This window comes from Chenopodium quinoa, unplaced genomic scaffold, assembly GCF_001683475.1.
Source record: "Chenopodium quinoa cultivar QQ74 unplaced genomic scaffold, ASM168347v1, whole genome shotgun sequence".
Classification (NCBI taxonomy): domain Eukaryota; kingdom Viridiplantae; phylum Streptophyta; class Magnoliopsida; order Caryophyllales; family Amaranthaceae; genus Chenopodium; species Chenopodium quinoa.
In genome coordinates, this window is record NW_018742205.1 from 654,960 (window position 1) to 712,977 (window position 58,018).

The window sequence follows — 58,018 nt, forward strand, 5'->3', positions numbered from 1 at the left end:
ATTAGAAGAGATCCAGTTGTTGACCCGGTTGTAGAGGAGAATGCCCAAACCCGTGAATCTGTTTGAATTCCCACCACTTCTTCTAACATTCGTCTCATGTTCCAGTATCGGATCAAGACCTTTCGTGGAAAGCGCACAGAAGAAATTTATCAAGAATGGGAGGATGACAATTGAGGGTACAACTCTTGAAGCTTATTGAATTTTATTCGTGTTATGGTTTAGGGCCACTACGTTATTTGTCATTGCTTTTAAAATATTGTGCGTGATTATGTGAGCGTATGACTGTATGACATAATTGCTGATGAACTTGTCTTTTTAATGTGTGTTGATCGTAATTGTCGTTGAGGATAATGGTTAATCTTTTACTTTGTATGTTTTATGTATAAGGCCCCTAACCTATTAAGTGTGTGATTTCAACCGTTTTATGGTATACAGCCGCTACGTTGATTGTAATTGCTTTTCAAAATGTTGCTTGTAATTGTGTGAGCATATGACAATATTGATGTCAATGATGTATTTTTAACGGGTTTACATTGTATTTGTCTTCGAGATTAATGATTAGCCTTGTAATATTCATTTATAAGGGTTCCTAATATTATTGTTTGTTACTTATGTGATCTTTTTGTTAGCATACACGTTTTACTTAAGTTGTGAAGTTTATTTTTAATATGAGTTTTAATCAGGTGAATAAAACACTCTTTATTCACAATATAAAGAAGCATTTTGAGAATTTGAGATTACAGAGTACATATATTGTGTTACATGGTAATAGTTACTCCAGATGGATGCAGATAAAGTTTCACCAAATCCCTCCGTGTTTTAATAAGTAATATAGTTTGACTTTTTTTTTTACTATTTACATAATGACTTTGATTTGATTATTTTACTAATATATTAAAAACAATTGCTATTGCATAAGACATTGTTGGATTCGTTATAATGTATAATTTCATATTATAAAATTTCCTATGATTGTATTAACATAAAATTAGATAATAAATTAATGGTCAAAGTTGTTACTCGACATGCGTGTTTGGTCAAATTGTAACACTTATTAAAACACGGAGGGAGTAATTCAAATCTGGGATAATTAACCAAAGTAAGCTTAATTACAAAACAATTGTTTAAGCTAAATTCGTGGTCAAACTATTTACCAAACTAAGCTTCTAGGGTAAAACGCTGTCTCGGACAGCGTTTTATATCCTGGTTTTTTTTAAAGAATACAATGTGTAAGACGCTGTCTTTACATGTTGACTTTTTTTTTTTAATTTTGTATTTCTGATTTTAAAATAAAAAAATTACACTACGGTCAGCGTTTTTAGTGTAATTTTTTTTTTTAAATTCTTAGTTTATGATTTTAAAAAAAAATAAAAAAAATTAAACACATAATTTTAACCTGAAAATGGTATATTATGAAATAGAGGCAAATCAATCTGTATGACAGACTAGAGAGAAAACAAGAAGAACAATTACTAATGGTTTCTTTTATTTCCATTTATCAATCCCATATTAACTAGGAATTGAAATATTGGCGAAATAGAGTATTCCTTATTATAATCTCCCTGTTGTCTTCTTCAAATTATATTAATAATTTTTTTAATCATTTGAAATTTGGAAACAAATTAAATGGGTTGCGGTGAATCAAAGCATGCAATTGCAATGACAATCATTTTTGTTGAATATAAAAGATAAAACTAGAGATAAAAAAGATAAAGAGCAAAATTACTAAACGTTGATATTATTTTCTTGATAAAAATGAAATACATCTGTTCCCTTAAATAAGCTAATGATGAAACAAACAAAGCTAAATATTAGGAAACCACTACTAACCTAACTACCCTCTAAATAGTAGCAATGAACGTAAACAAAACAAGACTCAGACTAAGTAAAACTCCCTGCATTACTTGATTAAGCATAAACCTAATAATCCACGTATAACAATAATGCCATAAACAAAGGAACTACTAATACTAAGTGGGTAAACATGCCCCATGATTTACTCCACTAACCTATTGATTTTATTAGTAATGTTCCTAAACTATAGGAACTAACTTTGAATCAATATACAACAATTTTCAACGACTCGTAAGAAGCTAAATTGCAATAGTAGAATGTGTTTAATTTATTTTATTTTTTTAAAATCAGAAACTAAGAATTTTTAAAAAAATAAAATAAAATTGACACTCAAACGCTGATTGTCAGCGTTTTTAGTTTAATTTTTTTTTTTTTAAATTTGAAAAACCAGAAATTACGAAATTTGAAAAAAACAAGTAAACATGTAAAACGCTGTCCCAACAATGTTTTACACATTGTATTGTTTTTAAAGCGTTTTACACATTGTATTTTTTTTTCTAAAAACCAGGGTATAAAACGATGTTCGAAACAGCGTTTTACCTGAAAGGTTAGTTTGATAAATAGTTTGACCACAAGTCTAACTTAAAAAATTATTTTGTAATTAAGCTTACTTTGATTAATTGTCCTCAAATCTGATCCAATTAACATCCCAACCTACGCCAACCCATCATCTGTCACACATAAATAAACCAAACAAAAATTAAAAAACCGCAAATGAATAAAACAAGCGGGCCTTTGTATTCTAAATATAATCGGCCCATATTCATGCAAGGCGAATGATATATAGGAGTCCAAAGTTAGATCCAAAGCCTGGCAAATTAGGGTTTTTGCGAGCTTTAAATTCTGCACTTCTCACTCTCTCTCCCCCCCCCCCCATTTCTCTCTACTCAATCTCTTAACCATGGCGGCGGTAGAAGTTGCGGTCCCAGTTGAAACTCCCGATCCTTCGCAAAATGAGGTCAAGCTTTTCGGTTGTTGGAGCTTCGACGATGTCACTGTTCGTAATCTTCTCTCTCCTATTCCTTTTTGTTGATTTTAATTTAATCCTCTTTCTTTTTCTCTAAATTTAGGGTTTATGTTTTCTATCTTTATTGTTTCAAAACCTGTGATTTTATTAATTTCTACTGATTTCTATGTTCATGTGAGATGATTTTACTTTTGTTTAAGTAAATAAAGCAGAAAAGGCTTTAATTTGGACATAATTTGATGATGGATGATGTGGGTTGCAGCTAATTATACAGTTTGTTAATTTGTTTGGATCTTTGGGATTGTTAATTATTTTGCTGCTCTTTTTTAACATGCTGATTATTGAGTATTTGCATTGAAATTATTTTGTATTAGTTGTTTTTCCTATACTTGAGTGATTTAAGATAGTTAATTTAAATTGTATGGATTATTCAATAGTGGAATTGAGGAATTTAGGCGTACCAATTGTCTTTTTTTCAGCGTTTGGTGTAGTGAACTAGTGATGTACAATGTATGTATTTTGTCAAATTCATTTCCTCGTTTGTCATGCAAATGGGAATATGAATGGGAATGAAAGCACTCGGGTTGTCCTGATTTAGTTGTTACATTACGAGTTCTAATCATGGTAGCAATGGGAATATTGTTTATGGAATTCATTATGACCTTTTAACTTGTTGTATTAATATATTATGTTTAGAGTATTCTGTTGAATTTAAATGGTGGGTAGACTGTAGAGGTAAGCAATTTTGCGATTCAGTTGTATGTTGCTGACACTTTTGGATAATTTTATGGTTAGATTGGATGGATTATTTTTTGTCTCCTAAGGAATGTGTTTATTGATAATAGATGGATTTTGTTATTTCTGGTGGCTTGTTTTAATAATTATATATTTGTGTTAAGATTGCTCTTGGTTTGACATGTAGGTCCATGACATTGCTTTGGCTGATTACATTGGAGTGACTGCCGTCAAGCATGCCACATATGTTCCTCACACTTCAGGAAGATACCAAATGAAGCGTTTCAGGAAAGCTCAGTGCCCTATTGTTGAGAGGTTGACCAACTCTCTCATGATGCACGGGCGCAACAATGGAAAGAAGCTGATGGCTGTTCGCATTATTAAGCATGCCATGGACATCATCCATCTATTGACTGACTTGAACCCCATTCAAGTTGTTGTTGATGCCATCATCAACAGGTATTAGAAAGCCCCCTTTCTGTATTGACTTCTCTATATGCTTTGTTTTTGTTTCCTTTGCACCATTTTTCTCATATATAGGATATTTAGAATAGCGAATTAAATGATGATATTGTTCATTAGCTTTCAATATGGATCACATCTTTTGTTCTTTCCACTGCATTGAGTGATTGTTACGGCATTATTCAATTTGCTTGAAATACAATATACCCTTATTGATACTTAAACCATGTTGTGTTATGCAGTGGACCCAGAGAAGATGCTACCAGAATTGGTTCTGCTGGTGTGGTTAGGCGTCAAGCGGTTGATATCTCTCCACTAAGGCGTGTTAATCAAGCAATCTATCTTCTTACTACTGGAGCTCGCGAGAGTGCTTTCAGGAACATCAAGACCATTGCCGAGTGCCTTGCTGATGAACTCATCAATGCTGCCAAGGGTTCATCCAACAGGTAATTTCACTCTACATGTAACTACCGTTGATGAATTGATGTCCTAAATGATGCTACTTGAGCTTTAGTCAGTAATCTTTCTGTTTTAATGAATGCTCTATAGTTTAGCAGCATATGCTCGGTGATGTATAGGGTAGCTGACTAGCTGTACAGTCCTTGACATGCTTACTTCAATGTTGATATGTCATGGTTTGAAAACATTAGTATCTTGATTGTTGAAAAAAATATAAGTATATTTGGTGGCTAGTGGGGGTTGAGCAAATGCTCATTCTACCGGTCTCATGCTATAGAAAGTGTTTACCTCCATTCTTGTGTGTATTATATGTAAACCATTAATTTCCTTTCTAAACACAAGACTTGGTATCACTTAAATTACAAATTAATCATTTCTAATAAGTATCTCATTAAAAAGTACCTTTTATTAAGATTCTAATATATTATCTTCCATAGAAATAGTAATCCTAGATATATCCTGTGGATTAACACGGATAATTTCTTACAGAGTATCATGTTTAGAAAGAAACCCAGAGCAGCTCAATTCTCTTCATCATATGCTGTCTTTTACAGATTATTTATTATTTTTTCTTTTATTTTTTTCTGCAGTTATGCTATCAAGAAGAAAGACGAGATTGAAAGAGTTGCCAAGGCCAACCGTTAAGTTAGGGACTATGTTGAGCTTACTGGGTTTTTTGTTGCTTCTTTCTTTGGTTTTGTACTGTATGGATTTTATATAAGAATCAAAGTGTACTAGAGTTTTTTTTTGTCAGCAACCTCGCTATTATGGTTAGATTGATATACATTTCTTTGGGAAGAGTATGTAAAAATTAATGTTACCTTCAGATCAGATTTAATCATACTCCCGTTCCCTCTTGATGCTAGTGTTCAATACGTACTCCTTCCATCCCCAATTTTTTTATCCCAGCCATTTGGACAAGCTTAAAAGGGATAGAAGGATTAAATTGAAATGAAATGTTCACTTGTTGCTGTGAATTCGTTTCTTGAAGTTGGAGTATCGATCAGTTCAATTCACCGTAGCTCACTTATTTTATCTTTTCTTTTTTGACATGCGAACATAACTCACTTTTAGTATTTACAATCAAAATATTACTTAAATGTACATGCAAATAAATGCTGCTGTATAATCAAATTATCATTCTCTTTTTCATTAACTCATCGCAATCACACAAATACTTCTGATTATGTTACTCAATTTTTAGGCGAAGGGAGCACAAGCGTAGCCTCCACAAAGGTGAGGGCCGCTGTTGTATGGAAACAACACGATTGGTCGATTCGGTGGCAGCGTGGGTAAGTGGCAGTCCGTGGTCAAGAACATAACTATTTCCTCCATTGTAGGCCTTCCATTGTTCTCGGGCAAGGTACAAAGCAACGCTATGTCCACAACTCGAACTGCTTGATCGGTATTCACCACGGCGCCCATCCTTCGATCAGCCATCTTAATTTTCTCATTCCTCTCATGCATTATCCATGCATAGTCCACCAAGTCCATTTCATCCATCTCTATTTCACTTTGACTAGAACCTGACACTCTAGTTTCTGTCTCGGCTGCCCATCTCTTCCTCCCGGCCACTACTTCAAGCACGAAAATGCCAAAGTTGAATACATCAACACTTCTACTGGATACAGGGTCAATTCCAAATGGATCACTCAGTCCAAAATCGCCGATTGAGGCCTTAAAGCTCACGTCTAGGAAAACACTGCTTACTTGGACATTGTTATGAGCAAGTTGACGTGAATGCAGATGGCTTAACCCATTAGCAACATTTTTCACAACCTTAAAACGCCGACTCCAAGGTAATACCCCAACACCAAACAACCACTTATCAACACACCCATTAAACATGTACTCATACACCACCATATATTCCCTTGTATCATAACACCAGCCTCGGATAGGCAGCAACCCCGGGTGCTTGATCCGGCTCAAAGCCGCAACCCGCTTCAGGAACTTCCTTCTGTCCATGGTTAAAGAGCTTAAGAATTGAATTGAGAAACGCTTGACAGCAACATGGCACCCATTTGGCAAAGTACCCCTATACAATACACCACTTGAATCACTCCCTAAAACCTCCCAATCAGTAAACCCCCTAGTAGCTAATGACAGCTCTGCCCCTGTGAACCTCCTCGGCTTGTTTGGTGGCGTTGGCCGGGGCTTCATTTCCGATAAGACTAAAAATGCTGAACCACTAGTACTACCAGATTTCGGTCTCCTGCCGTTGCAATAAAGGTTGATGAGAATCACAAAACAGAGCACCACAACACAAACAAAGATCAAAAAAGTGGTAGATGGCCTTTTCTCTTTGATGGGTACTGCACGAACCTCACCAACTCGATTCTTACCCACTAAAATCTTATTCTCACACGTCTCGCTTGTTGGGTACCGGAGTAATGCAGGGGTTTTGTAGGTAAAGTTCCAGGACATAATGTTGTGTATTTGTGTTCTGTTTCCTGTTGAAGCAGAGAACCCTACAAACATATACTCATTCAGAAATGGACTAAGATCAATGACATCCGAAAACACTGATGTTAAGGGCATATTTGGGTGTGATCTGACTCGAATATCCATCCTCTTTGTATAGCCATTGTAGGTTATTTGAGCCAAATGGGTTGAGCCTTCTTCAAAGGATAGGCCGTAATCTGAAGCATTAACGGTGGATTTTGAAACAATGCTGCCTAAGTTGATGCCAATGTGGTTATCATTCGGGTCACCAAATTCCAAGTTCTGGCGGGTGTCAAACTCCACAGCCACGAACCTGTAGTCGTCGTTGCAGGCATCATTTATCATTCCTAGCCAAGGACCGGGTCGGCCTACTGTGAACTCATCCGGCGCAATTAGAAAGGTCAGTCCACTTCCTGCATATAATATTTTTTGAATTGTTGTTAGTTGTCAGTAGAACAAAACACTGCATTTTATCTATCATCTATAATCTTAAGTTTTAAAGAGCACAAATAATATTACTGATTAGTGAAATTGGGAAAATTTGGCTTATTTGAAGTATTGATTTAGAACCCTATGATTCAATTAGCTGAAAATTGCTCTGGTATAAAACTAATTTGTGAAAGGATAATTGTTGTACAAAAATGTGTTTAGAATACTTGGAAATAGCTGGTTATATTTTTAAGGTTCTGAGCTTCATTTGGGTAGAATTTTTATGGGTGTACTAGTGATACTACTAACTAAGCCAAAAGATTGAAAGAAAATCATTTAATCCAATTTACATAAAATGAGACTTCAGTAATCAGGCCGGATAAGTATGCAGCTTTTATGATTGTCCAATAATTCACTTATTTTATAAGCTATCTCAAAACACAATACCAAAGACATTATCAAAAAATGTAATTAATCCTTAAAAACTTACATTTTATAAGCCAAACATTAGTCTTAGATATGCCAAAAACAGCCTAAAATGACAAAATCATTGAAAAGTTAAAGGAGCTTCCATAATTCCATATAACTGATATGAACTTTGCCCTTCAATTCTCTAAAACCAAGACAAAACCGAAAATTAACTCTTCTTACCTCCATGAGATAATTGAGATTCTCCTGAAGTATGAGTATCATTGAATGAGGGCGAAGTATGATTGTTGAACTGAAAGGTGAATGTAGTGTCAAACGAAGCTGGTGTTTGGGTACTAGGATCAAACACCCGGATGGGTGAAGAGTAAATTGCGCGACCAGCTTGATGTCTAAGATCATCTGTTTCTGAGATATCCGGAATTTGAATGCTTCTCTTGTCACTCGAGAACTTAGCACTTCCTAGGAGCTTAACGTCATGTTCAATCCTCGGGTTAATAGATGTACTAAACTCTGGAAAAGATAGAGATTTAGTCATGGTAATTTTATGTTGCAACTTAGTACCATCTTCGCTACTCAAAACCACACGTAAAACCAATATAAGAGCTAACCAACCGAGAACTTCCCTTGAGGAAGTCGTACTAGCCATTAAAAAGGATTGCGAAAAAAGTTTTCGCGGTGGTAATGGTAGATGATTGATATGAAAATGAAGCATATAGTGGTAAAAGTTTGGTCACGTAAGAGTAAGACTAGTTGTGTACGAGTAATGTAAATGGACGTGGCACAATAAAGAGCATTGGTGCAATGAAAAGAAGATAGATGAATTTGTCAATTAGTGTGTAAAATATGAAAAAGATAGATTAAGTTGAGGAGGACGACGATAAGAACAAAGGCCACTATCAAATTTTGGCATTTAGTTGTATTAATGCATGTAATTCAATAATGGAATTAATTGTGGGGCTGAATAAGTTGGATAATATCACATGATATCTAATTCATTAGAACAAATGTGCAATTTTTTCTGCCTAACATAGTAGGTATGTATTGTCAGTTGAAGTGATGCCCTGCCTTGTTTAAATGTATAGTTACAGTAAGATTTATGAATTAGGGGTGGGGTTTACAATGATTAAGTACAATGATTTAAGGAAACTTATTAAGGTTTGGCTAAGTTTTGCTCAATAATATAAAATTTTATTTTACTTTTCTAAATTTCTAAATTTATTTTAATTGTGTCTAAATGTATAACTTTAGACATGTTAAAAGAGTAAAAGACTCAAAACCATTGATTTTATTTCGAATTGGATAATTTTGGATTCTGGTCAATTGCGGTATGATTACGGAAACATATGAAACGAATAAACGATGACCTAAAAGGGCTAGAATCATAGGTCCATAAGGCTTTTCTAAAAGCCCAAATAAAAATCAGAAGTACAAAAGTGTTGCTAAATGCAGTAGTCCCTACTAGTATTATGGCTTTTTGGTAAATTTTTAAGACTGGAGTATTCTCCAACCAAATTTGTCCTTAATTATGTGAATTTAAGTAAGGGAAGATATTATATGACTCTATATATTCAATTTACTTCTCCATCTTTATAATAAATTGAGACAAATTTAACAAAATTGTACATGATTATGTGTTTTTTTTATTAGTTATTAGTATAAATCATAAAATTTAGTCAAAATAAAGGGTGTGAATTGTGTAAATTGCAAAACAGTGCCTCTAAAAATAAATGGTGGAAGTATGCAATGAAGTAGGTTTGGAGTGGGTTTGGGGATAGAGTCTACAAGTGGAGAAAGTTTTGTTAGTTAGAACAATACTTCGTATAAAAGTAAGTAAAAGTTAATGGAAAATTGATATAATAGAGTATGATTGTATGAAAAAAGAGGTTGAGTCTAGGAATAAACACACCCTAATAATAGCTGTGGAAGTTTTAACCAGATACCCCGTAGTGAACGTAAACGTGTTGTCGTTCAATTAGCCTAATATGTCCCGCTTGTTACTACGGAGTACATAGTACTACTTAACACTAGAGTAGTAGCAACTGAGACTAAGACCAACTGACTTCATCTAGGCCTTCCTTTTTTGCTGACTTGTCAAGCACGTTATGTACGGATGTACTTTATTACTCTGCAAATGGCTGACCGTTCTGTTAAATACCCTTTAGGTGTTTTTAGAGGATGTTCCTGTTAGAATAGGTAAATTTTATATACCTCACTACTAGAAAACCGGCCAATTTCGACGGAAAAATTCTGTCGGAATCAACCTGAATTCCGTCGAAAAACGGGTTTCCGACGGAATTTCCGTTGGAATCGGTTGTCGGAATCCCATTTGTAGGAAAAACGACCTTTTTCGACGGAAATTCTGTCGGAAGCACTTTTCGGTGGAAATTCTGCCGGAATTGTTCGTCGGAAGAGGAATTCCGGCACTAGAATATTACGACGGAATTCAAATCCGCCGGAAATTTCCGTCGGAAGCTGATTTAATGAAATTAAAAAAAAAAACGCCCGCCACCACCAGCATGGCGTATGACCACCACCAACCCCTAACTAACCCTAACCCCAACATCAGACCACCACCGCCACTACCCCCCACATCAGACTACCCCCACTCCACCACCCCCTAACTAACCCTAACCCTAAGCCCAGACCACCCAGCGCCACCTACCACCACTGAACCATAAACCATTCCACCTAACCCAACCCTGACAAAACCCTAACCAAAACCCCACCAACACTACTAGAAAACAGTACCACCGTGAAACACCCATCACCACCAACCGTCAAAAACCACAAAAAAAAAAGCTAAGGAATTCGAAAAAAAAACCAAACAAAAATCACATAAAAACCCAAAAAAAACCAAGCAAAAAACAACGAAATCAATCTATAAAAATTAAACAAAAATAAACTCTAGATCAACACCGTACAAAAAGAGGGCTTGTTCCAAATTCCAAACCTCACCGTACAAAAACCCAAAATTCCAAATCAACACCAAGAATTTCAAATCAAAACCCAGAAAAAAGGGCTTGTTCTTTGATGTTTCAAGCAAAACCTGAAACAAAATAAGAGAAAGAGAAAAGAGAACTTACCTTGAATTCCATCAAAACCCCAAAATTGGCTTGAATTTGGGTTTTAAAAGTCAAATTCGACCATGAAAACTCTAGATCTAGGGTTTTCATGGTCGAATTTGACATGAAAAACCTTATTTTGGTCTTTGTTGTTTCATGCGTGAATTGTTGCGAGGCGTGAAGAGAAATGAAGGAAGGAGAAGGCGGTGGTGGTGGTGTTGGTTGCGCAGCGGCGGCGGTGGTGTTGGTTGCGCAGTGGCGGCGGTGGTGTTGGTTGCGCAGTGGCGGTGATAGGAGAACTGAGAAGGAGAAGAGAAATGAAGGAAGCAGAAGGAGAAGAGAGAGAAATAGAGGGCGGAGGAGAGAGAAATGAAGGAAGGAGAAGGAGAAGGAGAAGAGAGGGAGGATGAGAGAGAAGGAGGGATGAGAGAGAAGGGGGAAGAGAAGAGGAAAGAGGAGAGGAGAAAGAGAAAGAGAAAAGATCAGAGAGATGAGGAGGGTTGGTTTTTATTTTTATATAATTATATTCTGACGGAATATTCCGTCGGAAGTTTAATTTTCCGACGGAATATTTCGTCGGAATTTCGTGTCCGTCGAAAACAGTGCGTCGAAAAAAGGCCTATTTCTTGTAGTGTCTGTTGATTTTGTTGTTCTTGATATGGAGGAAGATTTGCGAATTCCGATTATTTTGGGTAGACCATTCCTTCATACTGCAGGGGCAATAATAGATGTGAAAAGTGGTAAACTTACACTATCGATAGGGGATGATAATATTACTTTTAATCTGAATAATGTCCCTAAAAGTCCCATGTTAGAGGAAAAGTGCTTTAGTATTGGTGTGGTCGATGTAAATAATTTTTCTAATAAGCCCTAAGCTCTTGTTAGAGATCCCTTGGAGCCGGTATTTTGTGTTGCATCTTCCGCAGGAAAAATTAATACATGGAGAGATGAAGTCGATGCTATAAAGAGAGTTTTAAATTGTGAAGGGTTCGGGTTAGAAGATGAACAAGTGGAGAAAGAGAAACAAATTGCAGAAATTGAGCGCGTAGTTAAAGTCCCACCCAATCGGATGATAAATGCCCTATCTTGTGGAAAAACAAAGAAAATCGAGTATAAGAAGAAGTATGGAACAGCAAGTAGCGAAGAACCACCTGAACGAACTCTAGGGGCGGGCCCGGTCGGGCTAAGCTCCCCCGGTCGGGCGCGAGAGCGCGTCTACAAAGCTGGCTAACTTCAAAACGCTATAAATTTTGCGTTTCTTAACGAAATTTTGTGTGTGACCTATCGTTGGAAAGCTCTTCAAGTCTACTTTCCAATGTAGTTAGAATCACTGCATTATCATTTGTATAAAAAAAGTTATGAGCAAAATAGTGAACCTGACTCGTTTTTGCCCCTTTTCTTACTAACACTTTTTTTTTTTTTTGCCCAAAATTGTACCAAGGTGATGCATTGCAATGTTTGGAATGGTGGTGGATACGAGTTTGATGATGAGGGGTAGTCACTTGGATTACTAGCTTTCTTTTAAGCTAATGAGGACATTGTATGATTTAGCTTGGGGGGGGGGGATTTCTTGTATATATAGGTACTCTCTCTCTTTCTTTTATATTTTTTTGGTGTGCTTAGGTTAGTTTTTTTTTATTGCTTTCTTAGGTTAGATTTAATGCTTTAAAAATAAAAAATCCAAAATATGTTCCAATGAATTATAAATCATGCTTTCCTGTGCCCCTTGATGAAAATTTACTAGATAATATTAACGATATCAATATTAGTAGAGAAGTTTCTAACCATACAACTGATTTAAAAAATTATTATTTGCACTAATAATAATAAAAAAAAAATTAAAAAAAAAAAAAAAAGCAATACATGAGAACGAAATACCTTTCATCTTTTTTCCTCAAACAAACAAAAAAAATAAATTATTGATGATTATGACTATAGGAATGAAGGGATAAGGTTTGTAAGGTTTACCTTTGGAGTAGTAGCGACGAAGACTGATACCAACGACTTGCTCAAAGACTTCACTTTTTAGTTTTTATTGACTTGTCAATCACGTTGTGTACTGCCATGATTTAATTTTTGGGATATCCAAAAAGAACACATGCAAATCATTACAAACGGAGCCACTAAAGGAGTTTGAAGGTACATGACTTAAATAATTTTAGTTGAACTTAATTTAATATAATAACTTTTTTTTTTTTTTTGGTGAAAATATAATTACTTCTTCAATTAGTGTTGCTACAAACTAATATAGTTATTTACATGAGCTTAATTTGTATACAAACTAAATAAGCTTAATAAATTAGAGGATTGAAAACTTGGAACACTTGGCTTCTTGTAACCCAATATAGTTATTTACATGAGCTTAATTTGTATACTGATAACTAATCTAAATTACAGATGATGATACAAATACAGTACATGATTCTAGTATTCATGAATTTCTTGACTTGGTCACAAAAGTAAAAGTCTTTATGTTATGTATAAATTCAATGGCTCCATATGTTTAATTTGTCTGTGCTCTATCAATGAAGATGTATGGAAGACTTCATTTACGGACAAAGTTGTGCGTATCATTTACAACAATTAAGAAAGATAATATGAACATTCCCTCCTTGTTGTTTTGTCTTTTAACTAGCTCCTCATATTCTCGTAATATCTTACTAGCTATAACATGTCACATATGAAGCGTACTAATTTAAGATAGTCTTTGCGTGATTTTTGGGGTGGAAATAATAGAGGTCTAATGCACTTATTACATATAGCAGTCTCTTAAGGCAGCTTTTCATATACCATAAACACAAGTAAACACAACTCCTGGCCTCCTTTGTTTTACCTTAAATTGAGTAAAATTACAATGGGTGAAGTTGGTCTAGAAATGATTATAGTTTTGATAATCCTTTTGCCACTAATCAATACACAGATGGGGCAAACTGGCTTCACCATAAGGCTGCCTTAAGCCGGAACGAGAGGCTCTCTTGACGTTCAAGGCGAGTGTCTTGTATGACGAGGACAACGTTCTCTTTTCATGGAAGGGGGATGATTGTTGTAGCTGGCATGGTGTCACCTGCCACAATGCTACCCGTCGCGTGCTTCGTCTTGATCTACGTTGTGACGATGAAAGTGCGTATGATACACCAGAGTATCTATTATATTCCTATTATGTTTACCGTAGTTCCACTTGTAGTCTAGGTTTCTCTGAGTTGAATCCTAGCTTGCTTGAACTGAGGCAACTGAGGTACTTAGATTTGAGCGGGAATGATTTCGATGTTAGTAATATCCCACAGTGGATAGGGTCAATGAAACATTTGAGGTATCTCAACCTCTCTAGCGGAGGGTTTGGCGGTGGTGGCCCTCCACAGCTTGGCAACCTCACTAGATTACGAGCTCTAGATCTTTCTGATAATTTTAATTCTTACTCGACCAATCTCCACTGGTTATCTTCTCTTGTGAATTTGCGGTGTTTGGGCATGTGCGATACCAATATCACCACGAAAGCTCTAAATACAATACCGCAAGTACTTGGCCACCTTCCTCTGTTATACTTGCGGCTATCGTTGATGGGAATTGATAATCAACTTTTGTCAAGTATTTTCTCCAATTCAACTATGGCATCTAGAATACAACATCTTGATGTTTCAGGGAACAACCTGGAAGGCTCAATCCCTCATATTTTGTCCAATATGACCTCCCTTAAATTCCTTGACCTCTCCTATAGCCAGTTGAATGGCTCCATCCCACTTTGGCTTGGTAACATGAAAGACCTTGAATATCTTGACCTTAGCGGGAATAGATTTAGTCATGTTGAGGGAGGGACAATCATGGGCATCTTGGGGAATCTATGCCATCTTAAAACACTCAACTTGCGAAGTTCTATCGTAGGAGGTAATTTCTTAGGCCTTAATCATGATAATTTCGCTAATTGCGTTGAATATGATCTTGAGCATTTGGATTTGACCTTCAATAATATCACAAATACCTTACCAAAATGGTTAGGAGAGTTGAGAAATTTGAAGTTCATTGAACTTTCAAATGGTAATACATTTTATGGTCTAATTCCTCCAGCTATTGGAAACATGTCATCACTGATTGAGTTAAATCTAAATAGTTGTAATTTACGGGGAACCATTCCTACCTCTCTTGGAGGATTATCATCCTTGGAATCCTTAGATTTAAGCAATAATTTTTTAGAGGGATCCATTCCTACTTCTCTAGGGTCATTGTCATCCTTACAAATATTAGATTTAAGCAATAATTTTTTAGATGGATTCATTCCCACTTCTCTAGGGTCCTTTTCGTCCTTGCAAAATGAGCTCAGGGTGTTAGACCTTTCCAATAATAGGCTATTTGTAGAAATAATTGATTGGATTCCAAATGTTAATTTGCGAGAGATAAATCTCTCCAATAATCACATTATGGGACCGATCCCACATTTTTTTCCATCTTCACAACTAAGATACATAGACCTCTCATATAACTTTCTTTCAGGGCCTATGTTTAATGATTCATCCTCTAAGATTGGAGTAGTCAAAGCTCCATTGTGCCATTTAGAGAATTTACAACTCCTACATCTTCAACGGAACCAACTTTCTGGTACAATCCCTGATTGTTGGGGCACCTCAGAAGGCTTGAGTGTTATTGACCTGTCCTCTAACAAACTCTCTGGAAGTATCCCCATGACTATTGGGCTACTTCCGGAAATGGCATATCTTAAACTGAACAACAACTCATTAGAAGGCACTCTACCTCCAACACTAAATGAACTTTTGGGGTTGGTGATTTTGGATATAGGTGAAAACAAACTATCTGGGGAGGTTCCACATTGGGATGCAGATAGTCATCCTTTTTTGGAAATTGTCATCATGCGAGCGAATCAACTTGAAGGTGTTATTCCATCACAATTGTGTTCACTCCCTCGCTTGCAATTTCTTGACCTTGCAATGAACAATTTGACAGGAAGCATCCCTAGTTGTTTTGGCCATTTTAAGAGTATGAAGAAGTCACTGCAACTCAAAGCACCTTCTACTTACGAAATGGCTCTAGGACCAGCAACAACACCAGCAGAGCCACCAGAGAGTTTCAAAGGAGAAAATGCAATGGTGGTCTTGAAAGGGGAAGAACGACAATACACCACGACGTTGAAGCTTGTAGTGAACCTAGATCTCTCAAGCAATGGCTTAGTGGGTCAATACCCGAGGAGCTTACAAATCTATCTAAACTCGTTGGTTTGAACTTATCCAACAATCATTTTACAGGAATTATTCCTCTCAACATTGGTGAAATGGGATCACTTGAATCACTTGACTTGTCTAAAAATAATCTCTCTGGAACAATCCCATCTAGCTTATCAGCCTTAAATTTTTTGACGAGCTTCAACTTATCGAGCAACATGCTTCATGGAGAAATTCCTACGGGAAACCAGCTCCAAACTCTCAATGATCCATCCATTTATGGACAAAATGCAGGATTATGTGGAGATCCGTTGCCAAAATGCGGAGGCAAACATGTCAAACAACATCCAGATGAAGAAGAGGAAGAGGTAGAAAGCACCCTTGAAAAGGTGATGTTCTACATCGTTGTAATGCTCGGCTTTGCAATTGGATTTTGGGGAGTCGTAGGAAGTTTGTTGTACAGCAGGACATGGAGGCACGCTCTCTTCCGACGTGTGGAATATGTCACTGATTTCTTGTATGGTCAAGTTGTTGTAAGGATCAAGCGGCTCATGAACTAGTAGGTAGAGGTTTCAAGTAGTCTTTTTGAATATGATGTACTTTGTATTATGGAATTTTATCATCAATCTGCATTTAGTATTTGTATTAATTTTTTTTAGACCATAGTGTTTGTCTGCTATTATGATAATAAAAGTGGGTCGCCTTGTTTATAGCTTATAATCACACATTATAAGGTTACTGAGACCAATTTAATTAGTGAATGACTTTACTAATAAGTTAAAATTTAAGGTGAAAGACTTAAAAAAAAGTCCGTCTCAATGACTGTTTTCCTTAGGAATTTCTCCATGAAGCATGTTGCTTGATAAGTTATGTTACCGTCATGTTGATTTTTGTCATTATCATCACTGTAACATGACAATGAGGAAGCCCAGTATCTCGATATGAGATACAAGACTTGTATCTCAAAATGGCAAATAGGTATATGAGATACAAGACTTGTATCTCAAAATGGCAAATAGGTAAATATAAGAACTTTATGAATATTTTATAATTTTTAATGTACTATTTTTTTGGGTTTGATCATCTTCTTCAACAAATAATCTACTCCATTGTTATTCCCCTCCATTTTCATCTCTTTCTTTCTCCTTCCCAATAATATTGGTTCATCTTGTAAACCACCAACGTTCACCCTCATAATTCCGGTGGCTTCGCCGCCCAAATTAAACGAAAACCTTAAGAAAAATAGAGAAATTAAAGGCATGGTTAACCCAAAGGGTATAGTGTTAATTTCCTCCATTGAAGCCGATTGTCGAGTTCCATTTCACCATTTAAGGCTTTGAAGCTCTTCGTTCCTCCATTGATGTTGTTCTGATTTTGTTTGGATACAATGATATTCTAGATAATTATAAAATTTTAACCCCATTTTACTCGCTTAAATGACAAATATACCCTTTGAGATACATGATATGTATATCATGTTGAGATACATTTCTCCATGACAATGACAAAAAATCAAGTAAAATGTTAATCATAAATGAATAATAGTGTTGTCAAACAATGCTAGCGTAGTAGCATTATAGGAGTTGGCAAAAATGGCAGCAATTAGATAAATTCGAGAATAGTTTTATGCACTTCTCATGTATGAAACTATGGTACTCGTAATATTTATGGTCTAGGACCACCACTAATCACTAATCACCAATACTCAAAAACCCATTCTAATATGTAAACACATGTATGTACACCTACTTATATAAAAATGAAAGATACATGAAGGTTAGTCTGGTTAGAGATAGAACTAGGAAGTCTTCTCTAACTTAAATGAATAATAGTGTTGTCAAACAATGCTAGCATAAGAAGCATTACAGGAGTTGGCAAAAATGGCAGCTATTAGATAAATTCAAGAACAATTTTATGCACTTCTAATGCATGAAACTATGGTACTCGTAATATTTATGCTCTAGGACCACCACTAATTACCAATACCCAAAAACCCATTCTAATATTTAAACACATGTATACCCACTTATATGAAAAGGAAAGATAGATGAAGGTTAGAGAATTAGGAAGTCTTCTCTAACCTTCGTGTACAATGTAGTCGTGTAGACATAAATAATAGCCCTTTGTTACAGCTAAAATTAATAGATGTAGTAGATGCAAATTATTTATCTCTTTGTTACAGCTAAAAATTAATAGAGGTAGTAGATGCAAAATATCTATGTAATTGTGGTCTTTGTATAAATTTTGTGGTGTATTTTACTGTTGGATAATGGATGAATGTCAATATGTCATGGTGGTGGAGTGATATCTTTAAATTGACACCTAAACACAATAAACTACAGAGTACATAATTACAACAAATACAAGATGAGAATTTTTTAATTATTGTACTTTGTAGTTCTTATCCATTATGTTTATGAATTATGAGTCATAACTCATAATAATCCAGTGATATATATGAGGCCCAAAGATAACTATACTGGATTATTTGGCTTAATAAACTTTTCTATTGGATTGAACCATTTTGTCACACTGTTTGGGCTATGGTATGACTCGTATTTATGAGTATTTAACTTTCACATTGAAATGCTTATTCACCGCAAATGTCTAAAGTAAATTCCAATATAAAAATTCTCTAGGTAATGCATACATTGCGCAAAGGAAGAATGCGACAGCAGGGCAATACCTCACCAAAAAACAAGCTAGCCATACTCGATGAACGGGGTAACCAAAAGTCACGATCGGTAGGTCGAAACCCAGATCATGATTCTGGAGCACGTCGGGAACTAAATAACATAATACGATCATTTTTCTTCTAAAAAAGATTTAACTTTCTAATTTTTACGTTAGCAAACACATAGCTACAAGTCCTATTACCATCTATGGTTCTATGCGATTATGCATAGTACTCCCTCCGTCACACATACAAAGTCTGTATATTTTTTTGGGTAGACCAAAATACAAAGCTATTTCTATTTAAACATAGTACTCCCTCTGTCACACATACAATGGGGCAAATTTAATGACCTAAGCTAGAATAAAGTGTGAGGTGATGAGAATATTCTCTGTGAATTTCAGAGGTTGTTGAAAATGGAGATGAGGGAGAGTATAGGGGAGTTAGGCGGGAATTCAATGAAGAGAAGGGAAGGTAGTTGGGTAAGGGGTAATTAGGTAATTTCGGATGGTCAAATTGGAGGGAAAGGGAGAAAGTGGGACCCATTCACCGGGGATTCTTGCCGGAAATTTAAGAGTGGTAGTGCTACTCTAACTTTTTATAAGTTTGTGGTAATTGTTTTAATTTTTTTTTAAAGGTAGTTGTTTTCAAAACAGAGATTTAAATTGGTAGTTGTTGACAAAATTTCCTATTTTTTCTTTTTCTTTTTATACTAATGATGTCTTTTGACATTAAATCCCAACACTTTCTCTTTCCCTCTTTTTAATAATTCACTACAAGAAAACAGCTTGATTCTGACGGAAAAAATCCGTCGAAAACATCGGAAATTCCGTTGGAAATTGGTCTTCCGACGGAATTCCGTCGGAATCAGTCTGTCGCAAAACCCTTTGTCGGAAATTCGACCTTTTCTGACGAAATTTCCGTCGGAAGGCTAGTTTCTGACGGATTTATTTCTATAGGCGCTGTTTTTGACTTTAATCGAGAATCCGTCGGAATCTACTTTCTCCCGAAGGAAATTTCCGTCGGAAATGTTAATAAAAATAAATAAAAAAAAAAACAGCCCCACCCACACCCCCACCACCACCCCTAGCCTGAACCCACCCACCCACCTTACCTGAACCCACCACCAGCCCTAGCCACCTCCAACCCACCCAGACCACCCCATCCAAACCCTAACCCACTAGACCACCACAACTAACCCCATCTCCACCCACCACCAACCCACCTAAAATCGTACCCACCCGGTACCCCCACCTTAACCCACCACCACAACCCAGTATCCCCACCCTAACCGGACCACCCAACCACCCAGCCTAACCGAACCAGACCCACCACCTTAACCCCCCCACTTAACCCTAACCAACCTAAATCAAGATCTACCACCCAAACACCCCCAAACCACAACCATCACTACTGCCGAAAATAAACAAAAAAATAAAAAAAAAACAATCACAACCACCACTACTACGAAAACCACAATTACATCCCAAAAATTAACATAAAAAAGCAAAAAAAAAAAAAAGAGAAAGAAAATTAAAATCAAGAAAACATACCTTAACACCGAAATTGGATGTTAATTTCTCATTGAATTTGGTTTCATACGGCCAAATTCGATTATGAAACCTCTAGATCTAGAGGTTTCATGGTCGAATTTGACCTGAATAACCATGGACGCCGTCGAGAAGGAAGAAAGGATAAGGAGAAGAGAAATGACGAGAATGGCGGTGGTGGTTTTGCGCGGCGGCGGTGGGTTTTGTTCAGCGGCGGTGGTGTGAGAAGGAGAAGGTGAAGAGAGGAGAAGTGAGAATGGCGAAGGAGGGAGGAGTTCAGAGAAAAAGATAAGAGGAAAGAGGTGAGGAGAGGAGAGAGAAAGAGAAGAGAGACGGAGAGAGAGAGAAGAGAAATGAAGGGGAGGGGGTTTTCCGGTTTTTTTAGGGTTAGGTGTTTTTCAATTTTTTTATTTTGTTTTATTTGTTCCGACGGATTTTTTCCCTCGGAATTTACAGCTTCCGACCGAATATTCCGTCGAAAGCTGTAAATTATGAGGGAAAAAAAATCCGTCGGAATATTTTCGAGGGATTTTCCGTCATAATTTACCTTTTTCGACGGAATTTTCTGACAGACCCAAATTCCGTCGGAAATTTCGAAATTTCCGACGGAATTTAAGTCCGTTGGAACGTTTCCGTCGGAATCTGGCCTATTTCTTGTAGTGATTCCTAATTACTTTTGTTTTCTCTCTATCTCTCTTAAACCCCACATGCATGTATGTACTCTCAATCATTAGTTTTAAGAAATCTATAATTTCCTTAATTCTCGTGCAAAAAACCAAATAGGCTTTGTATTGTATGACGGATAGAGGTGTCCACCGTGCGGGTTGTGTGAGCTGGGCTAGGGTTAGATGGGGTTTCATGACACACGACACGACCCATGTAGGGTATGGTGGGTCGGGTCGTGTGTTGGGTCAGAGAAATTGGACACACCAAGGTTGGGTTCGTGGGTGGGTCGAGCTGGGTTTGTGGGTTAGACGCGTCGTAGGTGGGTCGAGCTGGGTTCGTGGGTTAGGTGGGTTAGAGGGTGGGTCGAGCTGGGTTTGTGGGTTGGGTGGGTTAGGATCGGATGGGTTTGTGGGTTTGGGTTGATCTGGGTTTGTGGGTTAGGGTTGGATGGGCCAAATGGCTAAGTGGGTTGTGTGGGTCAAATATCTAAGTTTGTTTTATTTTAATAGTTTTGAACTTTTATTTTAAAATAATATTTAGCGCATATTTATTTTTAAGGTTGTTTAATTTTTACAAAATTAATAATTTGAAGGCTTGCTCTTAATTAAGATGCCTACGTATCCTTATATCACAAAATAAGGAATTAAAGCCAACGTAGTTCTTATAATTCTGTAAGATTTTCCAAACCTTTAGCTTTGACATTGGGGTCAAGAATAGCAACGATTCCATAAATAAGTATGCCATGTAAGTTTCATGCCATCAAGAACGGTACGAAGTCCATCAATTTTCATGTGCTCTTTGATGGTGTGAACAACTTTAACACACTCCAATATGACTAAATGAATGTTAGGCTCTAAGTTGCATTATCAAAAGAATTTAAAACATCACAAACAAAAGAGACATTAGTCCAATGACTTTCGATTATTAATAACTCACTAGGATTAACACGAGTCTCATTGTAAAGTTAAGTCAAAATATCACGATACTTTATAGCATCATTCATTAAATTGAAAGTAGGATTCCAACAGGTAGGGGTATCAATAAACCATTGTCTTTTCTTAAGACACCTCTCTTTACACATAGCCATGTACTTCCATCTAACTGAGGAAGTAATCCTAATCCATTTTATAACAGTTCGATCTACTTGGGTTTAACAATGGTTGCAACTCACCGAGACTCTCTTCAACAGACAAATTCAAAAAATGTATGCACAACATCTAACATGCAAGAGATTACCACCCAACAACAAATTCAACTCAAGTCATTTTTCAAATAGTCAATACACATCGTGTTTGCGGTTACATTATCAAGAGACAAACATTCAAATGAAATTCTTTTAAACAATCCTTAATACGAACTTCAATGTTAAAACCAGTATGCCTTTCTTCCATATATATCTTGAAAACAAAGTATACGTTTTTAATAAACCAATCATCATCCACCCTATGAGCAGTAATGCAAAGAAAAGATTCGCCAAAATAAGAAGTCCATGTATCACTTGTAAAACTAACACGACAACCAAAAGTACGAAATAATTCAATCAAACCACTCCTATACTTATAATAAGAAGTTTGTGTGGGTCATGCGGGTTGGGTGGGGCGGCTCGGGTGGGTTAGGCGGGTGGGCCGTGCGGGTTGGGTGGGTCGTGCTTGCGGGGTGGGCTAAGTCATGGGTCGTGCGGGTTGGGCGTGCAAGGTGGGGTGGGTCGTGCGAACTGGGTCGGGTTGGGTGGGTCGAAATAAATGGGTCAAAACGGGTTGTGCAAGTTGGGCCGGATCAAACGGGTCAAACGAGCTGGATCGAAATGGCTTGTGTCGAAATTTGGACCCACGACACAACCCGGGCTAAAACCTGGCTGTGCCGGGTTGGTATCGAGTTGAAACCGAGTCGGACCCACGTGACCCACCAGCCGTGCGGATCAGGGTGGGCTGGGTCCAACCCGGCCCACTGGCCACCTCTAATGACGGACGAAGTATAATTTAGTGGGAGATGTTGGGATTGAAATTCTTAAACTGCAAGGGAATCTTAGGGTATTAGTGTATTACTAATTTACCATTGTTTGCTTGAAATATAAATCTGGTTGTTATGCGTGACATCGACTAAAAGATTGAGTGTTGTACTATATTTAAAAGACAAATTATTACATCTTATCATTATAGCTAGATAAAACTGATGGAAATTTATCGCAATACTCCATATACTTATGCATTTATTTATGCCATGTGAAATATCAGCTTTCGCATATTTGTATAAATAAAATAAAATATAGTAAAATACACAAAGTATTGGGTGCGGTAAGCACCAAAGAATTCGTGTAGCAACAAATTGTATGTATCCTTCAATAAATAATATATATCCTCTATCAAATAACACATATTCTCTATCAAATAATACATATCCTCTACCAAATACTACATATCCTCTATCAAATATTACATATTATATATATACTCGTCGCACGAATTCTTTGGTGCGGTTTGCCACACCCAATACCTTATTAATAAAATATTGGATTTTTGTGTTGTGTAAAATGCAAAAAAGTTACACTTAAGATTGCTTCTCTCAATGCTTTACAAGAGTCCTTCTCTCAATGATTTCCCTTTCACTAATACTTATAGAATATTATAATATGAAAACTTCTCCGCTCAATCTACAAATATTACAATGGAAACAACAGGAAATTAATACATCTCAAAGCAAATTTCAATATTAAAGATTTTTAATTGATAAGAGTAGTTTATAGATTACATTGAAAGTATATAACTAATTTAATTCAATTAGACTGCACATGATTGTATTTTTTTTCTTACTTATAAATTACAACAAATAATTAATTTGAGTGTGTAAATAATGTCAAAATTGCACATGTTTCAATATACGAGTTACGAAATCAATATTCCGATCTCTATTTCAAGTTTTCAGAATAAATTTTAACCTAGTTCGGGCCCAATTCAAAACCATACGACCGGATACCCGATTTCGCTCATCCCGAGACTCGATACCTCAATTTTAACTTCAGACCATAACACCACAAGCAAACAAATAAAAGGATTGGTAAGAAACAAGAATAGATAAAAGACATAATTGTCTAGGAACATAAATGCTCACAGTCACAGAGTCACAGCTGTATGTGCATCCCTTATTTCATATCACATGAGCATTTCCCTTTGTACAAGACATTCCGTTACACCCTTTCTATCATCTTGCATTTATTTTCTTTAGGCTCTTCCCATGCTTTCCACTACTTTACCAAACACATCAAAATTCAATAATAACACACCAAATCATATAGTATACCTTATATATAAATATAATCTCATCATCATATACATTATAATCCATATCATACAATGGATGAAAATAAGGTAAGAGCAAACTACAAACAGCATAAGAAGAAGATGTTGGCAAGAAATCGAGGCGCTAGGATAAGTTTTTCAGCAAGTTTACCTAGTGATGTTTGTGGGGTTTGGGCAGATAACACTATGTGCGCGGTATTATACACGAAAGATCCTTACAAAGAATTGAAACGATCGATACTCGAGATGGTTCGAGAGGCTGGAGTTTGTAATTGGGGGGAGATGGAAGAGCTGATTTACTGTTACATTGCTCTCAATTCCTCTGATGTTCATAGAATCATTCAGGATGCTTTTCTTAGCTTGTTTAGCTGATCAAAGAGCATAAATGTAAGCAGGTTTTTTTTAACAATTATGTAGTGAATATAAGGTTGTAAGGTCATTCTTTCTTAGATTGTAAGTAAGACTTGAACTTGTAGAATGCCCTGTTCTGCAATTTTAATAATACATTATATTATCATCACGTTATGTTAATTTGCTTTGATTAAAAACTTAAGAATTCCTCTGTAGTTCAGTAGTTGCAGACTTGCAATAGTACATTTGATAATTGATGCATCATGCATTTCAGTCTTGACCACGGCCAGATTACTAGAAAATCAATTACGTTAGTAGACATTCATATTATAGATATAAGTATATAGTTAACGGGGTGATGAATCCATATTTCAATAAATTTTGGTGCAATGATGGCCTTGTTGATTAAAGGGTCTCTTTTTTTTATTGATATCTATACTTTTGAAATTTTCTCCATGGAAAATAGAAAATAAAGCAAATTAATTGTCCTAAAAATGGAGCCTACATTTATGTTCCAAGTTAAATGTATACCAACATCAGAGTATCAATTTGTAAAGATATTAAAGAAGTGGATAGTTGTGAGATTGAGGGATAGCTCAACTGGTTAGAGCTTTCCTCTCGTTTTCAGAAAATCCTAGGATCGATTCGCTTTTTTGCACACTAATTCGTATTAAAAAAAATATATATATCAAACTTTTTTTTTGGGTACACGTACTCGATGCATATTTTCCAATTATATGAATTTTTCATAATTATTTATAATGTAGACACAAAATTAAATTTAGGAACAATAGTTGAGGATAAAAAAAATCCAGTTTGATCTAATTTGGCATTTATGAAATAAGCAAACATTTGCTTAATTAAGTTGAATTGGACATAGCTTTAGAGTAAATAGAATTGATTATTCCATTTATTTTTAATTTTTTGTCTTAACGGAGGTTTTTATTTCTTCTATTCCATAATATTGCTTGTTTAGCTTACTAGTTACTACTCCAATTTGTACTTCATAATATATAACCTAAGTTAGACGATGTATCGGTTTCTTAAGTACCTATTGTTAAATATGTTGATCGTTTTACCAAAGTGAGCGAAAATTGGTAAATATTTACCAAACTGGACGCGTGGCAAAACTATTTACCAAACTAAGCTTCCAGGGTAAAACGCTGTCTCGGACAGCGTTTTATCCTGGATTTTTTTTTTTTAAAAAAATTCAATTGGTAAAACGCTGTCCCAGACAGCGTTTTACCTTCTGTTTTTTTTTTTTAAATTCTTAGTTTATGATAGGTAAAAGAAGTTGAAAAAAAAACAGTAGCACATAAAATGCTGTCTGGGGCAGCGTTTTATGCGCTAATATATTTTTTTTAATGAAACGCTGTCCGAGACAGCGTTTCATGTGCGTATAATATTTTCAGCAGCAGCGTAAACAACAACAACAACAACAACAACGCACTCCCTCCTCCCTCTCACACTAAACCACCAAGCCCCTAACCACCCTCACTGCTGCTCCTGCCGCCGCCGCCACCCTGCTGCTGCTGCCGCCGCCGCCGCCTCCCTGCTGCTGCTGCCGCCGCCGCCGCCTCCCTGCTGCTGCCCTTCTTTCTCTCACACTCACTCACTCAAGTTCTTGGTAAACCCTAAACTCAATCTTGTGTAATTGCTCTTGTGGTTAATTCATGTCAATTTTATGAAATTGTTGCTAATTATTAATGAAAATGTGGTACATTGTTGCTAATTATTGATGGTGATGTGGTACATTGTTGATGGAATTGTTCATGACATTGGTGAAGTTGTTGATGGTGAAAATGTTGAAATTGTTAATGGTTGAAATTGGTGAGAAGAGATAAAATTCTTGAAATTCTTGAAATAGTTTAGGTTAAATTGTTCATGAAATTGTTGAAATTGTTCATGAAATTGTTGAAATTGGTGAAGTTGTTGATGGTGAAGTTGTTATTGGTGAGAAGAGTCTTAGTTCATTATTTATAATATATCTATCAATTCATATTAGTGTAATGTTTGCAATTTTAGTTTGTCAGTAATCGTTTTGCATTTCAACCTAAACCAAGAGTTTATAAATGGAGTTAGTGCTTAGTTTGTAGGCAACCTGTTTTACCTCGCTCTAGATTTCAATAACCCTAAAATGTGTTTTGGTTATGTAGAATATGGCTGCACAAAATGTAGTTTTGTTATGCCGGTGGGGAGGTGAAATTCTGTTTGATGGACCCCGTGTCGAGTATAGTGGGGGAAATATGGAACCACTAACACTTGAATCGAATATGACTATGAATGATTTGATGAACGAGGTTCATAGTAGTATTGGTTCAGACCCGAGGAATGTTGAAGTACACATTAAAATGAGGTTTGAGACCGACAATGGGGTTCAAGTGTTACCGGTTTCTACGAATAAGCATGTGAAAGCTCTAAGGAGAGTTGTTGCAATGAAGGGTGTTCCCACTGAGATATATGTAGAAATGGTGCCTATATCTACCCAGCAAAGTACTCGGCCAGAACAACAATCTACATATACTTCGGGTTACAACACAGAGCCCTTCCAAGTGCCCTCACACGACATTCCATCAACTGAATTTGGATGGGAACTTTCAGTCGAATGCTGCACGACGATCAATGAAATGGATGAGACAAACCGGCCCCCGGCCAAATGCAGCCGTTGTCACCAGCAGGGTCACAACCGGACAACGTGTCCATCTAGACCTACATAGATCCCAATCTTGTATTTAATATTTGTTGTATTAGTACAAACACGAATTATTTAGTATTAGAATTTGATGATTTTATAAGATTAGCTAACATTTGGATCGTTTCTATTCTCTACTTTGAATGTCGTTTAAAATTTTATATTTTTGCCTTTAACTCGTCCGGCTTATGTTTGGTGTATAACGTTTTCAATGTACAGATATCATGGACGGAGATGATCGTCAGCCCGGACCCGTGGACCCTTCTGTGCTGACACTACAACACACACATCGGAGCGTTGCTATATGGGACCAGACGGTAATGAATCATCTGTCCTTTTATGAACTCATGCATGTGGTGTTTATATACTTTGTGTTATTAATTTCGGAACTACGAATTTTTATCAGGTTGATCCAGCGCAGCAGCTAGTTTGCAGGCACTACACCACCGGGTTTATGGTGGGATGGGTTATCGATCCACTCGTTCTGGAGTACGTCGAGTTTGCAGGCTTCGGTGGCATACATCGGACTGCGCTCGCGGAGAGGTGGAGACAGGAGACGCACTCCTTCCACCTACCTGTTGGGGAGGCGACCGTTACGTTGCGGGACGTCGCCGTACTGACGCGCCTTCCTGTACAAAGGACTGCGGTGACAGGACACGCGTTAGTCGATCCAGCTGGTTTGGTCGATCGGGTTCTCGGGGTTCGGCCAGGTGACGGCGATATCAGGGGGTCCGGGTTGAGGACCGCCTGGTTACGCGACACTTTCACTCAGCTACCTCAGGCCGTGGATGACGCCACGGTTCAGAGATACGCTCGGGCGTACTTGTTCTTCCTCGTCGGGCGTGCTGTTTGGGAACAAGAGCGGGAGCTATCTGCAGCTTCTTTACCTGCAGCTGTTAGACCACGATTGGGATCATATCCGTGGCTACAGCTGGGGTAGTGCCTGTTTGGCGACGTTGTATCGCCAGATGTGCAGAGCATCCCACCTTGGTTCTGGCGAGATCGGGGGTCCTTTGATAGTGCTTCAGGTAACTCACCTAATTAATTACCAGTAACCTATTTCGAAAGCCTATTACGTAGTTTATACTAAACCGAGTTTTGTATTGTTGTGTGCTAGTTTTGGGCTTGGGAGCATATACATGTAGGCAGACCAGGTAGGCCTGCGTACCATCGTCCGGGACAGAAGGACCGGGACGACCAGTACCAGGCGTACGATGCTCCACCGCTCCCTACACCTGACGAGGCGTACGGTTGCAGGTTCGGGTACCGTTGTCATTACTGTAGACTTCATTCATTTATTGTACTAGTTGATAACCTGGATCATTTTCCGGTATTAGGTGGGTGGTCCCTAGACTGACACATGCGCATGCCGCGAGGGGGCTTCCATACTACCGCGACGCCCTAAACCGCCTGACCGAGGACCAGGTAATAATTTAAAGATAAATGTAAACATTTTTGTAATGTGAATACTGTCTGCGACTAACCTTTTCTTGATATTACTATTGTTGTGTTATTGTAGATGACATGGGATCCGTATGTACCTGACTTGGTAGATTCCATGCCTGCACATCTGCTTGACCATGAGGCGGAGTGGCGCGCCAGGGTCCCCCTGATCTGTTTTGAGGTCGTGGAGAGTCACCTACCCGACCGAGACCTGAGGCTGTTTGGACTACGCCAGCCCATCCCCCAGCAGTGTGACACGAGCGTACGCCTTCACGGCGTTGACCGTCGGGGAAAGGGGGAGACCAGCTGGTTACTGGAGCATTGGCGTTACGTTGAGCTGTGGACGCAACGCCTTGAGTTCGTCGTTGGAGGTGATCCGATGGAGGGCGTTATGGATCCCACTGATCCATACATGGTGTGGTACAGGCGTATTACACGGCGTTTCATCAACCCCAGTTACACACCAGCATATGACGTCATTTACGGATATGTGAGTTTCTTTTATTCTACTTATTTTTATCAATTTTTAATTTCTATATCATACAATTTACTGATCGATGATTACTGCAGGCTGCGGATATGGCTGCGATGGTTGATGCACTGTCAATCACCCTCGTAGACGGACCCACCAGACCCCAGGTCCAGCGGGTACGCGATATGGGCGTGACTACCTTACAGAGATATGGTCACGACTATCTCGTCACCCAGCGGGACGACCATGATGGGCACTCGGTCCATTCACAGTTCGAGCTCGGCCAGAGTAGCTGTGCAGGTGATCTTACGTCACCCAGAGACGCAGAGGACTACGTCTTCCACAGTTCTGCGCCGACCCCTACCCAGGAGGGTCCATCGTCTAGCCAGCAGACTCCCCCACCGCCCCGAGAACCGTTTACCACCATTACACATTACAGGCGGCGGCGTGTCTGACGGAGGGCCGACACAGAGACAAAACCTTTACCCCGAATAAATGAGTCAGGATAGTATTAGGTCATTTACTTCCTGTAGCCCGATTTTGTAGAATGATGTACATAACACTTATATTCTTAATATAATGAATGTTTTTTGAATGAATCTGTGTGTGATGTGAAGTTTAATTTCCTTATTTGTCCAAATCGGACTTATGTCAGTCAAAATAGATGTTCCTAGGCTGATATATATAACAAACACAAGACATTTGAGCTCCATAATGAGAAACGGGGTAGAAGCGATGGCCCGTGGTGGTTACTTTGGTGGTTCACGGTGGTTGTAGTGCTGTTGGGGGTGTCGACAGTGGCGGGAGGTGGTGGTTGGTGGAGGTCGACGGTGGTGGGACGGTAAGGGTTGGTGGTGGTGGTGGTTGCAGTGTTGCGGGGGGTTTTTGGAGTGTTTTCAACGGTATAAGGGTGGTCGTAAGTGGCGGGAGGTGGTGGTTGGTGGTGGTCGACGGTGGTGGGACGGTAGGGGTTGGTGGTGGTGGTTGAGGGTGCTGGCTGTTTGAAGGCTGGGGGTGCTGCAGGTTGTTGGAGCATGTTGGTGGTGGTTGCTGCTGATTTGCTGTCTCCAGCAGAAAAACGCTGTCTGGGACAGCGCTTTATGTTTCAAACATAAAGCGTTGTCTCAGACAGCGTTTTATGTTCAACAAAAAAATTGAACATAAAACGTTGTCTCGGGCAGCGTTTTATGTTCAATTTGCATTTTTTATTTTTTTAATGGTAAAACGCTGTCTGGGATAGCGTTTTACCAACTGATTTTTTTTTAAAAAAAAATTCCAGGATAAAACGCTGTCCGAGACAGCGTTTTACCCTGGAAGCTTAGTTTGGTAAATAGTTTTGTCACGCGTCCAGTTTGGTAAATATTTACCAATTTTGGCTCACTTTGGTAAAACGTTCAAATATGTTTATCAATCATTTATTTCACTATTCCTTCAAAACAAACCTCATTACTCACTCATAAATTAGATAAAAAAAATGTATAAATAATCACTTCACCAAAATAGCTGCATTTTCAAACATAATAGCATCCTAATGCATGATCTGTGCACCCGGGTGCACCATGCTCATGGTGTACCCGGTTAAATAAAAAAAATAGGCGCAAAGAACATTTAGATGTTCAAAAAAGAACATGCAGGTTTTTGAAAAAGAACATGTTTGTGTTTAACAATGGACATGCATTATTAAAAAAATATAAAGACATTACAAAAAGAACGTGATAAAAACTTTATTAAAATTTATGAAAAATTACACATTAACGGAAAAAATCTATATCAAAGATATCATTTCCCCAAAAATAGTTTTCTTTCTCTCCAAAAATTCAACTTTCCATAATAATTTTAGTTTTCTCTCTCTAAAATATTTTCAACTAAAAAAAATTCAAGATTTCATTTTCAAATTAAATTTCAAATTTCAAAATTCAAAATAACATAGGTTAAAAGAACATAAGTTATAAGGTAAAAAACATATAATTCATACCCAAAGAACACATTGATCAAACTCAAAGAACATACGATAATAAAAAAAATGATATATGATAATAAAAAATAAAAAAAAAAAAAAGAATTTGTGCGTCACTCATTACCTCGAAGAACATACAAGCCAAATTCAAAGAACATACTTTATATTATTGAAACCCAAAAAACATGTTTAATCAACATATGTTAAAGAATATTAGTATAAAAGAACATATTATCAAACATATATAGGTATGTTCTTTGTCAAACACGATATGTTCTTTATCAAACAACCGTATGTTCTTTCCATCTTTCGGGTGCACCATGCACATGATGCACCCAAATGTACTATCCTATTTTCAATAGCATCCAAAGTTGACAATATATTGAGGAGTGGTTTCATGAGTGACCAACAAAATTTAACACGAGTCCTCTTGTTTTTCTCTTGGTCTTCCATTTTTCTCTACCTTGTTGACCTTGTTAACCACTAATATAGGGCATTTTGAGTAGATGGCTTTTGATCCTTGAGTTACAAAATTGGTTATCTAAGATGGTCCCAAAACCTATCTACCACGTGCATAGGCTACAACTTGTGCTTGTAAATAGGTTAGCTATTACTTCATTCGTTGCACCCATTTAAATCATGTAGACCCCCTCTTAACATTATTTGGATCATATCATATCTACTACTCTGACACTATATAAACATACATCTATCCCACGAATATTATAATATTACTTATCATCTAAGATTGTATTTTCTTTACCTTGAAAAAGGTTTCAAGGCTAATCATAATTGATCAACTCAATTAGATATAACATATGGTGACATCAGAACTAATTTGGCCTAATTAGGTCTAATAAGTGCATATGCATATATGTTATGATACCCTCCGCACAAGGTCGAGAATCACCTAAAACTTATTATATCTAATAAGTTGACCATGCTCGAGTTTAGAAGCAAAGGTTCATGAAGTTGCAATTTAATTTCCATGTACTAGTTTGTTAATTTGCTCAAGTCTATGTCATAAAAAAAGAACAAAAGAAAGAGCAAGCTTCATAGATTTGTTTGGAGTTTAATGGAAGCAACGAACAAAACTATACACATTCCCCATGCTCCCCCTTCCAAAAAAAATCTAATGTACTATCAATTCTTGTGGTTTACAAAAATGGGACCCTTTACCTTCAGTTTGCCTGTATTAGTGAATCCTAGATCTACTGAGGAAAGATGGTGGCCCATCATCCTTAATTGAAATTATTCTTACCATAAAAACAAAATTAGGTCAGCATGTCATATTCTCTTAATGATTTGACTATGTTAGGTTTACGAGGCATATAATTGAGGACGATAACAATGGATTATGTTTTTATGTTGGATATGATAATCGTAAATTAGTTTGTTTCACGTGGACTACAGAGTAATTAGGATTAGATTTTTACACGAAATATATTCGATTTACTAAAAGAATAAGATTGTTGCCCAGGCAATTTCTTAAAAAAAGAATCCCATATGACTTAATTATGTGGGACGATATCAATGGATTGTATAAGAAATCATACTTTGTTTTGCATGGATTAATGATATTCATAATATATATATTAGATTGAGTTTTAGACGACTTACATTTGATTTACTGAAAGGTTAATATAAGACGGTAGCCCATTTTATAACAAAGAGGCCCCACACTTGATCACTTGTTGTCTGATCAAGAAGCTAAGGTATGGCTAATGTGCCAATGATATATACTTATATATATAGCCCTTAATTAGAAGAATGGATACATAATTGAAGGTTCAAACCCTAGACAAACAATTATTTTAGTGCATTAACTCAACTTCCTCAATTACCCTATTGTAAATTAATTCTAAAGTTTCCTTGCATCTAGCTAGCATACTACAAGAGGATGTCCTAATAATAAAACTAGGCTCGTTAAACAGATTGTTCATGATCACTTTGAGAGACATGACTAATAGGTGATGCAGTTGGAACAACAGTTGCTGACATTTGTGATCTTGCTAGCTCATTGCTTTTGGCTGCTTCTCCTTCATTGTTGCTTGATTTTGGCAGGGTTAATTCTGTCTTTTTACCTGTACCACTACCCCATAGGAAGGCATACAAGCCCACTATTATCACCAACATACCTATCAAACTGCATTAGAAGTTAAAAAATGTTACTGAAGTTTTTTTTTTTTTTTTTCTTTTATTTTATTTTTTTACGTTTCATTGTACTATAAACTTTTTTCTTACAAAAAGTAACCACAAAAGCCAAATATAACTATTCGTAAAATTTTATAACTATGAAAGGGATCGTGATAACCACGTTTATCATAAGGTAGTATTTCTGCCCCTTATATTGGCATATATATAGTGTGACATAATCACATAAGAAAAGTCGTCGTTATATGAATTGAAATACGTGTATCACTATCCTATAAGACATGTCACAATTAATTGTATTATCACTATTTTTCTTAGGGTCCAAATTAAAAACATAAAAAGGAAAGGGGTCAAATTTTTACCTTCCACTTCTAAGTTCTTGACCAAGAGCTGAGACTTCTATGATGGCTACAAATATCAAAGTTAATGGATTAAACATGGCTGGAAAAGTGGCACCCTTGCTTTCAACTGCCCATGAGATTATGCAAAATGATGCTGCTGATGCCAATACTCCCTGAAAGTTATAAATAATTAATTAAAACTTGGTCTATCCATCACGTAAAATACCCACGTGTAATAAAGATTAGTGATAGTAGAATTCAACTCGAAACACAAATAAACATTTTTAAAAATTGTCTATTAGAAGTGGGTATTTAATATTTCCCAAGTGGGTAGATGTAGTTTACGGGACATCCAACATCCCCTAGCTAGGTTGGGACATACGAGAGATTGTTCATAAGAACGGAAGATTAATAATTAAGGTCTTTAGAAAGGGGAAAATTTTCAAGGTATATACCGAGTAAACAATTGTAACTAGTTGAAGGTTCCACCCTAGCTTCCATGCACTTGAACTTCTGTCTAAGATAACGCCAACAATTGCTCCTTGAATTGATGCTGATAAACATGTTAACATTGTTGCCCAATACTTTAGTGGAAACTCCCTTAGCAACTTTACCTGAAAAAAATACATCAATTTATTAGAAAGCCCAAAAAAATTGGACTAATACAAGTAACTTATTTATGAAGAAGGCCCATTGGGCCATTATCCTTGATCGAACTTGCTAATATACATGGGCTTGTAATATGGTTTATAATTTTATTTTTTATTTTTTTTTTAAATTTTACACTATGAAAAGTACCTGCACAATGAACCAGAGAGCGTAGGATAAAATACTTGCACAAAGTTTGATAGTGCCAATTTTGAAATCTGGCTTGATTATTTTGGCATCCTTAGTTGATTCATGACCGGCAACAAGTAAGCTTCCTCTGTATAGACTAATGATAATGGCTCCTGATAAACAGAAGATTGTTCCAATAACCCTAACATTTCCTCTGATGGTCTTCAAATTAAGTTTCTCCAATCTACATCATACGATCAAAGTCACATGCAATCTACATCATATGATCAAAGTCACGTGCAATGTGCCAATGTTCACTAAAAATCAAATTAAGTTTCTGAAATGGATCAATGCATGATATAGCTCACTAGAAATTAAAAATTACTTGCACTAACATGATCAGAAATGTTCAAAGTCACATGCAATGCTCACTTATTAAAGCATATTTATACATCATAATTAAGTTCATAACCATATTCTATTATCGTTTAATTTTGTTGAAAAAAGACATACTTAATAAGAGATCGGATCATAGTTTTGATCTAGATTAGTATGCTTTTGAAAAGTGATTAGTTCAAACAAAAAATAACTCAATGAGTGATTAATTAAGAGGTGTAGTCAATATTTGGTACCTTAAAATTGCTTTATCTTTTTAGAAGATTAAGTTGAGAACGTTTAAAATTTGCAAAAAGTAACGTACTTTAATACTATTAGCATGCATGCTTAAAGTATTAATATAATAAATGTGTGCAAATATCATGCATGTATAAAATAAGTTGTTGTAACTTTACCTTGTAATGAGGGAGAAGATAAAAGTAACTACAGGGATTAAGTTGAGGAAATTGGTGGCATATGTAGCTGTGGTGTCCCGAAGTCCATAATAGAACAATCCCATCCCCAAAGTTATCCTGCATATTGTACCACAAATTATATACGAAGTAATTAACACGTAAAATAATGCAAAACACATTTTAAATTGATCAATTAATCTAATGGAATTCTACACAAATACATCTTAACAAATTAATTATATATATTAAACCATCATTGTAATCTCGGATACACCAAAATCACTATTGTTGTCTTTTTAATTAGTCTACTTATATTTTATATATAAGTCTATCTTTAGGTTTATTTGGAAAAAAACGAATAAAAAGTTGTAGCATCTTGATTATTACTAGTGACAAAACATCTTATGTGTACCCTTGATAACAGATTACATTGCAGTTAATTGAGACTTGAATTTAAAATAAAAAGGCAGCATATTATGAGAAATGCGAAGTAGGACAGCATTATATTGTGAATTGACATTCTAATTGTTTACGTCAAAGAGAAAAAAAAAAAAAAAAAAAAAACAGAAATTCTAATTGTTAGTAATAACAACACATATGGAACAGAAGGTATATTCTTAGTCATTTCATGACGTAATACTTTAAACGAACCAAATTACTAGTAGATGTTTTTTGGTTATACTAAGTAGAATGAGAATATTAAGAAACAATCATGAGTCTACTACATTTTTGACCGAATTATTTAGCATTTAGCACAAATGCACAAGCCACTCAAAGAATTAATACCTAGCCAAGATCACTGCTTCAATAGTACTGATGATATATATGCTATTCTTTATTTGCAAAATTGAAATTAAAAATCAAATTCCATTTTAATCTAAAATTAACATTGGTATTATCTATCAAGATGAATAGAATATGCATGAGAGTGTAAGCGAGTACCATTTGTTCACCTAATGTAGGCCAAATTTTAACGTTTATTGATAAGTTTTAGTATTATTTAGTGATTGCATAAAGTACAACATGCATCGAGAATTTGTGAATTATGCTAGGCCGTAGGATAGACAATACTTATTACATTAATTACTCCCGAAATTTTTCCTTTGTTTCATAATAGTTAACAATTATTACATAGAAGTTGCACTAATAATATCTTTAAGCATTGTCTATCAATAATTGATGAAATAAAAGTTACGAGTAAACCTCATGTGATATTAAAGGTTCATTCCCCATTTCCCCGTACTCTAAACATAGAAGAAGAGGGGAAAACTCAAAAAGTCATAAAGCTAACATGTCCAATAAAATTAATCAACCTATTTTTTTTGTTTGAGAATCAAAAGAAAATAAAAAAATAAAAAAAATTTGATTAGTTGGAAAGAGAAATATAACGTGTCGCATATGATTTTTTAAGGGAATGTCCTTTATCCTTGCCAATTGCCAAGTGCCCTACTACCCTAATTAACGTAAATCACTTGGGTACCTTATGCTAAATTCTTGGGTTGGTTGCCTATAATATTTCAATTGTGACTGAAAAAATGTTTATGGTAAAATGGGTCAAAGAAAATGGCCACATTTTTTTTGGTTAATTTTATTTTTAATTTGGTATTTACTCATTTATAACAATGACAAATATTGTAATAACTCTTTTTCAAAAAAAAAAAAAACTATTGCAATAACTCTGTCTCTTCCTTATTGTCTTATTTTCATTTTGCAAAATATTTTTACTTTTAATTTTCTTTCGAGTCTCACATTTATCCAATATTCTTTTCCACTTGTATAAAATATTGTACTTATATTATACGGAATTACGGAGTAACAAACTAACGATGGAATGTAATTACAACATTTCCCAATTTATGGTAAAATTAAAGAAAGTTGGTGTATGTGGAGCTGATTACCCGGATAAAGAACTCAAAAAGACCCAAACTCCCGCCATCAAGGTTAACTTTATGTTACTTCCCCTGCAATCACAAAAATAAATTTAAATTATTTATTAACATTAATAAAATGCATGTTTCAATTGTGGATAATTTTACTATTATTATATAGGCTTACTTTAATGATGTTAGTTTTAGACTTTTAGTCAACACGATAAAAAATAAATAAAAAATACTATGTAATAAGTTGAGCTTTAACGTTGGAGAAAAAGTTAAGACCGGACTGATTTTGGTACGTCGACAATGTTTTCTTCCGAATTCTAATTGACATTGCAAAATCACAAAGATGGGATGCAATTGTAATGTTATCACCTTCCAATCCCAAAATTTGTACTTCTAATAAATTAAGAAAAGTATCAATAATAAATGTCATACATATTTGACATTTGCAATATTGATACTATGATCATATGTATTAAATGTATTCCTTTCTATAGTTCTCATTTCCATATCGGAAATTCATACGTAGTAATTAATACAGTTCATTGACAACTAATCAGTCAAAACAAACAAACAAAATTAAAATCCCATAATTTCTCTGTTCATGCCACCTTTCATCCCATATATTTTCAAATTTAGAAATGAAAAATGAACTTCCTTACTAGGAGGATTCCTTCTAACATGTAATTACAACATGTAACGCGTCTAAAACTTTTTTTTAAAATAAAAAAAATTGATCTTTACTTGAAATTTGCACTAGAGTTGCACCCAAAAAAAAATCATTAAAGTTGCACCCAAAATAATTTATAATAATTGCATTAAAGAAGAAAACATAAACAAGAAATGAATTAGATTGAATTAATATAAAATAGGGGGTTAAAAAAGAATACCTTTCAAGATAGTATGCAAAAGGGAAAATGCAAATGGCAGCAAGAAGATGGCGATACGCAATAAGAGCAAAAATGAAAATTCCTTGCGTTAATATCATTTTTGAAAGAATTTGCAACCCGGTTGATACCAATTGCACCATCAACATACCAAATATCGGACCCGAACCCGAACCCAAACCCAAACCTGAAATCATTTTCATCGTTGCTCTGTTTTTTTTTTTCCTTCTATATATTTTACTCTGTTTTCTCTCTCTATTTTTCAAAGAGGAAAAAGAGAGAAAAGCATTTACTTCTCTAACTAGCAATAGCTTCACTCTTTATATAGAGGAAAGGGGGTTATTCGGGCAGTAAGTAGAGAATTAGAGAATTTTAGTATCGAAATAATTTAAGAAAATAAAATAAAAGGAGTCAAAAAACCTTGACAGAAAGATTATTTGAGGACAAATTAAATAAAGGACAATTAAAACACGGATTTGGCTATATGTCAGGAAAGAAAGAGTGTAATTTAAAGCAAGATTTTAAATTAGTGATTTCCAAAATTATAAAAGTTTTCCATGTATGTTTTTATGTGCGTATATATATGCATAAAAACATGTTAGGGTGTGTACCATTTTACTAGGGTTCGTGAATGTGTTCATATTTATAAAGGCCTATTGTATGCTTAATGTGCATAGTCACTATCTTTATTAATTACTTTCCTATGTTTAACAAATCATACACGAGCTTTTTATGGACCTTTTTTTCATCCCCGCAAATCTCACCCAACAAAATTTTTATTTTAAAAAAAAAGTCCCAAAAAAAAATATAAAGTTACCACGTGGTGGTTTTTTATATTATGATTGATATATTGCTATTTTCCTTGATTGATTTTGCAACATTTTTAGTTGTTTGACTAGATTTTTCAGTATCATTTAAGTGTGCAAGTTTCTCTCACACAATTTCCTATATAAAGGTTAGTAAGGTTTTGGTAAAATTATACTTTTAATTTTAATAATTATGTTTCATTGGTAGCAATTAGATTCACACTTGATGATTTATTAATAATAGTAGTTGTTTAGTACTTTAACATGGGAGTTACTAAGCCCCACCACTTTTAAGGTTTTATTGGTCGAAGGATGACTTTAAGAAATTTGCAAAGTACAACGAGTAAAAGTATTAATTTTACGGATTATAACTTTTTAACACTTATTTTACAAATTAACTTAAATACACACCCAAACTTTAAAATAATTACAATAAAGGTATTATAATTTTGAAAGAAGACTATTCTAATTTTTTATTACCCATTTTTAGGAAAAAAAAAAAAAAAAAACAAATTTATTACAGCATGTATTACTTTTGGTCACATTTCAATATTTCATGGCTATTCTTGAAATGTTTGAAGATTGTTCATTGTTGAGAGGTACAGTTGTTATAACCAAGCATAATACGGAGTAATTACTGCTCGTATGATTGAGCGATCGTATCACATAAAGTTCAGATTGAATTACTTAGTTATTTTTTTATTTTTATTTTTTGGAAATATGTCATAATAGATATTTCACATGGCATAAAAAAAAAATGCATAACTATATGGAGTACTGCGATAAATTGGCATTAGTTTCCCTATAATGATAAGGTGTTAGTCGATGTTACGCATAACAGCCAGATATATATGAAGTATATTTCAAGCCAGCAATGGTAATACCCTAAGATTCCCTTGTAACTTAAGAATTTCAATCCCAACCTCTCCCACTAAATTATTCTATGCTACTAATGTTACAGAGTACATCTTAAAAAATTGTGATCTTATTATGTAGTCTAGTTTCCCAAATAAAGTATGCATTTACCTTGAGAAATATTTAATTGGAATTTACTTTAGATATTTGCACTTTGCAGTGAATTAGCATTTCAATGTGAAAGTAAAATAATACCATAGCCCAAAAAGTGTGACAAAATGGTTCAATCCAAGAGAAAAAAGTTTATTAGCCAAATAGTCCACTATTAAACCAATTTTTTTGGGCTTCAAATTAGCATCCATACTAGTGTAATTAGTGCTTAGAAATACATGTAAAGACTATGATTACTTGGATATTCTGCATCTAATAATCTACATTATACACGAAAGTTAGAGAAGACTTCCTAGTTCTATCTCTAACCAGACTAACTTTCATGTATCTTTCCTTTTTATATAAGTGGGTGTACATACATGTGTTTACATATTATACATGTGTTTGACTACACTATAATTCATTTAGGATTTGTAATCTTAGCATTTTATGGTATGGCTGGTTTGCCACTTTCATTATCACCACATTACTGCCATGAATCCATGATAGGCCATCCGCTACCTTCGGCGTTATATTTTATCCGTTCTACAATAATTGACACATTTGACTTTTTTTTATCAACTTTAACCATCTTTTATTGCTATTATGATAGTGTTTGGCGAATATATAATAGATGTTAATTGAGCCTCTTGATCCTTACAACAACTTGAACATACAAGAAATCAGTGACATATTCCACACGTCGGAAGAGAGCGTGCCTCCATGTCCTGCTGTACAACAAACTTCCTACGACTCCCCAAAATCCAGTTGCAAAGCCGAGCATTACAACGATGTAGAACATCACCTTTTCAAGGGTGCTTTCTACCTCTTCCTCTTCTTCATCTGGTTGATGTTGTCTTCCATGTTTGCCTCCGCATTTGTTTGGCAATGGATCTCCACGTAATCCTGCATTGTGTCCATAAATGGATGGATCATTGAGAGTTTGGAGCTGATTTCCCGTAGGTATCTCTCCATGAACACTACACGAAAAGAGCAAATTGACAACGGTTCAAACCCCCCCAAAGGCAACGGTTTTGAACCGTTGCGTATTTGAAGGTTGCCAAATTCCAAAATAATTGGCAACGGTTCAAAACCGTTGCCAACTCAAGCAATTGGCAACGATTAACCGTTGCCATTGAACATGGCGCCCTTTTTTTTTGTTTTTAAAAATAATTGGCAACGGTTAACCGTTGCTAATTGCTTGAGTTGGCAACGGTTAACCGTTGCCAAATACAATGGCGCCCTTTTTTTAAAAAAATATTGGCAACGGTTAACCATTGCCATTGACCTGTTTTTTTGTTTTTTTTTTTGCTGCAATATTATTAATATTATAATATTAATATTAATAATAATAATTAATATTATTATAATATTAATATTAATGATAATAATTATTAATATTATAATAGTAATAATAATAATTATTATTATGATAATAGTAACAATAATTAGTATTATTAATAATAAAATATAAATAATAATAACAATCGCAAGAGATGATATATATATATATATATATGAAAAATGTTTCATGTTACCTACAAACAATTTTAATTAGTTATAATAATGTATAGTACATAATTAGTAAGCCAAGGCTAGAATTGATGAAGTAGCTAGCTAGTAAACGATATTTACAAATTAAATGTGATGTAGGTCGCCAACATCTCTCGAATTACATGGAGTTCCTCGCTCGTGTATGGCTGTCCCGTTTGCCCCTTGCAAAACTTAGAATACACAAAACGTGAGTTAGTAGAAGTGAATTAATAATAATTGGGGTTAGTTAGTAGTAATGACCCGAACAAAACTTGGAATAATACACAAAACGTAAGTGAACTCATACTTAGCTTACTCATAATAATAACATGACATTATTACTTAGTTATATGTGACTAAGGAATAAAATTACAAGAAAATAGCAAGTAAGAGGTTTTGGGACGCAATTTCAACCAAAATGGCTCAAGTAAGGCCATTTTGGCTACTAGGATGCCTATTTTCTATATTTCTTGTCTATTGAACTCATAACTAGTTAAAACATGTCATAATCACTTAGTTATAGGTGCCTAATGCTTGAGATTACAAGAAAAGAGCAAGTAAGAGGTTTTGGGACGCAATTTCAACCAAAATGGCTCAAGTAAGGCCATTTTGGCTACTAGGATGCCTATTTTCTATATTTCTTGTCTATTGAACTCATAACTAGTTAAAAAATGTCATAATCACTTAGTTATAGGTGTCTAATGCTTGAGATTACAAGAAAAGAGCAAGTAAGAGGTTTTGGGACGCAATTTCAACCAAAATGGCTCAAGTAAGGCCATTTTGGCTACTAGGATGCCTATTTTCTATATTTCTTGTCTATTGAACTCATAACTAGTTAAAATATGTCATAATCACTTATTTATAGGTGCCTAATACTTTAGATTACAAGAAAAGAGCAAGTAAGAGGTTTTGGGACGCACTTTCAACCAAAATGGCTCAAGTAAGGCCATTTTGGCTACTAGGATGCCTATTTTCTATATTTCTTGTCTATTGAACTCATAACTAGTTAAAACATGTCATAATCACTTAGTTATAGGTGCCTAATTATTGAGATTACAAGAAAAGAGCAAGTAAGAGGTTTTGGGACGCAATTTCAACCAAAATGGCTCAAGTAAGGTCATTTTGGCTAGTAGGATGCCTTTTTTCTATATTTCTTGTCTATTGATATTATAACTAGTTAAAACATGTAATAATCACTTAGTTATAGGTTCCTAATGCTTGAGATTACAAAAAAAGAGCAAGTAAGAGGTTTAGGGACGCAATTTCAACCAAAATGGCATACCTCTTCAAGCTGACGTGTGTCTGTACAATGACTCATCACTATGTCATACATGAATCTCATCACGTATAGGCCACAGTCAACTCCGTTTTGCTGTTGTGCGCACTAGCATGAGGAACAAAGCACATGAATCAAAATGCATAGCAAATAAGCAACATCTTAAGCATTGTAAAGTAAGAAAATCACAACATCATGGGTGAATTACCTTGGGTGCTTTCCGTGTAGGACCTCGAGGAGATCGAGGATTTATCTTCTTCATGTTACTACAAAAAATCAAAGTAATAAGTTCAAATTTGATTCAAGTATAATCAATACATATGAGTTAAGATATGAAAATCAATAACAAGAATTGAAACAAACTAGATACTTACTTTTGTAGTATGGACCTCACGAGACGCTTTCTTACTTGAGGTAACTGAGCAGAATCAAAGTAGAAGATTGTGTTACTGGAAACACAAATCACAAGTAGGGTCCAATGATAACTACACACGAGACAAACAAATCAATAGTTAGCCTATTACAACAAATAAACTGGGAAAACAAATGAGCTTGACTAGCATAATCAGGCGTACTTCTCATTATACGGGACGAATATAAACTTGTCTCCCGCACTCACTGATTGCCTGATACCCCGTTCACCATAGTACAACACGTCAGCGGAGTTGCCTAAGATTCTAGCAGTGGGCATCTGCTCAGGGCATAACCACCCAACTTGACAAGGAGATTCAAGCTCCCATATTTGCTCCTGGAGTGCTCTGCATGCATGATAACAAAATGTTAATCGAAAACCAAACGACAAACACCACTAAACTATATAACATAAATTGAGTACCAGTTGAATTACCTCATGCATATTTGAATGAGGGAAATGTTAAGCATTGCACCACTTAGAAATTCCTTCACATCTTCTTTGAATAGCCATGCCATTGCATCATCATCGTAGTGGAACATTTCCTTAGGAAGTTGAATTTGGATGGGGCTGTAATTAGGCAACACGCAAACACGGTTGTGAAAATAAGCTAACTCCTGAGATAGCGATTGAAGCACCGTGTCTTCAACTAATGGAGTAGCTTGCGTAACTGAACCTCGTGAGCTTGCCTTCATCGACGCTTTTCCACTCACCGAGCCATGTTCACTCCTCTCCTTTGGCCCCTCCACCCTCTTCTTTGGAGTTTGGCTTTTCCTCGATGGCTAATAAGACAAATAACACAAATGGTTAGAAAAGATTTCCATCCAACTCTTGGGAAGAAAATCGGGTATAGATTAAAGCGTGAAATCTAAATCTTAATTACCTGGTTCATCAACCGTATCCAAGCAGATGGCCATTGCACAAAACTACCTTTTGCTGCCCAGAGTGTAGTGAACTTATCCTCCTCCACGGGCACAGGTATTAAGATGTCCTCGAACCCAAGAACCACAGAATGGATCCCAACAGAATAATGCTCAGGCAGAAGAGGTCGCAAATGGACCGTACCTTGTTCGGCCGGTTGTGCACTACCATAGGCAACAACATTCAAAGGTCCATCATATGATTCGCCCGGGTGAAGAAGTTCACAACGGGTCTCTTCCTGCACACATTAGGAAGATACTTCATTTAAATATTCATAACTAAGTTTCTTAGGTGTAATATAGGAGTTAATTCAAGCATTGAGCTAAAATCATGAAAAATGGGCAAGTTAGAAGTCATTTTGCCCATTTTGAACCGTAAATACTCTAAATGAACCTAAAACTTGTAAATTTGCTTTTTTTATATTGTTTCAAGCCATAAATATTCATAACTAAGTATCTTAGGTGTAATATAGGAGTTAATTCAAGCATTGAGCTAAAATCATGAAAAGTGGGCAAGTTAGAAGTCATTTTGCCCATTTTGAACCGTAAATACTCTAAATGAACCTAAAACTTGTAAATTTGCTTTTTTAATATTGTTTCAAGCCATAAATGTTCATAACTAAGTATCTTAGGTGTAATATAGGAGTTAAATTCAAGCGTTGAGCTAAAATCATGAAAAATGGGCAAGTTAGAAGTCATTTTGCCCATTTTGAACCGTAAATACTCTAAATGAACCTAAAACTTGTAAATTTGCTTTTTTTATATTGTTTCAAGTCATAAATGTTCATAACCAAGTATCTTAGGTGTAATATAGGAGTTAATTCAAGCATTGAGCTAAAATCATGAAAAAAGGACAAGTTAGAAGTCATTTTGCCCATTTTGAACCGTAAATACTCTAAATGAACCTAAAACTTGTAAATTTGCTTTTTTTTATATTGTTTCAAGCCATAAATGTTCATAACTAAGTATCTTAGGTGTAATATAGGAGTTAATTCAAGCATTGAGCTAAAATCATGAAAAATGGGCAAGTTAGAAGTCATTTTGCCCATTTTGAACCGTAAATACTCTAAATGAACCTAAAACTTGTAAATTTGCTTTTTTTATATTTTTTCAAGCCATAAATATTCATAACTAATTATATTAGGTGTAATATAGGAGTTAATTCAAGCATTGAGCTAAAATCATGAAAAAAGGGCAAGTTAGAAGTCATTTTGCCCATTTTGAATCGTAAATACTCTAAATGAACCTAAAACTTGTAAATTTGCTTTTTTATATTGTTTCAAACATAAATATTTATAACTAAGTATCTTAGGTGTAATATAGGAGTTAAATTCAAGCGTTGAGCTAAAATCATGAAAAATGGGCAAGTTAGAAGTCATTTTGCCCATTTTGAACCATTAACACTTGAAATGAACCTAAAACTTGTAAAATTGCTTTTTTTATGTTGTTTCAAGACATAAATATTCATAACTAAGTATCTTAGGTGCAAAAAAAAAAAAGAAAAAAAAAACCAAAACGAGTGCAAACACAAAAAAAAAAAAAAAAAAAAAAAAAAAAAAAAAAACCGGGCGGAAAGGGCAGCAGCTGCACCGCTGCTGCAGTGCAGCTGCAGCCTCATTTTTGGCTTCCCAATGAGAAATAGAAGGAGAAGGAGAAGGAGAAGGAAGAGCAACAGCAACACAAATCCAGCAACAGATCTGTTGTCTGCTGATCTGCTGACTGCAGGCTGCTAATCTGCTGCCCTGCTGATCTGCTGACTACAGGCTGCTGATCGAGGCTGCTCTGCTGATCTGCTGACTGCAGGCTGCTGATCTGCTGGTCTGCTGATCTTCTGACTACAGGCTGCTGATCTGCTGACTGCGCAGGCTGCTGATCTTGCTGCCTTGTTGCTTGCTGTTACTGAATGTTGAAGCTGTTGCTGGTTTCTGTTGTTGGATCTGCTGACTGTTGTTGCTGGCAGCAACACCAAAACCAACAACACAATAGCACACCAACCCACACAACATCATAGGCTCAACTATTTGGGGGTGCGACATTTTGACGTCTACAGTTAGCCCTCACTTTGACCAAGATCGAGGAGATTAAAGGTCAAAGTATCACAGATCGGGAAAATGTGAGCATGGGTTTTTCGTGATTTGCTAATAGGAGTGTAGCAATCCCGAGGAGAACTTTGCAAATTGATTGAAACGAACAACAACATTATCTTAGAAACAGCAATTATAAAAGAATAACAACAACATCACCATCAACACCACCAACAACGACAACACAAACACAACACAATCCAAAAAAGTAAGTAAAAAATCACTTGTAGAATAGGAAAGTCATGAGGTGTCGGAGTATCAAGCCCCCTTGAGTACGCATGTGAAGGAGTACCAATCTGTAATAGTGTATTGATAGTGAAACATTAATTAGAAACGTACCCATGTGACTCAACATATCAAAACTTATAGAGTTGAATTCTAATCATGTACCTCCTCGCGTGCATTTATCTCCTGTTCTCCTTCTCTTCGTGGGTGGCTACTTGAGTCGACCAGTGTTGTCGAGGAAAAGGGCATGGTCGGCAAATTCATTTGCTTCGCCCATGCATTGAACTCTTCGCGCATCTCATTGCGCACTTGTTCTTTAATTGATGCCACCGTGGCATCGAAGTTCTGTGGCGAGTTCACACTTTCTCGGGATCTTCCAGATTTGATATATTCGGGACCCATTACCTTCTCCATCCTAGCAAGCTCCCCCCCAACACCTAATACCCGTCCCGGATGGTAGGGCTTTCCCATAGCCAAGGTGAAGGGGTCCTTCTCTACCGTCGGGACGAGCTTTCCTTCAACAAGCTCTCCAGTGTACTCAAGCTTTAGCAAAAACAAAATGGCAACATGAAGTAAGTGTTTATATAAAGTGATATACATGCAAATGAATAATGTAGTTCACTGGGTCATAGTTGCTTACTAGCTTATCTGTCATTTCTTTGGTTTCCGGAGCCTTGATGGACCATTTTCCGGTTTTCTTGTCCCGCGAATGCATAGAGCAAAAGAAATCCCCAGCACGACTCACCAAAGTACTGGTCGTGGAGTCAGATGGCGCTGTGGAGGACCCTAGAAGAGCAGAGGGGTATACTCCTTCACTCACCCATGTATCCCTCCATTCATCATACGTCATTGCTCTCATATGATGGTGGTATTGCTTTTGCAATGCATTCTTGGAATTCTGCTCCCTCATTTCCTACATAAAAAGATATGTTAGTTTCATTACTAATAAAAAAGACGATAAATTACAACACAATTTTCATCAGAGTTCTTTAAACTTACAATTTCTTCTTTTTTACATTTTTGAAGAACGAAAGCTTCCCAATCATCCTTCGATATGCTAGGCCATATTTGCCATGGGAGTTTCTCTTCATCGATGACATCATCATCACTGGCATCTCCTTTCTTGTTCTTTGGTTTCCTCACAAGTTTCTTTGTGATAAACCGACGAACTAAGTAACACTTGAAGCTTCTGAATCTTGCCGCAAGTAAGGATTCAAACACCCTTCGCTTGGCGTACTCATTTGGAATGTTAAATAGACTCTGCAAGCACAAATAACAAACATTATTAGTTTGCCCATAACATAACAATAAATTGAAATTGTTTATAAATAATGTGGAATAAAAAAAACTTACTCTGGTATCATTCCAAAACGTGTCAATCAAGCCTGTAGGTACGTCGCTCATACGAAGCGTAATGGGGATTTTGCGCGCACAAATCCCAACTTGACCAGCATACTGACGTTGCCATTTACCTGAGGGTTGGCCTACCCTGTCATACTCCAAGACCATAGGACCGACAGGTTTCTTGAAAACTGTCGTCGGACCCCTCATCTTTTTCTTCGCTGGTGCCTGCACCCCCCCTCCACTTTGATCCTCCCGAAACGACTCCATAATGGCATTATCGATTGGAGGCGCTTGCTCAGCCGCAATTTCAAACTCATCTATCATTCTCTCCAATACATCTTGCGCCTGATCTTCTGGCTCACCTATAACAGGTTCCTTGTTCACATCATACAGCTGGTCCCCATCATTAGATGAACCGTAAATACTCTAAATGAACCTAAAACTTGTAAATTTGCTTTTTTTATATTTTTTCAAGCCATAAATATTCATAACTAATTATATTAGGTGTAATATAGGAGTTAATTCAAGCATTGAGCTAAAATCATGAAAAAAGGGCAAGTTAGAAGTCATTTTGCCCATTTTGAATCGTAAATACTCTAAATGAACCTAAAACTTGTAAATTTGCTTTTTTATATTGTTTCAAACATAAGTATTTATAACTAAGTATCTTAGGTGTAATATAGGAGTTAAATTCAAGCGTTGAGCTAAAATCATGAAAAATGGGCAAGTTAGAAGTCATTTTGCCCATTTTGAACCATTAACACTTGAAATGAACCTAAAACTTGTAAAATTGCTTTTTTTATGTTGTTTCAAGACATAAATATTCATAACTAAGTATCTTAGGTGCAAAAAAAAAAAACGAAAAAAAAACCAAAACGAGTGCAAACACAAAAAAAAAAAAAAAAAAAAAAAAAAAAAAACCGGGCGGAAAGGGCAGCAGCTGCACCGCTGCTGCAGTGCAGCTGCAGCCTCATTTTTGGCTTCCCAATGAGAAATAGAAGGAGAAGGAGAAGGAGAAGGAAGAGCAACAGCAACACAAATCCAGCAACAGATCTGTTGTCTGCTGATCTGCTGACTGCAGGCTGCTAATCTGCTGCCTGCTGATCTGCTGACTACAGGCTGCTGATCGAGGCTGCTCTGCTGATCTGCTGACTGCAGGCTGCTGATCTGCTGGTCTGCTGATCTGCTGACTACAGGCTGCTGATCTGCTGACTGCGCAGGCTGCTGATCTTGCTGCCTTGTTGCTTGCTGTTACTGAATGTTGAAGCTGTTGCTGGTTTCTGTTGTTGGATCTGCTGACTGTTGTTGCTGGCAGCAACACCAAAACCAACAACACAATAGCACACCAACCCACACAACATCATAGGCTCAACTATTTGGGGGTGCGACATTTTGACGTCTACAGTTAGCCCTCACTTTGACCAAGATCGAGGAGATTAAAGGTCAAAGTATCACAGATCGGGAAAATGTGAGCATGGGTTTTTCGTGATTTGCTAATAGGAGTGTAGCAATCCCGAGGAGAACTTTGCAAATTGATTGAAACGAACAACAACATTATCTTAGAAACAGCAATTATAAAAGAATAACAACAACATCACCATCAACACCACCAACAACGACAACACAAACACAACACAATCCAAAAAAGTAAGTAAAAAATCACTTGTAGAATAGGAAAGTCATGAGGTGTCGGAGTATCAAGCCCCCTTGAGTACGCATGTGAAGGAGTACCAATCTGTAATAGTGTATTGATAGTGAAACATTAATTAGAAACGTACCCATGTGACTCAACATATCAAAACTTATAGAGTTGAATTCTAATCATGTACCTCCTCGCGTGCATTTATCTCCTGTTCTCCTTCTCTTCGTGGGTGGCTACTTGAGTCGACCAGTGTTGTCGAGGAAAAGGGCATGGTCGGCAAATTCATTTGCTTCGCCCATGCATTGAACTCTTCGCGCATCTCATTGCGCACTTGTTCTTTAATTGATGCCACCGTGGCATCGAAGTTCTGTGGCGAGTTCACACTTTCTCGGGATCTTCCAGATTTGATATATTCGGGACCCATTACCTTCTCCCATCCTAGCAAGCTCCCCCCCAACACCTAATACCCGTCCCGGATGGTAGGGCTTTCCATAGCCAAGGTGAAGGGGTCCTTCTCTACCGTCGGGACGAGCTTTCCTTCAACAAGCTCTCCAGTGTACTCAAGCTTTAGCAAAAACAAAATGGCAACATGAAGTAAGTGTTTATATAAAGTGATATACATGCAAATGAATAATGTAGTTCACTGGGTCATAGTTGCTTACTAGCTTATCTGTCATTTCTTTGGTTTCCGGAGCCTTGATGGACCATTTTCCGGTTTTCTTGTCCCGCGAATGCATAGAGCAAAAGAAATCCCCAGCACGACTCACCAAAGTACTGGTCGTGGAGTCAGATGGCGCTGTGGAGGACCCTAGAAGAGCAGAGGGGTATACTCCTTCACTCACCCATGTATCCCTCCATTCATCATACGTCATTGCTCTCATATGATGGTGGTATTGCTTTTGCAATGCATTCTTGGAATTCTGCTCCCTCATTTCCTACATAAAAAGATATGTTAGTTTCATTACTAATAAAAAAGACGATAAATTACAACACAATTTTCATCAGAGTTCTTTAAACTTACAATTTCTTCTTTTTTACATTTTTGAAGAACGAAAGCTTCCCAATCATCCTTCGATATGCTAGGCCATATTTGCCATGGGAGTTTCTCTTCATCGATGACATCATCATCACTGGCATCTCCTTTCTTGTTCTTTGGTTTCCTCACAAGTTTCTTTGTGATAAACCGACGAACTAAGTAACACTTGAAGCTTCTGAATCTTGCCGCAAGTAAGGATTCAAACACCCTTCGCTTGGCGTACTCATTTGGAATGTTAAATAGACTCTGCAAGCACAAATAACAAACATTATTAGTTTGCCCATAACATAACAATAAATTGAAATTGTTTATAAATAATGTGGAATAAAAAAAAACTTACTCTGGTATCATTCCAAAACGTGTCAATCAAGCCTGTAGGTACGTCGCTCATACGAAGCGTAATGGGGATTTTGCGCGCACAAATCCCAACTTGACCAGCATACTGACGTTGCCATTTACCTGAGGGTTGGCCTACCCTGTCATACTCCAAGACCATAGGACCGACAGGTTTCTTGAAAACTGTCGTCGGACCCCTCATCTTTTTCTTCGCTGGTGCCTGCACCCCCCCTCCACTTTGATCCTCCCGAAACGACTCCATAATGGCATTATCGATTGGAGGCGCTTGCTCAGCCGCAATTTCAAACTCATCTATCATTCTCTCCAATACATCTTGCGCCTGATCTTCTGGCTCACCTATAACAGGTTCCTTGTTCACATCATACAGCTGGTCCCCATCATTAGATGAATCATCATCATTAGATTCAACATCCTCTACTCGAACACGGTATTGATCGTCCGCCATTAGATGTTAAAACTTGTCATTACAAACATAACACGTTATTAGCTGCTGAATTGTAAGGTAAACTTATAATCTTATATAAATTGCTGAATTATAATACAAATAAACATAGAAAATGGTGAAGCAAGTTACTTTTATTCATTATAAAGAATATAAGAAAAATGGGCAAGAAATTCAACAATTTCATTCATTTTCACCTAAAATGTGATTTTTTAATTCTTTCTACGCCTGTAATTCAAACTAACAGAAAATATACAGTACCTCAATCTAATATTCCTTCATCGTGGTCTGATCTCATGTAATTGGCTTGGTCGTCTATCTCATTTGGCACAGCAGGTCTAGGAACAGTGAAAATGTGCCGAGTCATCAAAGGCATCATATTCTTCCTCATCCTCGACATCTCCAACGCAAGGATTCTTCTTTTGCCGGCTAGCACAATAGACCATTTTGAGTCGGCAGGGTCAGATACGTAAAACACCTGCTTAGCTTGAGATGCAAGGATGAATGGTTCCGCACTATCATTCAGGTTGCCAAGATCTACAAGAGTAAAGTCATCAAATTTGACGTTACGCCTGATATTATCAACCCACTTACACCGGAAAAGAGCAATCGTGAAGTCACAATAATCAAGCTCCCATATTTCTTGAATTCGACCGTAGTATGACAACTCTGCATCAACGGGTGATTTATCCTTAGCACTTGCAAACTCCTTGACGATGCCACAACCGTTACACCACTGTTTTGGGTCGAGGATGATTTTAAATCTTGACGTCAGTCCAAAATGTGTACCCATTTATGTCATATCCCTCAAATGAGCGAACATCATCCCTAGGACCATAAGCAAGCCACCTTACTGTAGGTGTAACACCCTCATCCATTCCACCCATCACTCGATCACGAAACCAACTCACAAACTTCTTATTGTGTAAGTGCATCAGTGCTCTCTCACCTTTCGACGGAAACTCATCACGCAAACTAGCCATGTGCTCGTCTAAATATGGGTGAACATCTGCAACATGGTGCAACACATATAGGTGTGCTTGTAAGAACTTCTCTCGATCAGGTGACATTCGTTTTGATCCGATTGTGCCATGACCATCAAGTCTCCCTTCATGTCGAGAAGTAGGAATTCCAATAGGTTCAGCAACGGCTATATAGTCGGCCACAAAATTACCAATCTCCTCGGCCACGGTCCCTTGAATCATACTTCCTTCCGAGTGAGCCCGATTCCTAACTTTATCTTGCAATGTACCCATGTGTCTTTTTAAAAGGATAGCACCACCTCATGAACACTGGACCGCACAACTTAATCTCACGCACCAAATGAAGAATCAAATGCACCATTATGTCGAGAAACGAGGGTGGGAAGTACATCTCAAATTTTCACAAAGTCACAATCACATCCGCCTGTAAAGCATCAAGTGTACAAGGATCAAAGCACTTTGCTACATATTGTATTGAAAAACGAACAGAGGCTTGTAATAGCTTCCCTCACGTGCTTTGGTAAAATACCACGTATTGCAATTGGTAGAAAAACTTGCATCAGAACATGATAATCATGGGATTTCATACTTGTCAGCTTCAATTCTCCATTTAAGGATACAAATCTTTTCATGTTAGATGCGTACCCTGATGGAACCTTAATTCCATACAGACATGCACAAAACATCCGTTTTTCTACCCTTGACAATGTGTAGCAAGCCGGAGGTAAGTAGGCCTTCCCCTCCTTGGCTTTTCCCTCATTTTTCTTCTTCGACGCATCCGCAGCTTTCCCTTTCCCTTGCTCTTCTCCTTTCCCTTTTTCGAACCCATTTCTTTTTCCTTTTCATGTTCCTTTCCCTTACTAAACCTTTGCTGAACCCACAATTCTTGACGCACCCCCATCTTTTCCAAATCTAAATGTGCACCCTTTCCGTCCTTTGTCTTTGTTTTTGAATATTCATCAGCGTTCCCACAAGAGCGTCACACACATTCTTCTCTATATGCATTACATCAAGACAGTGCCTAACGTCATGTTCTTTCCAGTACGGGAGCAACCAAAAGATTGATTCTTTTTTAAAGAGAGCAACTGATTCCGCCGCTTTTTCAGATTTCCCAAATAATGTTCGTACACCCTTAACCCGAGCGTAAACCTCCTCATCAATTAGTGGCCTAGGAGCAGTCCCCTCTTCCACTGTCCCATCGAAAGCCTTTTTCTGCCGACGGTACGGGTGATCGCGCCTGAGCAACCTTCTTGTCCTCAAAATACACCTCTTTGAGAGAATGATCAAGGCGTCTGCTTGGCGTATCATTAATACAAATGGGACATGCCTTTTTCCCTTTATTCTTATACCCAGACAAGTTGCCATATGCAGGAAAATCATTAACGGTCCACATAAGAGCTGCACGCAATGTGAACATCTTATTCTTATGAGCATCAAACACGGAAACCCCTTCGTCCCACATCTTTCTCAAATCATCAAACCAGTGGCCCAAGATACACATCTATGTCGTTTCCAGGTTGCCTTGGCCCTGATATCAAAAGTGAAAGCATTACATATTTCCGTTTCATGCACAACCAAGGAGGCAAATTGTAGATCACTAAAAGTACCCGGCCATGTGTTGTGCTGGGTACTAAGAGTGCCAAATGGATTCATCCCGTCCGTGCACAAACCAAGCCTTAAATTTCTGACTTCGTCACCAAATTCCCCAAACTTCATATCAAGGTTCTTCCATTGCGGGGAGTCGGCTGGATTCTTCAGCATTCTGTTTTTCTTTCTTCCCTCTGCATGCCACCTCAAGTTTTTAGCGTCTTTTGGTAAAGAGAACAGACTCTTAAACCTTGGAATTATGGGAAGATACCATAACACCTTAGCAGGAGGTCCCTTCGTACAAGCATTGCAACTCTTGCGCTTGTAGCGCGACTTCTTGCATCGTGGACACTCCTCCAATTGTTCATATTCATTTCGGTAAAGAATACAATCATTAGGACATGCATGTATCTTCTTATACTCCAAACCAAATGGACACATGAGCTTCTTAGCGTAATAGTAAGACTTTGGAATTTCATTCCCATCGGGCAACATCTCACTTAACACGCTCAACAAGGAAGTAAAACTATTGTCCGTCCACCCATGCTTCGACTTAATGTTAAAAAGCGTTAGCACGGCACTTAGTTTGGAGTATTTTGGCACCAGGATACAAAGGCTTTTTTAGAAGCCTCCAATAATGACTCAAACACGTCACCTTCAAAACCACGCATCATCTCATCCACACCTTCATCCTCAACCTCATCCACATGATCATCCTCAAATCCCTCCTCAGCACCATCATCACAATATGTTCATCATTCTTGTATTCCTCGTCCACACGGATATCATTGCTTTTATCATCATGCACATCATACCAATAACATCCCCACTGTACTCTCCTTATTCACCATGCCAAATCCACACATGATATTTAACCCTAAACCCACGACAAACTACATGATCTCTAAATGATATCAACACTATTGACCACCTTCACATTATTACAATCAACACAAGGACAATAGAGGCACTCGAAACCCATTCTGCGCTGATAAGATGAAATCGTCTCGCAAAACTCTTGAACCCCATTAAAGAATTCAATGTATCACGTCTACCATAACATCCATCCACGATCCTTCTCCATTAAGTAAATTGTCTCTAAACATGGCAACATATTATAAATAATGTATAATTGCTACATCTATTATATATATTAATCAAATTCAAACACACAACATGCATATAACATTCATATAGATACAAAAATGCATATATGCTTCCAAAGGGTCCTTATCACTCCAACCTAACTCATCCTTGAACGTTTACTCTCACTAGTGAATGTATGTCAGATTTCCAATTTTAAGGAAAATCCGGCAGCATTTCCCCCCAGTTCTCCAAGTACACGACGTAGGTAATTACTTACCCACATATGTACCCAGAGAACATGGTGATCGAGGAAATGGTAAGCCAAGATGTTCCTTAAAATCGAAAAAAAAGGACATACATCTACCACCTAAGTGAGAGTAACGTTCAAGAACAGTCCCAACCGGGGACTATTCAAGACTTTCTCCTAATGAGAAAAGCCTTGAACGGGTATCTAGGCATATGATGATACATGCAATCAATTAAAAAACAATGGATTAATCACACATCATGATAGAAGATGCACTAAAGTTATATCACACACCATCTCCACAAAAATGTGCAACCAAGAACTTATTTAAAGCACATAAAGTTATATATATATATACCTGAGTACCTATAAAGGCTCAACACTCTCAAATAGAAGGTCAATGCCAAGGTCTATGCTTTCGCCCAAAAATTCCTGATAATCTTTTTATTGTAACCTATATAGAACACAAATAGAAAACCAGATAAAGGGAAAAGATAAGAATGATATTAGTGAGCAAGAACAAGGACAGACAGAGTAAGATACCAGGATGTTTTCCGCCCACTCTCCAAACTGATGATCTTACCCTAGAAGCCCTTGAAACCAATTTCTTAGCCTGAAACAACGCATATATATAGTGAGAAGCAACTCATGAAGAAAAGTATATTCAAACCCTAAACCCTAAAACCCTAAACTCTCAACTTTGTTCTCTTAAATAAAAAGGACTATTTTATCCTATAAAACAAAATAAAATTCTCAACTTTATTAGTGATGATAAATAAAGTTCTCATAACAATTTAGAAATATAGGTAAATGTAGCTTGTACTAAATACAATTCTCAGCTTATAAACATCAACAATAACAACTAAAAAAGGCCTTACATTTGTGAGGGGGAGCCTTATGCGTTCAATGGAGGTGGAGCTGAGCCTTGCGCGTATAAATGGAGGAGTTAAGTAGCAATTATTGACAAACCCTAGCAATTACAAGAAACTTGTCAATATTAATAAAGACCAATTCCTCAAAAAACCATAACAATGGAGGAGCGCTATTACGACTTACCTAGCTAGGTCTAAGCTGCTACATACTTCAATAATGCAAGCATATATGGAGGGAGGCAGAAGAGAAGAGCTAAGTGCGCGTGAGGAGAAGAACAAACCCAGACCCACTACGTGCGTGAGGAGGCAAAAGCTTCAATGGACCCTTCAATGGAAGCTTCAATGGAGGAATGGTTAGGGGAGAGCTGAGGGAAGGCGCGCGTTTTTGGAGGTGAAAGCAAAAACAGAGAGTTCAAGCAATGAGGGAGTATACAGTAGTATACAAAAACCCGGGGTTTTTTTTTAAATTGGCAACGGTTAACCGTTGCCAACTCTACCCCCTTTTTTAAAAAAAAAAATAAATTAATCAATTGGCAACGGTTAACCGTTGCCATAGGGGGATATTAAAAATGGCGCTCACTTAAGTTGGCAACGGTTTTCATGAACCGTTGCCATAGGGGGGTTGCCTATTTCTTTTTTTCTACTAGTGGAAGCATATTGCTCGATAAGTTGAAGCTGGTTAAAAAATTTAAGGCTGATAAGCTAGATGGGATTGCTCCAGAGAGATTATTTATAGACAAGTCAAGTGATTCAAGTGATCCCATTTCACCAATGTTGAGAGGAATAATGAGGGAGCCCCAGTTTCTCATTATGAGAAACACTTTTGTTTCTCATAATGGCATTTTGGAAAATAATATGATGTTTTTCACTGGTGGGGACCGCATATGTGTCATGAGTGGGAGCCCCAAATCTTGACACATACCCCATGAGAAACAAAACTTGTTTCTCACGATGAGAAACAGAGAATTACCCAGGAATAATTCCTGTCAAATGATTGTTGGACAAGTTTAAACCAACGAGTTTAGATAGATTTGTAAGCTCCTCGGGTATTGACCCCACTAAGCCATTGCTTGAGAGATCTAGGTTCACTACAAGCTTCAACGTCGTGGTGTATTGTCGTTCTACCCCTTTCAAGACCACCATAGCATTTTCTCCTTTGAAACTCTCTAGTGGCTCTGATGGTGCTGTTGCTGGTGCTAGAGCCATTTCGTAAGTAGAAGGTGCTTTGAGTTGCAGTGACTTCTTCATACTCTTAAAATGGCCAAAACAACTAGGGATGCTTCCTGTCAAATTGTTCATTGCAAGGTCAAGAAATTGCAGGCGAGGGAGTGAACACAATTGTGATGGAATAACACCTTCAAGTTGATTCGCTCGCATGATGACAATTTCCAAAAAAGGATGACTATCTGCATCCCAATGTGGAACCTCCCCAGATAGTTTGTTTTCACCTATATCCAAAATCACCAACCCCAAAAGTTCATTTAGTGTTGGAGGTAGAGTGCCTTCTAATGAGTTTGTTGTTCAGTTTAAGATATGCCATTTCCGGAAGTAGCCCAATAGTCATGGGGATACTTCCAGAGTTTGTTAGAGGACATGTCAATAACACTCAAGCCTTCTGAGGTGCCCCAACAATCAGGGATTGTACCAGAAAGTTGGTTTCGTTGAAGATGTAGGAGTTGTAAATTCTCTAAATGGCACAATGGAGCTTTGACTACTCCAATCTTAGAGGATGAATCATTAAACATAGGCCCTGAAAGAAAGTTATATGAGAGGTCTATGTATCTTAGTTGTGAAGATGGAAAAAAATGTGGGATCGGTCCCATAATGTGATTATTGGAGAGATTTATCTCTCGCAAATTAACATTTGGAATCCAATCAATTATTTCTACAAATAGCCTATTATTGGAAAGGTCTAACACCCTGAGCTCATTTTGCAAGGACGAAAAGGACCCTAGAGAAGTGGGAATGAATCCATCTAAAAAATTATTGCTTAAATCTAATATTTGTAAGGATGACAATGACCCTAGAGAAGTAGGAATGGATCCCTCTAAAAAATTATTGCTTAAATCTAAGGATTCCAAGGATGATAATCCTCCAAGAGAGGTAGGAATGGTTCCCCGTAAATTACAACTATTTAGATTTAACTCAATCAGTGATGACATGTTTCCAATAGCTGGAGGAATTAGACCATAAAATGTATTACCATTTGAAAGTTCAATGAAC

The 58,018-nt window shown here is 36.7% G+C and overlaps 5 protein-coding genes across 5 annotated transcripts; 2 read left to right on the forward strand and 3 right to left on the reverse strand.

Annotated features, from left to right (window-relative positions):
• Positions 1-2,691: 2,691 nt before the first annotated feature.
• Positions 2,692-5,342, forward strand: LOC110727361 (40S ribosomal protein S5-like). Its single transcript, XM_021906927.1, has 4 exons — positions 2,692-2,851; positions 3,744-4,015; positions 4,261-4,464; positions 5,068-5,342. Exons 1-4 carry the CDS (start codon positions 2,756-2,758, stop codon positions 5,120-5,122), a joined length of 627 nt encoding a protein of 208 aa, XP_021762619.1. The 5' UTR covers positions 2,692-2,755; the 3' UTR covers positions 5,123-5,342.
• A 237-nt stretch (positions 5,343-5,579) lies between these two features.
• On the reverse strand, positions 5,580-8,591 carry LOC110727351 (probable L-type lectin-domain containing receptor kinase S.7). Its single transcript, XM_021906919.1, has 2 exons — positions 8,003-8,591; positions 5,580-7,335 (listed from the first exon to the last, which is right to left on the reverse strand). Exons 1-2 carry the CDS (start codon positions 8,490-8,492, stop codon positions 5,678-5,680), a joined length of 2,148 nt encoding a protein of 715 aa, XP_021762611.1. The 5' UTR covers positions 8,493-8,591; the 3' UTR covers positions 5,580-5,677.
• A 2,909-nt stretch (positions 8,592-11,500) lies between these two features.
• Positions 11,501-16,187, forward strand: LOC110726070 (LRR receptor-like serine/threonine-protein kinase GSO1). The gene is made up of 2 exons (XM_021905530.1): positions 11,501-11,689; positions 13,875-16,187. Exons 1-2 carry the CDS (start codon positions 11,501-11,503, stop codon positions 16,068-16,070), a joined length of 2,385 nt encoding a protein of 794 aa, XP_021761222.1. The 3' UTR covers positions 16,071-16,187.
• A 16,312-nt stretch (positions 16,188-32,499) lies between these two features.
• On the reverse strand, positions 32,500-38,260 carry LOC110725432 (WAT1-related protein At1g09380-like). The gene is made up of 7 exons (XM_021904916.1): positions 37,942-38,260; positions 37,073-37,135; positions 35,175-35,291; positions 34,405-34,627; positions 34,062-34,220; positions 33,628-33,779; positions 32,500-33,257 (listed from the first exon to the last, which is right to left on the reverse strand). Exons 1-7 carry the CDS (start codon positions 38,139-38,141, stop codon positions 33,038-33,040), a joined length of 1,134 nt encoding a protein of 377 aa, XP_021760608.1. The 5' UTR covers positions 38,142-38,260; the 3' UTR covers positions 32,500-33,037.
• An 11,385-nt stretch (positions 38,261-49,645) lies between these two features.
• Positions 49,646-55,338, reverse strand: LOC110726081. The gene is made up of 4 exons (XM_021905538.1): positions 55,282-55,338; positions 50,562-51,035; positions 49,953-50,120; positions 49,646-49,750 (listed from the first exon to the last, which is right to left on the reverse strand). Exons 2-4 carry the CDS (start codon positions 51,021-51,023, stop codon positions 49,646-49,648), a joined length of 735 nt encoding a protein of 244 aa, XP_021761230.1. The 5' UTR covers positions 51,024-51,035; positions 55,282-55,338.
• Positions 55,339-58,018: the final 2,680 nt, after the last annotated feature.

Coding starts and splice junctions, on each gene's coding strand:
- LOC110726070 (XM_021905530.1), top strand. CDS start 11,501: ATGGAGGAAGATTTGCGAATTCCGATTATTTTGGGTAGACCATTCCTT. Junction 11,690..13,874: donor TTAGTATTGGTGTGGTCGAT/GTAAATAATTTT, acceptor TTTTCATGGAAG/GGGGATGATTGTTGTAGCTG.
- LOC110727361 (XM_021906927.1), top strand. CDS start 2,756: ATGGCGGCGGTAGAAGTTGCGGTCCCAGTTGAAACTCCCGATCCTTCG. Junction 4,016..4,260: donor GTTGATGCCATCATCAACAG/GTATTAGAAAGC, acceptor TGTGTTATGCAG/TGGACCCAGAGAAGATGCTA. Junction 4,465..5,067: donor GCCAAGGGTTCATCCAACAG/GTAATTTCACTC, acceptor TTTTTTCTGCAG/TTATGCTATCAAGAAGAAAG.
- LOC110726081 (XM_021905538.1), bottom strand. CDS start 51,023: ATGGCGGACGATCAATACCGTGTTCGAGTAGAGGATGTTGAATCTAAT. Junction 50,121..50,561: donor CGTTTTGGAATGATACCAGA/GTAAGTTTTTTT, acceptor CTTTTTATGTAG/GAAATGAGGGAGCAGAATTC. Junction 49,751..49,952: donor ACTCCACGACCAGTACTTTG/GTGAGTCGTGCT, acceptor TTTTTGCTAAAG/CTTGAGTACACTGGAGAGCT.
- LOC110725432 (XM_021904916.1), bottom strand. CDS start 38,141: ATGAAAATGATTTCAGGTTTGGGTTTGGGTTCGGGTTCGGGTCCGATA. Junction 34,628..35,174: donor ATCTTCTCCCTCATTACAAG/GTAAAGTTACAA, acceptor CGTATGATGTAG/ATTGGAGAAACTTAATTTGA. Junction 33,780..34,061: donor TAGTTACAATTGTTTACTCG/GTATATACCTTG, acceptor TATAACTTTCAG/GGAGTATTGGCATCAGCAGC.
- LOC110727351 (XM_021906919.1), bottom strand. CDS start 8,492: ATGCTTCATTTTCATATCAATCATCTACCATTACCACCGCGAAAACTT. Junction 7,336..8,002: donor ATCTCAATTATCTCATGGAG/GTAAGAAGAGTT, acceptor TATTATATGCAG/GAAGTGGACTGACCTTTCTA.